The sequence below is a fragment of the Dipteris shenzhenensis genome, chromosome 23, assembly GCF_047967505.1.
Source record: "Dipteris shenzhenensis isolate YYH24624 ecotype China chromosome 23, Dip_SZ_1.0, whole genome shotgun sequence".
NCBI lineage: Eukaryota > Viridiplantae > Streptophyta > Polypodiopsida > Gleicheniales > Dipteridaceae > Dipteris > Dipteris shenzhenensis.
Genome location: NC_141618.1, coordinates 24,497,054 through 24,569,142, shown reverse-complemented (window position 1 = coordinate 24,569,142; position 72,089 = coordinate 24,497,054). Strand labels below are relative to the sequence as shown.

Sequence of the window (72,089 nt, the reverse complement as noted above, 5' to 3'; positions counted from 1 at the left end):
GAATGGTTTGTCAGAAAGTAAAGTTTGACAGGCAGAAGGCACCTGGGTTGTTACACCCTTTGCCAATTCCGGATAGACCATGGCAAAGCATAGCTATGGATTTTGTGTTTGATCTTCCACGTACTCCTACTAGACATGATGGATTGTGGACAATAATTTGCAGGTTTATCAAACAAGCCCACTTTGTGCCAGTAAGAAAGAAAATTACAACAGATCATGTGGCCAAATTGTTTCTACAACATGTCTTCAAGTATCATGGGATGCTTGAATCCATAATCAGTGATAGAGATCCGAGGATGACCAGCCTTTTTTGGAGAGGGCTATTTGAAAATATGGGCACTACGCTGAATTTTTCATCATATTTTCACCCTCACTCTGATGGAAAATCGGAGCAGGAAAACTCTACCATCTTGGATATGTTTAAATGCTATGTCTCAGACCACAAAAGCAAATGGGAGCATTTGCTGGAATATGCTTACAATAATACGGTGCACACATCCACAGGTAAAGCACCTTTTGAAATAGTGGAAGGTATCAGGAAGATACCTCCCATTTTGCATACAAAAGAGAAAATTTTCGAAGCTAATCGTTTTGTGGAAAGCCTTGAAGAGGCTTACAAGAAGATCAAATATGCCTTGCAAAGAAGTCAGGACAAGCAGAAAAGAGCAGTAGAAAAGCACCGCAGGGAATTGGTATTCACAGAAGGTGATTGGGTTTTGCTGCGTTTTCAGAAGGCAAGACTGAAAAATAAGAAAGGCAAGGAAAGGTTGTACACAAAGCTGAACATGTGTTACTATGGTCCTTTCCAGATTTCTAAAAAGATAAACAAGGGAGCTTACAGGCTGAAGTTGCCTCCGCATTGAAAGATACATAATGCCTTTCATGTGAGCTTGTTAAAGCAATATCATGGAGATATTCCCGAGGATTTACCTAATGAGGTGCAGCCTGAAGTGGAAGAACAGAATGAACTTCTAGTCCCAGAGCAGATTCTGGCACACAGAGATAGAAAGCTCAAGGGTAAAGTTATCCGTCGCCACTTGGTAAAATTTCAAAATTACCCTTCACTTGATGCCAAATGCATGGAGAAAGGTGAACTGGCAAATTCACCTGGGATATTACAGCTTTACCTTGATGCTTTCCCGTTAGAGCCGATTGTGGTCCGGGCTCCTACAGGTAGTTCAGCAAAGCAAGCGTCTGGAGCATTACCTGGTGTTCGAGAGGGGGGTAGCACCTCCACTCCCTCAGTACAGACAGGCTCACCGTGATTTCATGAGGTCGCTTGATGACACTGTATGTTTCATCCGAGATACTAAGCTGACAGTATTTCTGCTGTGAGACTTCATGATATTGATGCATCTTGACTATTGATCACTGAGGATCACATAGATTTTGAGCAGTGTATATGGATGGATGCATGCCTCTCCTAGCCATATTTTCATTGTCTCCGTATACTATAGCTACGGCTTTCTTATATACTCTTTCATGCTATATTTCATGCTCGCTCTTGTGTTTTGGGACAGCAAACTGTGGTTTGCTGTTTCAAGAGGGGTATGTCACGGGGGCGTGAAATTCTAAGTACTTTAATGTACTACAAGACCGTGACAACTTTGGTTTTAAAAGTCCAAGTGTGGGCTTAATAATGTGTAATTAAACGCAGCATGATGCCTAGCACATAAGCATAATTAATCCCTAGGCCCAAAGGCATTCCAAGGAATTAAAAGAGTGGTTGTTGGGAAATGATGATGTGGCATTTTTAATAGGCTCCCTAGAGGGCCATGTACCTTCAGTGGCCCCCCTAGAGTTCCAGGTGGCTCTAGTGCCTTCTACATGCTCCTTTGCCATTCTTGGACCTTCCTGGGCCTTCTAAACTTCACATGTGTGGTTTTCTCTCTCATCTTCTCCCTTTGTTGAGATTTTAGACTGGTTTTTCAGCCTCCTTCAGCTGAATTCCGTTTTTCTTCGTAACTCCTCACCCGTTTGGATTCCTTGACTTCCGTTTGGCCCGATGGCTTCCCCTCTGCCTCCCCTTCGCAGTGATATGCTTTTCCCTCCGCACGTTTGGTAGAACGGGCAGGGCTGAGCACTTCTTTTGCTGGTCGAATTTGCAAAAGTGAATTTTCCTAAACCTTTTTGCTTCTACAGCCTCCTAGGCCTCTCCTCTTGCAAAGCTACAGCTTTCTGTTGAATTTCGAGTGGTCCCATGCGTTGGTTGACTGGTTTTTCTCAATTTTGGAGAACTTTCCGACGATGAAACTTCTCCAAAACCTTCTCAATGCATTCCTCTCTGAAGCACGCTTCTGTTGAGCCCAAGAACTCCCACTTCTTCCTGACAGAAGTGCTTCTTTTCGCATCTTTCAATGGAATTCTTGCTAGTTGACGCTTGTAAATGCTCTTTCTTCATGCCTTTGCACTCCTCTTTGGCTGAGAATGCAATTGGGCATTGGCTACTATGTCCTCTTGGCGATTGAGGACTCGGTTCGAGTTTTCAAAACTTGGTGAGTTGTGATTTTGCTGCTGCAATTTCTTTTTGCCATAAGCTATCGGTTGGCCTCGTGTGCCGCCTCTTTCTTGGTTCACAAGTGCCCAGGCAGTGCTACATGAGTCATTCTTTGGTTGGGTACTTTGCTGATTTTATTTTGGAGCTTTGAAAAGCTTTGTGAATGCCACCTGGAAACCACTCAAAGAGAGCGTAGCTGGGATGCAGTGTGATTGCATCTGGACAGCCAATGGAATTGCACTCGGAAAAGAGAATGCCTTTGGGTTGAGCCTGTGGGTTAAGTGCACTTATGTGATGGTGTTCTATGCTTAAAAGCCTTGCGAAAGCTCAGTGAATTGGGGTTGCATGCTCAATTGCAGGGAAGGTCTCCCAGATGCAACTTGTAATCATTTCACTGTGAAATATACAGAAATACCGAAAGGGGCGCCACGGTGTTTAGGGCCAATCGGGTGTACTTGTCTATGTTTGTTGAGGAGGGGCATTCTAGCCTCCATCCCTTTTTCAGTGCTTTTGTTTGTGAACAAATGGGTAAATGCCAAATGGTGATCATGCAATGGTTAATGGTTGTGATACATGCTTTGTGAGCTGTAAATAAGTGCTGAAGTGATTAAAGGTTTAATTCCATTGCTCTCTGAGTGATTAGAGGCCGGTTTCAAAATGAGCCTTGGAATGCATGCAGCAGGGCTGCACAGCAGCAAATAGTCACCTTGGGATGCATGCAAGAGAGGAGGAGAGCAACATGGAGGCACCTTGGGATGTGTGCAAGAGAGGGAGCCGCTATGGAGCTCGAAATGCGTGAAGGAGAGAGAGAGAGAGAGAGAGAGAGAGAGAGAGAGAATACTTGCAATCAGCCGTACCATTCTCCAAATGAGTGTAGGAAGGGAAGGACAGGAGGGCTTGTGCCGCGTGGCACATCCCCCCCCCCCCCTCCTCCTTTTCCTTAAAAGTCCTATCTCACTACACCAATGACACACTTAAAGGCTCTAGCAAACTCACCAATGAGACACTTTAGCCTTCCTTGGGCCCAACATTTAGACCGCTCTTTTTCTTGCCTTGGCCTAGCACTTGGGCCTAGTGGATACACCTAGGCATTGAACCCATTCCTAGGGACTTTTGGGAATTGTCGCTTCCCCTAGGCTAGTCCCCCAAAGCCAAAGTAGTCACGGTTACAGAATTCACGTCCCATGACAGCTAACGTGGAGCGAACAATGACAAAGGGCCAATTGGCTATATTTGCTTCGTCAAAAGTGGGATGCTCTTCTATATAAGAGTTGCCAAGGCTATTGGATTTGGCATTCTGGTGTGTTGACACCACTGGAAGGCCTAGCCTGAATCATAATGCTAGACTCTTGCCTCTACATGGTGGATCACGAGATACTATGCGGAAGGTTCCCTTGTGGACGGTTCCGATGGTATGGGATGCCAAAACTATGGGCATAGCCTTGTGGGGTGGGATTCTAATCTCTAGCTTGCATGCTCTGGAGTGGCTGGGAGGTGAGACACTTGCTGATCTTTATTTGGTTTTTACCGATTGTGTTTGAACTGTGTTTAGGGTTAGATCCTAGCAAGGATGCATCAATTGGTATCAGAGCAGCCCTCTACACTGTTGAAGTTTGTCAGGTATGCAGTTCAAATGGTGCCAATATGTAGCAAAGTGTTTATGCAAGTTGCTGAAGTCTTGCAAGTTGTAGTGAAGGGGTAGGGACAGATTTGGAGAAAGGGGGATAGAGGAGCAGGAGAGAGAGAGAGAGAAAGGGAAAGAAGGAGAGGAAAGGGTAGGAGAGAGAGAATGAGGTAGGAAAGAGGGGGAGAGATGGAGACGGAATAGGTAAGAGAGAGAGACAGTGAGTGAGCGTAGGCAAGGAGGAAGGGAGAGTAGATAGGATTAGATGTCACATCAAAAAGTGCAGAGTAAGGGGTGGATGGAGACTTATTTAGTCCCTCCACATTTTCCCCCTAAAGGGCCTCTAACTTGGCCTCTTTGTCCCCTTCATTACAGCCATCCCTTCCCATTGAATTTTGCCCTCAAAATTTCATATGCGGGCTGTTAAATAGGTGCAGCAAAAAGCAAATAATAATCAGCCTGGTAGGAGATAGGGGTTGTGTCCTGAACAATGCTCTCTGGCTGCCATGAGTTCTCATCCTCAGGGAGTCCTTGCCACTTGATAAGATACTCGGTGTAGACTTTGTTTCAGAGTACGTGATCCCTGAAACCCATGATGCACTCCGGAACATATGTGGCCCTCCTCATCCATAGGTTACCGCTCAGGAAGGACTTGGACATGCTGTCCGACATGTGGCTTCAGCAAGGACACATGGAAAACATTATGAATACTGGAGGTCCTAGGTAGCTCCAACTCATACGTCACCTCGCCAACTTTGCGGAAGATCCTGTAGGGACCGTAATACCTGTGAGCAAGCTTCGTGTTGGTGTTACCCTTTAGTGAGGCATAATGGTTCTTATGGAGGTGTAAGGGCACATAATCCCCTTCTTCAAAAGACAGATACCTCCTGCGTTCATCCGCATACTTCTTCTACTTGGCTTGGGCATCCTGCATATTCTTTTTAGCCAATTGCAAAAGGGCATCCATACTCTCCAAGACATTTCTTGCTTGCTGATTTTTCACAGCCATGTCTGCAACTAAAGATGGCATACCCACTGTGCATCCATACATAGCCTCAAACAGGCTCATGCCAATAGAGATGTGCTTGGTACTGTTGTAACAAAATTCAGCAAGTGCCAACCACTTATCCCAAGACTTTTGTGTGTCATGACAGAAATGCCTCAAATACTCCTCCAGCCATTTGTTCACCCTTTCTGGCTATCCGTCCGTCTCAGGGTGGTAAGCAATGCTAGGTGTAAGAGAAGTACCCACTGCTGTAAATAATTCCTGCCAAAAGTGACCCATAAATTTTGCATCTCTATCGATGACAATCTCCTGAGGGAAACCATAATGCTTAAAAACATGCTCGATGAACTGCCAAGCAACCTGTGATGCTGAATAACAGGTCTCAGTGGATATGAAATGGGCCTGCTTTGTCATTCTATCAACCACCACAAAAATGCTATCCCATCCCCGCTCTGTGGAAGGCAACCCTGTGATGAAATCCATAGCAATGTGAGTCCATTTGCCTTCTGGAATAGGTAATGGCTGCAAGAGACCCGCGGGTAACCAGCTGTCCACTTTATTTTGCTGGCAGCCCGCCGCTCTGTGGAAGGCAACCCTGTGATGAAATCCATAGCAATGTGAGTCCATTTGCCTTCTGGAATAGGTAATGGCTGCAAGAGACCCGCGGGTAACCGGCTGTCCACTTTATTTTGCTGGCAGGGCAAACATTCACTGATAAATTTAACTACATCCCGCCACAAGACATCCCAGATAAAGCTCTGTTTAACCTTTCATATGTCTTAGTAATACCCGCATGTCCTGCCATAGGAGATGAGTGCATTTCCTGTAAGACCAGCAGTTGGTACTTTGAATCTGGCACCAAATAAATTCTGTCCTTGCACCACAACAGCCCATTATGCAGCTTAAATTCAGCATGCCCCTGGCTCAATGGCCTCTGTAACTCCACAAATATGGAAGCTGCCTTAGAATCCTGCATGTATTCTTCCTGAATACCATGAATCCACTCCTGGTAGATGGTAGAAATGGCAGACAAACTGCAAGCCCACATAGAGGATAAGGCATCTGCAACCACGTTTTCTTTCCCCTTCCTGTACTCCATGTCAAAATCATAAAACTGAACCTTAGCCAGCCACCTCTTCTGCTTCATTGACAAGTTGGGCTGTGTAAGGAAATACCTGAGTGTCCTATGATCTATCTTAACCTTGATTTTGCTACCGTACATGTAGTGGTGCCATTTTTCGAAAGCAAGGAGGATAGCCAACATCTTTTGATCATACACATGATAATCTAGTTCCTTGGCATCCAATTTCCTGCTTTCAAAAGCAATTACCCCGTGTTCCCGTCTTAGCACAGCCCCTAATCCTTTGCCACTGGCATCTGCCTCCACAATGAAAGTACGTGAAAAATCAGGGCATACCAACACAGGAGCATGAGTGAGGGCGAATTTCAGGTCTTCAAAGCTGCACTGTGCATTTGTAGACCACATAAAAGCATCCTTCTTCAAAAGGTCTGTCAGAGGGGCTGCCCGCTTGGCAAACTTGCGAATAAAGTGCCTGTAAAAGGAAGCAAGACCTAGAAATCCCCTCAACTAAGTAGGATTGCATGGCTGCGGCCAATCCACAATGCATTTCACCTTTGGAGGATCCACTAGAATGCCATCCTTGCTCACAATGTGACCAAGATACTCAACCTCCTGTGCCATAAAAGTGCATTTGCTGGCGTTAGCATAAAGCTGATGCAACTTCAAAATTCCCAGCACTTGCTTGACATGTCTGATGTGCTCATGCTTATCCTTGCTGTAAATGAGGATGTCATCAAAAAATACCTGTTCATGAGTGCCTGGAAGGTAGCTGGTGCATTGGTCAATCCAAAAGGCATCACCTTGAACTCATACAGTCCCCTCTCTGTGCGAAAGGCTGTCTTGTGCTCATCCCCAGCTTTCATTCTAATCTGATGATAGCCAGACCTCAAATCAATCTCAGTGAAAAACTGAGCACCCTTAAGTTCATCCAACAGGTCATCTATCCTGGGGATTGAAAACCTGTTTTTGATGGTGACCTTATTCAAGTCTCTGTAGTCAGTGCACATACGGTAAGAACCATCCTTCTTTTTCACCAGGAGTACAGGGGATACAAAAGGAGAAGTGCTATGAGTGATGAAACTCTTCTGCAGTAAGTCCCTCACTTGAGTTGCCACTTCTTCCCGTTCTACCTTAGAGAGTCACAGATTTGCATTGCAGCCTGCAATTTCTGTTGGGATTATCGCTTGACATTGAAGCTGGTTCTGAACAGGGTCCTAGGAAGGCACTCTGATACCAATGTAGTGAAGGGGTAGGGACGGATTTGGAGAAAGGGGGATAGAGGAGAAGAAGAGAAAGAGAGAAAGGGGAAGGAGAGGAAAGGGTAGGAGAGAGAGAATGAGGTAGGAAAGAGAGGGAGAGATGGAGAGGGAGTAGGAATGTCTGCAACAAATTCTGCGCTACCTCTGCCCTTCCCTGCAATGATGAAGTTTACAGCAGATTGCTGCTGTTTGTGGATGTCCTATCCTTACCTTCTCAATTGCGCTGATCCAGTCTGAGTTTAGCCATCAACAACTGGTTTATCACACAGAAGAACAGTGATCAAGAGCTTGCAAATTAGCACCAGAGGAGCTGTGAACGGATCCCTGTCAGTTCGCTGCCCTCCTGTGCCCACGATTGACTACAGCAGCAGCGCGCCCTCTATTCTTAACCATTCAGCATGCAATTCTCATTGCAATCTACCGAACATGGCTCCCCCCCCCTCCCTTCCCTTTTTCCCTTGCATGTTCCCACTCCCCTTTGGGGTTTCTTGCACATAAACAATTGCGAACATTTCCCAGCATCATACTACAACAATTCGCTCTGTTTGAAAACTAGTGTAATGAAGGGGAAAAAGAGGCCAAGTTAGAGGGCCTTTAGGGGGAAAATGTGGAGGGACTATATAAGTCTCCATCCACCCCCTACTATGCACTTTTTGATGTGACATCTAATCCTATCTACTCTCCCTTCCTCCTTGCCTACGCTCACTCACTGTCTCTCTACCACCCCGTGTGTGTTTTTCATGTATGGGATTGGCAAAAGAACACAAACTCCAGATAAAGAAAAATCGCAGTAAAAGCGTCAACGACCCGATTAGATATGCCAGGCCAAAGCAAACTGAAGCCATGAGTGCTCGCAAAGCGCGTAAGGAAGGCTTGGAGTAGTCAAGCAGAGTTTTGAATATAAAAATCGAAAGGGCAAAATTGCTGATGGAAATCCTTCAGTACAAAAAGGAAGGCCGTTGCTTCTTTTACGAACAAAATGGGCAGATGTGAGGCCAATGTCCGAAGGTGAAGGGTAAGGCAAAGATGGCCACTTTGACCGAAGTCAAAGGTAACACTATCTCTTCTGTTCATACGACAGTTTTAGGTCAAAGTCCTTGCAAGCATAGATTTTGCGGTAGGCACAACTTTATTCCAGGAGGACTGACCTATAGCTTTTGAGAGCAAAAAGAGCTAGATGTTACTCAGTTTCGGTGGCTGACTCACAAGAAGGAATTATATGGGCTTACACATGCATTGAAAATAACATTATCTATATGGAGCCAAGTTTGTTGTATTGACAGACCATGAATCTATCAAATACATATGTCATAGGCCTAAGTTGAGGAAAAGGAAGGCACGGTGGGCTGAACAGATGCAAGTCTTTAATATGGAAATTAGGTACCTGAAGGGTAGTTTGAATAAGATTGCTGACGCTTTGAGTCACACTGGCAAGGTAAACTCTTTGAATATTAGCGAGATAAAAGCTGACCTTTATGATTCCTTGACAGGGCTATGTAGGACCGACAGTCGTTTCGGTCATTAGACACACAAATTAGACCAAGACTCAAGGGTTGTACCAGTGGTGGGTGGTTAATTCTAAATTGGGAATGGCTTGCTTTTTCGAAATGGAAAAGTTTGCATTCCTAATGATGCCGAGGTTAGGAGGAGGATCCTTTATAAATATCATGATGCACCATCCGTAGGTGATCCAATGAATTCAATGAACCTACAATTTAGTAAAACAGGCGTTCTACTGGCCTAAAATGAAGTCTCATATTACTAACTATGTGGCAAAATGCTAGCACTGCCAAATAAATAAGGTAGTATGCCTTAGGGCTGGAAGATTGTTGCATCCTCTAGACATCCCCTGGAAGCAAATGGGAAAGTACTTTCATGACATTAAGGGATTACCACAAGGTCCATGATGATATTTGGATTGTGGTGGACAAATTGACAAAGATGGCTATATTTTTAACCACAAAGACAATTGTAAGGGCCAATGAACTGGCTCACCACTTTGCTGAGCATTCAGCCTATATGGGTGTGCCTTGTGATATAGTGAGTGACAGAGATTAGAAGTTCTCTGGGCAATTAGAACTACTTTGAGTATGAGTTCTGCTAATCATCTTGAGTCTCGTGGGCAAACCATCTTGAGTCTTTGGATGCTAGACATAGTCTTGTCTCACCCCAAAAACTATGGAAGTTAAGAACTTGACCTAAGTTCCACATGGACATGAAAGAGTTATCCATTTCACCAAAAGGAAACTCATGAATAAGTTTATTCCGGAGTTCAAAGTTAAGTGGAAAAATAGGTCTAAGGACGACTCATATTTGGAGTCAATTGTTAGTTTGCAGAAGAACTTTCCTATTAAGAGTGAACGCTTAAAGGAGGGGAAGAATGTTATATCCATGGATGCTCATCCTCAGATTAGTTGACTTAATCCAACAACTATTAAGGGATGCAGGCTAATGTGGGACTAGAGGACTAAGAACAATGGCAAAGGACCAATTGGCTATAGATGCTTTCTAGAAAGCCAGATGCTTTTCTAGATAAGAGTGGCCAAGACTATTGGGTTGGCATTCTAGTGTGTTGACACCACTAGAATGTTTGGTCTAGATCATGAGCCTAGACTCCTACCTCCACATGGCAAATCATGAGATACTATGCTAAAGGTTCATTGTGGACGGTTCCGCTGGTATGGGATGCCCGATTTATAGCCATAGCCTTGTGGGAGTCTAATCTCTAGCCCGCGTCCTCAGGAGGTTGTGGGGAGGTGAGTCGCCTGCTGATCTTTGTGTTTGGACTAGTTTAGGTTTAGATCCTATCAGGGATGCATCGATGTAGGTTGCCTATAAAACAAGGTAGGGATCACACTAAGACCCTGCCTTTTGGAATGTTATTACAGGTGTATGTGTAGTGTGCATATGTGCAAATGTATACGATGGAATGGTTTGTCCAGTATGCGAATGAGGTACATGCTTGTTTGTTGGGGTTATATATGGTCTAAATGAGAGTTGTAAAAAGTTGGTTCTTTGAATTCTAAGTTGAAGCGAAAGTAGTCCATCATCGATTGTAGATTTGTCGATTGTGGTGTTCTTTGAGAAGTATCTATGCTCAAGTCACCACTATGGCCTTGCTTTCAACAAGGTGGCACAATCACTAAGTCACCATTTAGAGAGAATATATTTTTTTTTTAAAATCCAATAACTTGTAGAAAGGAAACGAAAGTGTAAATTGGAAGGAAAGGAAAAGAGAAATATGTAAGTCAAGGTGAAAGAATATGGGGAAAGGTAGACGAGTGAAAAAAGAGGAGAGAAAAGAGATGACAGAGGGGATGGACCATTATATATGAGTGGGGACTTGGCTATTTTGGCAGGATATCCTCATTTACATACTATCACATGCTTAACTCGGGTGGGCACACCCACAACCCCTCTAGAAGTGTGTGGAGCTATTCGGGGTGGAAGCCTCCTTCATGATGAAGTGGGCACGGAAGATCGGTATTGAGCCGGTAACCACACTAGTACGGTGATGCACAGATACCGACTACTCGCCCTCTAAACCCCCGGCAAAATCACACAAAGCAGTCTTTTTGAGACAGGCACCCACTCACAGGAGAGCCTTGTTCCCGACACCCCCGTCCTCATGAGCTAGACCATAGTGAGTTGGAACGTACACGGGCTCCACGATTGTGTTCGTAGCCAACCGGAGTACCTGATACTCCAGCAGGAGTTGCTGTGGTAGGACGGACAGTGGACATCCTTATGATTCAAGAACACATGTTTTCAGCTTCAAACATCAGATGATGCCACCACCTTCTCCAAGGGAGAGGTCCAGAGGAGTGGTCCCCTGCCGTAGGACGGAGTGGAGGGGTATGCATCTCAGTCTCACAAACTTTGGCCCCATAGGTCTATGACCCGGGCGAGCTCATTCCAAGACAGGCAGTTTTGATGGGAGTTCGGACGGGAGAGTCCAGGATCGGGATCCTGAACGTGTATGCCCCAAACAGAGGAGACGTGATGGATTGCCAGAGAGACTAGACCGTTTCTATGTTGGGGACTGGGCACTACACAAAGGCGGATCTACAGGGATTCTAGCAGGTACCACGATGTCAGACCAGTCTCCAGTGGTACTTGACTTGGATCAATCCTGCCGAGGTCTCCCCTAGAAGGGGGTCCGCATTCTAGAGGACCTCCTGCAGGACGAGGAGATTCAACAGGTCATGGCACGGATTTGGGAGCAGTCAGAGACGGCACCTTGTGAGGGCTAGGCTACGTGGGTGGCCGATGTGATTCAGAGGAGTTGCAGGCTCACGCCCTTCAGCGCAGGAGTACCCTTCAAGAGCGAGAGCGAGCTTTGAGAAGAGACTCGCATCCATCGAGAGGCTCAGGGAGCAAAACCCAATGTCTCAGTGGCTTAGTGACAGATTCGAGAGCACTCCTTCGAGCTCCAGGACACAGAGGTGCGACGGGCTGAGTTCTCCTATCACTCCTCCCGGGTCCGATGGGTGCAGCAGGGGGACAAGATGACGAAGCAGTTCTTTCAAACCACTGGGTCCTGATCGACAAGCGCACAGCTACAGCGTCTCCGGACTCACAGGGCACCATGCACACTGACCCACAAGAGATTCTGGACATGACCACGGGTTTCCACAGCCAGCTCTTTCAGATGTGGCCCGAGAGCTAGTTTGGGATCACGTTCCGCCAGTAGTCTCGCAGGACTTATGCAACAGACTTGAGGAGCCTTTCATAGATGAGGAGCTCTGGGAAGCCCTCAAGGCTCTCCCGACCCAGAAGTGCCCGGGTGAGGATGGCTTGACTTCGGCCTTCTTCCAGAACTTCTGGGAGATTATCTCCACCCTTTCCGGCTCGCTTGCCAATGGTTTTGACATAGGCCTTCTCCCTCAATCTTTGAGCAAAGGGTGGATTTGTTTGATCCCGAAAGGGGGAGATAGGTCAGACATCCGACAATGGAGGCCGATCACTCTACTTGATACTGCATACAAGATCCTCGCCAAGGTCTTGAGTTTGTGGTTATGGCCCCACCTTACCGACATCATCCATGACACACAGACTGAGCATCTTGGACAACATCTTCACGTTCTGGGAGGCAGTGGATTGGTCCAGAGAGGAGTCACAGCCGTTGGCCGTCCTCTTGGACTTTGAGAAGGCCTACGACAAGGTGGAGTGGTCTTTCTTGGAGGGCACTATGAGGAGATTGGGTTTCGAAAATCTTTCAAGCATTAATAGAAGGTTTTTTTCTTTGGGTAAAAAAAGAAGCTTGAGAGGTCAGTAGCTGCAAAAGCAGCTCCAGAAAAGAAAGGTGAAGAAAGCCCAGCAACAAGAAGACAAATTGAAGGCTGACTAGTAGCCAGTGTGACAACCTAAACAGCTCATCAAAAATTGAGACGAACATCCTATCTAGAGAAGCCTTCTACAGTTGGCAGAAGCATCCAAAGGGTGAGCAAGAAGCCTGCAACATTTGTGAGTAAGAAGCCAAGTAGAGAGGTTGAAAAAGAGCTAGAACAGCAACCTGCAAGCCAACCACAAAGGGTCATGTGAGACGAAGCATTGTGAGGAGAGGTCAAACAATTGTTGTAAGGAGAGGTCAAACAGTAGCCGCGAATGAAGCTGTAAAGAAGCAGCTTGCAAGGAGTTGCTTGGAGACTCCGCAAAAGAGCACAGCAGCGAAGAAGCGCACAGCAGGGCGAGAGATTGGGCAAACCAAATTCGAGGGATCCAATTCAGGAAAAGGCAAGGAGGATGAAATCTGGTAGAACCCAAGAGAGGGGATGCAAGATGGGCAAGTGGCACAAAGGTGAGCGATAGGTTATGGCACACAGCTAGCTCTAGGCTATAGCAGTAAAGACAAAGAAGTAAGTATATCACACCGCGCCAACCGATTGTTGTTGCAAGAATATATCGCATCAAAAAGAACGCGAAGACACCTGTGCAAATGGGAGGAAGCCAAAAAAGAGAGGCAAAAAGAAAGTATTTTTCTCTTTGAAACACGAACGATTACTAAGCCCTACCCCTCTTGGGGCAGGCCAGAAACCTTGAGAGCTTTAACTTTTAGCAACACTGATCAATTTGGCACATACATCCCACCCACTCACGTACGGAGGCAGATTGAAGCTCACAGTAGAGCCAAGAAGGCAATTACCTTTCCAGAGTACGTGAGCATAAAATTTCCGTCGCTACAAAGCTCACAGGTTGCACTTGATTTATGTGAGCGCAGGATCCCGCTGTAAAAACCTTGCTGCCTCATGGATCTTTACAACTTGTTTTTGGACTTTGAAAATAACAAAATTGAAAAAGTAAAAAATTCATCGCTTGCATTTCATGTATCGTGTGGGTGGTACTTTGTCTATGTCACAAACCTTCCTAGTGTCAAAATACATTTCCTTTCTCGAAGGGTCACAAGGGGACCTCTGCGTGACACCATATCAAAATCTCTTTAAAAATACAGATCGACAAACAGTCTTGAGTGTAAATTGAACCTCGTTACAAAATACCAAAGCTCACGCACGAGAAGAATCTTATCCATATCCATATTACATTGTGGAGAAACGGTATGTAGTGCAGTCGATTACTTCCATGATGATACATCTGATCAAGGTGTCAGTCGTTTGCAACGCAGAGCGACGGCGTGTAGATTACTGAAAATCAACACAACTGGGAGCAAGTGAACCACTCCCTCAACCGTAGAAATGTGCCTAATACAAAGAAACATACTATGGCTATGAGACGGTCCTGACAAGTGATTAGGAATGAGCATTTTGTCACGAGGAGCAAGGTCTCCAAACGCCCTTCAAGCATCCGGGAGGATCCAAAAACAAAATCCAGCTCTCGGATCATTGACCCTTTCACTGGACAGCAGATCTATCGTCAGTTGCGGCGTTGGCAGGCAATTCTGCAGGTTCAGAAGGGTCGTAAATTTTCATGTTGTTCATGTCCCCTGGCAAAGATGAAACGAGTGGTGATGGCGACCCAACACCCTTAACTCCCAGATCTGTCCCCGCTACCGCACCCGGAGCACCCTCAGCATCAGAATGCTCAATTAGGGTTGGAGATTCTGTGCGACAGCTCTCAATTTTGGAATTCTCAACCGAATTCGTCAAGCTCGGATCTGCGCCTGTCTCAACCGCAGGGCCATTGGTCGGAACATCAGGCGTGGATTGCCCCGAGAAGGGTCCATCGGTATTCTGAGAAATCTCATCGGGCTCCATCTGAGCGTGCTCCAACGCAGGCATTTCGTCACCATCATCGCCATCCATCTGATCGTCCTCAATTACTTCATCTTCCTCCTCTGCTCCTGGACCCTCCTCAACAACCTCCTCCTCCTCCTCGTCCTCCTCCTCGTCATCATCATCCAAGTAATACTCGGAATCAGAGCCATCTTCATCATCGTCGTCGTCGGAAGCACCGCTTAAGCCGTCCTCATCATCCTCTTCTTCATCATCATCGTTGTCGAAGTCGGAGTACTCGGAGCCATCGTCCTCCTCCTCCTCCTCGTCGGAATAATCGTCTTCGCTGTCTGAGGAAGCCATGGATGCAAACACTCGAAGCTCGCAAGGAGCCCCAAGAACCTACTAAGCTGGCTTCAAAGAAGATACGAGAGAAGGAAAGTGTTGGGCTATTTATCTTTGGCTACATGCTATGTTAGAGAAATCACAAGCATTTTGGCATACGCCAAAGGCAAATTGACTCTTAGGCTCTTTACAGGCTTGTGCACCATGGGCACCGCCCACGAATCATCAACACGCAAAATTGCTTGCCCACTTCCAGCCCAAGGCCCAGATACATTCAATCCACGATGGACGAGCATGGACAGCTCTAGTTTGTAAACGCCCTTATTATGGGAATTGTCCGAGGGCCTTAAATGAATGCTATGATAGAAGGATAACCCTATAGGGTACCACCTTGCATGAGGAGATGGGTGAGACTCTGAATGCTTGGTGACACCACCGTTGAGCCTACACCCAGTATGGGTATGGCAGTGCAAAGTACTAGAGGCTTATGCTCGGTGAACAAGACATCCTTCCACCAAACACTTCCAAGCGCAAACCGTGAATGCATTTGTGTAGCCAATATTGACTCAACGTGGCCCACAACTGATAGGAATGTAATTTATTGATCCATTTCCAACATAATTTGGTACACTTATCATACAAACCCTCCAGGCCAATCCCACCTGCTACCTTAGGAGATATAGCGTAAGACCAGTATTAAGTATCTCGCCATAAAAATTGCTTAGCCAACTTCTCTACTAATGAGATGCGGTTCAGGGAGAAGGGCAGCACCGTATTAATAGTGGTTCCAAGAGATGCTTAAGTAAGTCATGCAGCCCAACAATGAAGCTGTTTTTCACGCTACTTGTGGTATTTAGCCTCCATTTTATCAAAGCACCATTTGAACTTTTGTTTCGGAAATTTTGAGCACCAATGGACAGCCAAGATACCTAAATACAAAGCCAAGTGAAATCAAAGGTAACTTGTAGTAGTGATTCAGCCATTCAGGTGGAGAGGACCATGCTAGAAACAAAACGGAAGTTTTTGTTGCATTAATTTTTGGAATTGGAGCTAGCTGCAAACAAGGTAGCTTTCCATTAAGCTCTCTAGATTCTCTTCCTGAGCCTCCAAAATATTAGTGTTGTCATCTGCAAAGAATTGAGAAGTGAAATTGGACCCATCATTGTTGCATTAATTCTGGAATTGGAGACAGCCGCAAAGTCTTCATACAATTCTATTAAGCTCGCCAGATTCTATTCCTAAGCCTCCAAAATAATAGTGTTGTCATCTGCAAAGAATTGAGAAGTGTGGACCCATCAGGTAATGACAAACCAAATTGTATCACAATTAACACGGTAATCCAATTGTCTCAAGACAGGCTCAGTGAGATGACGATAGCAAATAGGAGTGGCACAAGTGGGCAACCTTGGCGTATGGATCTACATAGAGCTGAAACTTGTGGTAGCGAAACCCATTGATAGCCACCATTGTTGATGCATTTGTGAATAGAATTCTGATCATTCTGCAAAATACATAGCCAAACCCTAAAGCATACATCGATCGTAGTACAAACTCCCAACTAACCTAGTCATAGGCCTTCTCTAAATCAAGATTCAAGAGAATAAACTACGCATTCTAGAGAATAGTATGATCAATGGCAATCAACAGGCTTAAGATAGCATCATGAATCTTTCGACCAAATACAAATCCACACTAACGAGCATGAAATATCTGACCCAAAATGAACTTGATTTGCATAGCCATAGCTTTAGCTAGTATCTTCAGTATTGTTAGTGTGACAGAGATCTTACTAACTTTTGCATACATACTGGAGGATAGGTAATCTTTAGGCAAGTAGCATAGTGAAATCCAGAGGAATGCAAGTCCTCATTGCACCACATGGCATACTATTTTTATAGTTTTGCTTGCCTTTGTTTAACCTTGTCGTTTTTTTGTTGCTTTTTTATTCATATAAAGGTTGCAAGAGCTCAAATTTGATGTGCATGTTTAACCTTTTTGAAATCTACGAGTCCGGTGTGCTCGTTGTAGGCTATGTTCCCAAGTTCCTATCTGTGAGGTATTTAAAAGCTATCAATTTGCAAAGATAAGGAAACCTCAAAGGAGAACAAGCCACGTGTCTACCTTGTGTCATCATGCTAATGGTGCAAAGCAAGACAATCCAAAGCAAAAGAAATAGAAAGCTGTGAAATTCATGTGTCATTGTAGTAATGGTTGAAACACAAAAGCTAAAAGCAAGGCACCCCCATAGATGTTCTCTTTTTCCACTCTGTGCACCCATTTTATTGTGGAGTGTATCACTCTTTGCTAGGGTAAGAAAATGCTTGAAGCAAGAGGAGACATCCATTCATGGGATAAATCCAAGTAAACTTGGTGAAATCATCCACAAAAGTAAGAAAGTATAAGTAGCCCCCAAGGGCTAAAGTGTTTAGACCGCCTGATAGACTTGTTCTAGGGGCAGACTATGGGATGCTTACTGATTATGAGGAGCCTTCTTGCTATAGGGAGGCTATGATACACGAGGATCAGTGCAAGTGCAGTATGCTATGAAATTAGAGATGAATTCACTCATAAAGAATAAGACTTGGGACTTGGTTTCTTTGCCACATGGAAAGAAAGCATTGCCATGTAAATGGGTCTACAAGATGAAGGTCACAGCAGCTGATGATGTGCCTAAGTACAAGGCCTGTGGTTGCTAAAGGGTTCAAGCAAGAGAAGGGTGTGGACTTTGATGAGATCTTCTCTCTGGTTGTGAAGATGACCACACTGTACTTGGACTTCTTGCTGCAGAGGATATGGAGCTTATGTAGATGGATGTCAAGCTTGCATGGGGATCTGCATGAGGAAATTTATAGCCCGAAGGCTTTGAAGAAAAGGGTAAAGAGCATTTGGTTTGCAAGCTGAAAAAGAGTCTGTATGGCCTTAAGCAAGCTCCTAGAGAATGGTATCAGAAGTTTGATGCTTTCATTTGGTCCGAGGGTTTTAGAAGAACTGAGACACTGCCTCTACACTAAAAGGGATGAGGATGATAGCCTGATACTCCTAGCAAATAAAAGGGTGTCCTGCACCCACCAAAACTTGTGTGGCTCTCTCTCTCTCTCTCTCACCATCTTCTGTTCTACTTCCATTGAGAGCACTCTCATAACTCTCTTCCGATTACTCCCAAGAATGTGGCTTCTTCTTTTTATGAGGTGTTGGGTGTGGTTAGACACTAAAGGAAGTACAAAAGTATATGCGGATGGATAGTTCATGGTTTCTATTATTGACTTGCCCTTTTATGGATAGTTCATGGTTTTGCTATTTTACTTCCCCTTTTGCAAAAAGTTCATGGTTTTTGCTATTTTACCTCCCCTTTTTGTTCTTCATGTGGGGTTGAGAAATTTTAGTCAATGTATTTATTGTCAATATAATATAAAATCCTCTTTTTACTTTAAAAATAGAAGAGTGGTTCCGAATGTAGTGGGCACACTATTGAAACACTGATACGTCTCTAGATAAAAGTACTTGGTAGCTCATTATTAGCTACCACTCATTAAATTTAATAGTTTACATCACTTAAAAAAGTGAATATCCTAAAACATGAATGTAGCTTGACAATGATGCACATGCACTTTCTTTATGACATGTACAAATGATTTTCACAACAAGAAAGTGATTTACATTAAATGCTAAATCAAGAAACTATTATATATATACCTTTGTAAGACTAGAATATATCTAATCATACAAATGTAGTTTTTTTGTTTTAAAGTTTAAAAATATACATAGAAAAGATGAAAGCAGATGAAGATGATAAGACAATGAGATAATCAAGAGGAGAGAAAGTAACAAAACAAGTATGAAGGAGGGATTTGTTTTTGGTTCTCATAAATAAATCTAGAAGAGAAAAGCACAATCATACTCTATGTAGTGATAACTATATTTAGCTCCTCGCACAAAATGCTCTAGCAGAAAGTAGAAAGGATGCCCCACAAGCCACGGTTTCTCTCCAAGAAAAACACTTACAACTATCTGATGCTTTGAACCAAAAGAAAAAGTTTGAGTTATCCCTCTCCCAAATGCAAGCCACTTGTAATGATATCAAGAAGGAAATGGTGCACTTAAAGGAAAGATTACTACTTAAAGAGGATAAAATCCATGCCCCATTAGACACAAACAATGAGTTGCAGAACAGTCTCAAAGATGGTAAACGTCAAATTCAAGCACTAGAGAAGGAATGCATGGCATCAAGAGAGATACTTGTGAACACCAAAGCAGAGCTGGATGCTCAAGAGCAAGAGATACTTGTGAACACCAAAGCAGAGCTGGATGCTCAAGAGCAAGAGATACTCCAACTCTATGTGCTTAATGATCAATTTCCAAGGCATCCAAAAGCAGCTCAACAATTCAATAGTCTAAAGCTTCCATACACCTCCACACTATGTAAGTATAAACACAAGTGCATGGAGTGGAAAAATCAAAAGGCAATAATTTCCAAGTTGGAAATTCAACTACTAGGTCAAGCTGATGACAATGCAGAGGGGTCAGCACAAGATCTTTTGCTACAGGGCATCTTTACATTATACCAAGAGTTTGTTGCAGTCCTCCAGCAAGAGGATCACCTTGAAGGAAGAATATGCATACTGTGGAAACACTTGTAAATCAAAATGTTATATGCAGTATCTAGTCTTGATTGGACCAGACCAGTAAGCACAAAGACTCCAAAATCGATGCCAACATATGGATGAAGACAAGAAGAATGTGTATGTGTTCTGTCTCTCAGTGCATGCAAATATCATACGGTTAAAGGCTGATGCAATACTACTATATGAATACTTGATGGGAAGCCCCCCTCTTTGGGTAGTAGCCAGACTCCTACCCTTACTGCAACAATCACCAGCAACTTCCAAGGGATATAACTCCCAAAAAAATCCAACATTAAAGCTGTCAATGCCTACCAGAAGCGACGAGGATTTGCCAGTGGAATATGTGGTCTACCTTCAATCTAATCTCCCCTATCTTGCCACTCTCTATTCTGATCTACTCACATTTCTACCTAACTCTAGTACTATCCTCCATACCTTTCCAGAAATCCATGCTAACCCATATTCCTTGCCATGCCTCTTTGCCCATGCCTCTTAACACTATCGCCTAATCCAAGAATCTAACTCCTATCATCCAGTTACACCTAACTTTTTTCCAACACTTGACAATCTATCCCTTGAAGACTATCAAGTTGCTAAATCCATTTGCTCTGCTCTCCCTCCACTTTCCACCAACATCCCTACTTCTACCTTCTCAAATTCACTACTTGCTTCGACCTCAAGATTTTCCCTTATAACCTCTTCCTCTCCCCCAAGACCACATATTCCTCCAATCTCCCTTGAGTTTTCAATGGAAGACACCATTAATGATTCCATCAATGAGCTTCACAAATTGGATAATCCAATTCGCACACCACATGGGAGTTGCATCAAGATACAGGTAGGATTCCCACGCCCGGTAATCCCATTGGTGATTTTTGGAGGCAATACCCAAACATGCAATCAAGAGGAGGATGGGCCTCTCCGGAATTTCAATGAGTATCCGCCAAGCACAAATCACTCCAAACATCAGCATCAAATTGGAGCCACATCCTGCTTGGCATAAACCAAAGATGCTCAATGAAAAGTATCTCCTTGAATACTTACAAGCTCCATCTTCCTTTTGCAGGCACCCACATTTGATGCGGTACCCCGTCGCTACCGATGGGATGCCAATCATCATGATCCAAATAGTGCAGATGCTCCTTACAATTGGCCATTAATCAATAGAAACTCTAAAATCAAATGGACAAGTCAGGAAACACTCATCAGAGCCTTAGACAAACATGCATCAATTATGCAAGGCAGTTATGACAAAACACTAAAGGAAAGTGCAAAATACAGTGAAGCCTTAGCAATAATACTGGAGGTGTCCCTCACCATTGATGACCATTTGCCCAACCTCAGCTTCAATCCAAATCAACAGATAGATGCTCAAACAACAACTCACCTCTTTTAAAGAGCTGTATCTCTTCAAGGGTGTTATGTGTGTTTGTTCAAAGAAATGGTTGACATTGGCTTCTTAAAAACTGAGCAAGCAATCTACGGTATTCGTGGATTACAAGGAAAAGATTGACAACAAGCTCGCTTCATCTATCACCGCCACCATCTTTACCATGCTCATTGGATAAAGACACCACAACACAATATCGTCTATAGACTCAACCATAACCCAAGGATGGGTAATCAAATCGGTCCAAGGGAGTTGTTAACCCTATGGCAACAAGGGCCAAAAGTGCAGTCTAGGACAACAACTATGAGAGCATTGTGTGTGTAGAGTAGCGGCAAAGCTCCGCATGTAATATCTTGAGCCTGAAAGATGGTATGATGAATCTTAAAGGATGAGGATAGCCAAAATCCTCTCTAGAAAACATCCAATCATACTTGCAAAATCAGGATCTAGAGAGAGAAAGACTAAAAGCCTACACTTTTAAAGGTCCCCCCACTTTGTGTAGAGACCCAAAAGGCCCTCGCCAAAAGTGGAGGGACTCTTTTATAAAAGGTCTCCTACAAAAGAGACCCCACCACGGAGGTACCTATGGATTGTGTAGAGACCAACATGTATAAATATCTCTCAATGGAATGAAGTTCCCACTCTTTCGAGTTCAGTGTTCAAGCTCACTATTGTGTTCATGTGATTTATCTCCATTACGTCCATGCTCTCTTACACTATCGTGTTCTAGCATGCCCTTACCCTTGTACTCCCTCCTCCTCCTCCTTCCTCCCTCCTCCTCCTCCTCCTCCTCCTCCTCCCTCCTCCTTCTCCTCCTCCCTCCTCCTCCTCCTCTCTCCTCCCTCTTCCTCCACCTTCCTTATCCCTCCCCTCAACCCTTACCCCTCAAAACCGTGAAGAAGACTAGCTCTCCACTCTTGAACCTTTGACTCCTCCTAAACCTTGCAACCCTCTCTGTGAACCCTGGAACTCCTAGATAGCTCTCTCAACCCTGTCCCCTTTCCGAAACCTGAAATTCCCTTCTAAACCCTTGAACTCCCGTGGAGGCGAGAGCCTCCATCAATCCTTATGATCCAGCCCTCTTTCTCACCGACGGTGCATGAGATTTGCATTCCATGCTTTAGCCTACACCTCTCACCGAAACATGACCCGAGGACCTATGCTACACTTGTGAACACCTATGCTACAACAAGCAATGACATGATTGTAGGTGACCAACACCCTTGGAACCTACACTTGGGAGAAACAGTGACAACAATGATACAATATATGCTGGTAACCGAACCTTAAGTAAATTGTTGTAGGTCCTTAAGGACTATTCACATAGGGACTTTGCAACTTTAACATATTGTGCTCAGTCTCAATAGGTGTACTCAGAGGTTTGGCATCCAACATTCCAAATTGCTTCAACATAGAGTCAATGTACCTTGTTTGGCTCATAAATATTCCTTTTCTTGTTTGTTCTATTACAACACCCACAATATAATGCAAGAAGTCCAAATCATAAATTTCAAATCGTCTGCGAAAATTGACCTTAACCTCCTTGATTACCTTGTTGTTTCTACTTGCTAGAATGAGGTTGGCATCTATGTTTCTCTTCACATACACTCAATGATCAAGTTCACTTAACTTGAACCCTTGTTGTCCAAAATAAGTTTCAATCTTGTTGTACCAAGCCCTTGGGGCTTGCTTGAGACCACAAAGTGGCTACTTTAACCTACACACTAAGCGTTTAATCCATTTTCCACAAATCCTTTTGGCTATTTCATTAAACGTCTTTTTGTAGTTCTCCAATAAGGAAGCAAACTTAACATCCATTTGATGCAAGTGTAACCGCATAGTACAAGCAAGATAAAGAATAATGCATATTGCTTCCATCCTTGTGATTGGTGCAAATGTATCCTCATAGTCAATGCCTTCTTGTTCAGCATATCCTTTTGCCACCAATCTTGCCTTACACTTGTCTACATTCCCTTCATCTTTCTACTTGACCTTGTGGAACCATTTGCAACCGATGACATTCTTTCCTTTGAGTGGTTCTACCAAATCCAAAACTTCATTTTTTAGAATGTCACGATACTCTTTTTCCATGGCATCAACCCATTTCTTGGATTTTACTACCACTCCGAAGTTAGTAGGTTCTTTGACCTAAGCTAGAGAACACGTATAGGTTGTTTGCACTCTTCTACAGGCTTCATGTCCTTGACAATGTCCTCTGCCTCATTCACTAGCTTCTTTTCCCATCTTGGCATCTGCTTGGATGATGTGGCTTCTTGGTCAATGTTAGCATGACCGTGACATGCATTCTCTACCTGAGAATTTGTAGACTGCCAAGGAGATACTCCCCCATTTAGTTGACTACTCCTACAAATGCTAGGTAGCATGCCATCATATATTCCACATTCTGTGGATGGATGTTTGCAAATTTGCATCTCTAGCATTGTCAACCACTTGTGTATTTGCTCTTCCATTTGATTTTGCATAACCATGATGCCAAGTAGCTTGCTGTGCCTTCTCATCAAACATCACATCACTAGAAGCAAACATTTTATGAGCTACAGGGTTGTACAACTACCCAACTAGAATCCATTTCTCACATTGGAATTAAACTTACCCCTCTTGTCTTGTGACACATGAGCATAGGCAATTGATCCAACATTTTGAGATGCTAGAATAAACTGTTGTGCAAACTAATTCAAGCCAAAACTTATTAGGCCCTTTGGTTACGTCATACTCCTTGCACACTCACCAATGGTGTGGTTCTTCCTTTCTATTACTCCATTCTATTGTTGTGTTTTAGGCAAGGAAAACTTTTTGCTCATTTTTGAGCGCTTGCAAAACCTAGTGAAGTCTTTGGACACATATTCTTCCCCATTGTTGAATCTAAGGCATTTGATTTGACAAATTGAGTTTCTACCATAGCGTTGAACTCTTTGAACTTTGCAAGTAGTTTAGACCTTTGTTTCATGTGCAGACAAATATCTTTCTAGTGTATTCATCCATAAATGTGATAAAATATTTGCTACCACCAAGTGATGGTGTAATGGTCATATTCCCTAGAATGTCATAGTGCACCAAATCTAATGGTCTCTTGGCGCTTGTGGGTCCGCTTGACCCTTGGGAAAAGATTTTCTATGCTATTTTTTATAAAGGCATCCTTCAACAAATCTCCCTCTTTGATTTACAAGAGTCCTTTCACCATGTTCTTGCGTTCAAGCAATTGCATGTATCTCAATTTAAGTTGCCATAATTGAGAATTTGTATGTGCAATCATGCATACCCTTTGACTAGGGATTCTGAGTGCCAACTTGTAAAAAATGCCAACTTGTAAACTATATATTTCCGGTGTATTCATTAATACATGTGATAAAATATTTGTTGCCACCAAGTGATGGCATATTGTTCATATCCCCTACAATTTCATAGTGCACCAACTCTAATGGTCTCTTGGCTCTTCTAGATCAACCCTGGCCATTGGGAAAAGATTCTCTATGCTATTCCGATAAAGGCATCCTTCAACAAATCTCCCTCTTTGATTGATGGGACTCCTTTCACCATGTTCTTCTGTTTAAGCAATTACATGGATCTCAAATTAAGATGCCATACCTTTGGTGCAATAACTAAGAATTTGTATGTGCAATCATGCATACTCTTTGACTAGGGATTGTGAGTGCCAACTTGTAAAAAATGCCATCCCTCAACCAATTTCCAATGATCTCTTTTCAAGTGAACAAAAGTGCCTTCTCATCATCAAAGAGAGTTCCGATCTTCTAAACAACACATTCTATAACTGACAGTAGATTCATGGCAAGTCTGGGCACATAAAGAACATCACAAAGGAACTTTACCTTTCCATTTGGAAGTTGGATTGGTATGTCACCAATTCCTTTGATTGGAAGTGGATTGTCTCTTACATGAACATTTGGAGCTCTGCAAGACATGTGCTATGATGCACTGTAATCCAGTATCCATACCCCTTAGTCAATTTTCTTTGATGCACTCAATGCTATGCATAATTGGAAGTCATTGATGAATACATTTTTGCTCAAAACCCCAAGTTCAAAGCTTTCTAAACCAGATCAAAGAGCACATCTCGATCTTCATTATGCATTGCTCAATTGGCAATTTTGGGCAACTTGGTGGGCAATGGAATTGGAAGTTCAACTATCAATGTGCACAAGTTCTCGAGTCATCATCAACAATGGGATAATTTTATGTGCCAAACTTCTAGTGTTCGATGGCAATAATTTCCACATCTAGAAATACAAAATCAAGAATCTCTTTCTCAGTCAAAAGCTATGGGTGCTTGTTGACGAAAAAGTACTAGCTCCATCACAAAATGCCCCACAAGCATAAAATATGCCTTTGATGAGATGAATTCCAAAGCAATGAATGTTTTCACAATATGCCTCGAGAATATAGAGTTTTCAAGTGATGCGTTTGGCAGATGCATCTAAGGTATGGACTACACTAACATCTGTTTATGAGGGCAAGATATTGGTTACATGTCTTAATTTGAAGACATAGTTGGCAAACCTTCATATGGAAGAAGGTGGTGCATTGTTGGATCATTTGAACAAGATGAATATGCTCAAGGACAGACTGTGGGAATGGCTTTGAAATGGATTATCTAGAGTATGTTGAATGAATACTGAATTCAGACTCTACCCCCATATTATGAGAGATGCCTCAGGGTGGCAGTGATTGCCAAAGTCACAGCTATCAAGTCTGATGCATCGATAAGCCTATTGATCCAAGAGGAGGATCAACAAAAAGGATTCAAGAATGACCTTGTTGAAGGTGCACCGGTGGCCAAGATGCGCAATGTGTAGTCAAAGGCAAGAAACCTTAGAAGAATGCACAGCAGGGTGAAAGTTCAAAGTCCAAGTCTGGACAGAACAGAACAATCAAAGCCAACAGATACAGCTAAGTAGAATCCATTTGCAAGGAACAAAATCAATTGCTATGAATGTGGCAAGATGGGTCATATTGTCATAAAATGTTGTAGCAATCCAAAGGCTAGACCTAGCAATAATGGCAAGAAACCGTGCAGGGCGCGTGTAGGAGAAGTTAGTATGTTTTTGATAGGTAAAAAAGGAGTGATGTCTTAGGAAAGATGTGTTGTGCAATGATAAGATGGCAATTGTCGTAGACGAGTCATTATGTTCCCCTAAAATTTGATGCCTTTTGATGCCAAAGTTGCAAATTGAGAAGTGAGAAAACTTTGGAAAATAACTTGGAATGGGATTTTGAAGAAAGTGTGCAACAGAAGGTGATACGGAAGGTTGGAGAATGCCCAAGGCACAATTTTAAATGGCACTTGAAGAGAGAGGGGAGAACCTTAAGATGAAACTTAGGGTTTGAAATGTTGTTCGCCACCCTCTTTTCTCTCTGATCGTTCGAGCTGCTGACGATTGCTCTTTCTCTTCTATTTCCAAGCTACCCCTTCTGCTTTTATTTACTTCTCTTCCAACATTCTCTTCACCTTATTGGCCTGCCCCAAATGGGTAGGCCTTAGTAATCGTTTGGCCCCCATATGCATTCATTGGAGGATCATGTGAGTATTCTATTTCTATCCCATGAAATTCTCCACCTTTTTCTCTCTCTCTTCTTCTTCTTTATCTCTTGAAATCCTCCACTTTTTTCTCCCCCCTTTTTCCCTCTCTCTTCTTCTCCTTCTCCTTCTCTCTCTCTCTCTCTCTCTCTCTCTCTCTCTCTCTCTCTCTCTCTCTCTCTCTCTCTCTCTCTCTCTCTCTCCCCCTCCCTCCCTCCCTCCTTCCCCTCCCCCCCTTCCTGTGTGTGTGTGTGCTAATTCACCCCCTTTTCCGCTCACCATCTAGGGCAGGCCGGATGAATGAAATTTCTCTTGTTCTACTCCAACATTCTGTTCACCTTATTCTCTCCTCAACTTAGCCACCACCATCCAAGCTTCCATGCCTCTCAACTATATCTTTGCATAGCTTGACTCTGGACGCAATGATTGCAAGCTCCTTTACTTATTGTCCATAGAGCTTCTTAGTGTGATGCTCATTTGTGGAGGTCCCATTGGAACTCCTTTAGCTCTATGCAACTCCTTTGTGATGGTGGCTCAGCTACTCTTCTTCAACTTGAGCTACTCGTTTGAGCTCCTTCTTTTGGAGTTGGTCACTTGTGCACGGTCCGTGCTTTTGTGTGGCCCCTCCAACATAGTTTTGTGATGTTGGTTTTCCACCAACGTTGCTTTGTTTGCCGTTGAGCTCTTTGTGTTTGTCATCACTCGTGGATCTCCACGCAGCATCTCAGTCGGTTAGCCCACGGAGCTTTTGTTGGCCGCCTCTCCTGCAAGCACTTCTCCTAAGCGTGCAGTTGCTCTAAGCTTCAACGGGGCTAGTGGTAGCCATCTTCATAGAGCTTGCTGTTTGTTGTTGGGTCTCCTTTGTTTGCTGTAGCTCTTTACTTCAAGTTCCGTTCCAAGCTTGTTATTGAAGCTCCTTTTCTCCTTTCAAGTTGCAGGTTGATAACTTTGAGCTTTCTTCTTTGCAAGCTTCTCTAAAGCACCTTCCAAAGAATTACACCTGAGAGACAGGAACCCATCTTCCAATCTTTATAGAAACTCAGCAACTTGCAAACCTTGCAAACACTTAACAAACTTTTAAGCAAAACTCTATGCAAGCTTCTTAGCAACCCTTGCACAGCAACACTACCGGAATCTTCTCACAATTTTTTAATGAAGGCCATTGGGAGAAGGAAAACACGTTCCCTAACCCCCCAAGCAATGTGGCTTCAATCAATTCGAAAATCTAACAGTCACTGACACATAGTTAGAACTCTCACCTTAGGGTGGACTATGCTGCTTTGATACCATGCGAAAGAGGACACACAGTCCAACAGTCAATGCACACGGTAAAGAGGATGAGAGAGAGAACACACATGGTCAGCTATACAACTCTATCATACCAAAAAGACGAACATGATACAATATATACTGAACCTGAAGTGGATTGCCCTAAGTCCATAAGGACACTGGGACTTAGGATCCCTTCTAGAGTCCTCTATCCTCCTATCCATCTACCCATATAATACGACATATGAACATATGTGACACCATATGTACATCGGTGAAGATAGATGCAACGTTGCATACCTATGACAGAAAAGCAATCACATCAATGCTAAAGCCTCATGTTTTATCAATATAAGAAGAGGAAACCTATTCCGTGTGTCACGTACCAGTTGAAGGATGCACAAGTGTGGAAGGATGATGCATAAATTGAGAAGCATTAGCCCTCCAAATGGGGTGGAAGGAGTGCCCATGTGAGTGTACTTTTGCTATTGACTACTAGAATGCTCATACAATCCACATACCACATATAAATGCATAATGCCTCATACACACATTCTATGCATATGAGAGGTCACAACCTCTCATGCCTCTTGGGATCCATCCCTTGGGCATACCCCATTGTTCTACCCTTAGCCTATGACTCTTTTATGCCTACCATTTATTAATGTATACCCATGCATTCCTACCCTTTCCTATCCTAGGACCTACATGTGTGAGTGCACCATTTATTCCATATCATTTAACATATCCAATACATTATCCATATGGCATTTAGCCATTTAAACCTACCTAGCCTACCTTCTAATTATTACATTTGATCATGCTAGCCTAATACATTCTAGACCAAAAAAATCGTGTCATGACACTGTGGCTCCGAATTGCGAATGATTGTAAGGAAATGGGGCGAGGGAGCACTTTCTCAAAGACGAAAGTGCTCTTGTATCAGATGAGTGGCTAACAGTTTGTGAACAGATTCTGAAGCACTTTTCGACCGAAAATTGGTACCTCGTTTCATTGCCCCATGGAGGGTTTGAGGGATTGCTGCCACCATGTTGCCACATCATCACTACATTGCGTTCGAGAATGAGCTAATTGTGCTACCATGTCATCACCGTAGTGTGACACCATCACCACATCATCACTGAGAACTAGCTACTTGTGCTGTCATCGCCTCTTAATGGGTAAGCCGCCACCCTTGTATGAAAGTGGCCTGATCGGCGGAGATTCATCCTCCACCGACCTCAGCCCTTTACATTAAGGAAGTGGGGAACACCTAGTTTGTTTTGTTTTTTCTGGGTACCGGGGACACCTTCTGGGGTTGGGAATGCGTTCTAAAGGGAATGGCCGCAAGGAGAGACTATTCCTGGGATGGTCACCACGTCAAATGAAGGCAACCATATCCTCAATAAAATTTTCATCATCATCATCTTCTTCTTCTTCTCAAAATATATTTTGATGATAAACTGAGCTTCACGGAGCAGCTGCACTCTGGCTATGGCGGTCTCTCTATCCTCCCCTTGGTTGCAGAGTACCAGAGACCTCTCCTCTTGCCTTGCTCTCAAGAATTTGTCATCTCCACCATCGCAATGGCTGGCTGTGGCGCCTCCCCCGTCTCGCACCGCCACACCTTGGAAAATCGTCGCCATGGCTCCTCCCAAACCAGCCGGAAAGGCCAAAAAATGTACCCCCCTCTCCTCCTCTGTGGATGGTCTGTGCTTCGAGATTCTGAGCTTTACGTCTTCTTTTATCGTCTTGCCAGCTTCGTCTCCGCAAGGTTTTTGACCGTAAGATTCGGCGAGGAGAGATGTCTTAGCTGGTAGATTACGACTGGACTAGATTCCTTGCATTACGAGGCCATTGCTGTATCTGTAGCAAACGTTGATAATGGAGTTGATTTATGTACTATACCGCTGAAGTATATGTTGGGCGTCAACCCACAATACCAGCGTAGCCCTGGTCTTTACGCTCTAAGTATCTCACGGGTCCAATGTGCAAGTTGGAAAGGGATACTTCGCATAGCAATGTCGGGGAAACGATGGCGCCCCTCCCACTTCCTTCTTGCCTCAAGAGGTAAGCCTGTCAGAAGTCTGGAACCGATAAACTCGAGGGTATATCTCAGGTCTACACACGGTGCAGGTGAAGTCCAGGCTATACGTTCATACGGAACGCTAGGGGAAATGAAAGCGCATCATCTTGGGTAAGGTAGGATTGACATGTCATGAGATCCGTCGCGTGATATTATGCTCCTGAAGTTAGAGCCAGGATATCAGCTGGAACCTGAAATGCCTCGACCTTAAATATTTGAAGTTCCTTCCAAAAACAAGAATTTCCCTTGAGTTGTTGATTATGTGATATGCAATACTATATTGGTCATGGAGATGAGGGTACTTAGACGAGTATACAAGATTCTGAAAACAACAATAGTTCTTGAGTTATGGATCATCTGATATGAAGCACTGTAGCTTGCACTGTAGAAATCATTCTCTGGATGACGGATATCGTCCCAACTTGGTGGTCAAATAGACTGAAGTCTGAAATTGAAACTAGAGGAATGAGTTGGATAAGTTGACCTGGCTTGTCAAAACAGTATGCAAAATACTACTAAGACACCAGAGACTGCCCATAATGTGCTCTCTGAAGATCAGGTCCAGGATCAGTCTATGATGAAGGGAGAGATTTCTGCACGAGTTTTCGTTGGGCAACTCTGTTGGAATCTTGGATGTTATATCTTTTCTTGATATGTTTTATTCTTTTACAAGACCATACAAATCAGCGAGGTGCTGATCATGGGAAATATAATACAGAAAATTGGCTGAAAGGAGAACCAGCCTGTTTCCAGAGAACTCAGATCACTGCCTAGGGAATCTTTGAAGCAGAACCTAACAACCAGGGAGGGGGACTATACAACCAGCGAGTCCCTTGTGGCGTGAAAGTATAAGAGATGCTTGTAGGCCAAGCCTTGCAGAAACGCTCCTGCCTTACAGCGGTCACTCTAGATCCCGACGTCCCATGCTCCCATGTGGTGTTGAGGGTGTAGCTTATATCCTGCCTAATGGCAACCAAAGTGGCTGCAGGTGGAACAAGGAGCTCGCCCATCACCAGGGCTGCATCACACAACCCTGATGTTCCATGCCATAATGCTGGCCACTGTCTCCCACACACTATCCTCCGGAGAGGGGAGGGGACGATGCTGAGCCGGTGGGGTCGCCTGTACTGGATTTCCTTCGTCTGTGTAAGGAAGCCGTTTCCAGTTGATCCTAGCCCTGGAGGCCTTGCAAATCTAGGGTCCCCCTGACTGCCTCAAGGCTCTTTGAGAACCGTCCACATCAAGGGGCATGTCATCTGCAAACTTTGTATCCAGTAGCCCCTCCTCTTTTCCTGCATCATGCAACCTAGGTGTTCCATGCCGTAATGCTGGCCACTATCTCCCACACACTGTCCTCTAGATAGGGGAGGGGACAATGCTGAGCCAGTGGGGTCGCCTCTCATGGAGTGCCTTTGTCTTTGTAAGGAAGCTGAGTCCAGTTGATCCTAGCCCTAGAGGCCTGGCAAATCTAGGGCCCCCTTGACCGCGTAAAGGCTGTTGGCATCTTTGTGATATCTAGAAAGAACTTGCTGGAGTAAACCCCCTACAATGGTTTACACACCCGTTGGCGGGTTGCCATACGTAGAGTTTGACACAGTTTTGCTCCCAGCGTTTCTCTGTCCCAATTTAGTAGTTTGGCTCCATGAGAGTCGGCGGTTGAGAATTCTATATCTACAGGTGTTAAACTTCAAGGTCACTCTCTTTGTCGAGGGCTCAATCAATTATTCCTCCTCTCTATAGTTGGAGGAGTTTGCACATGAGAGTTGTTTCTTGTCACTTGGTCTTGTAGCTTCTGTAGATTGTTAGCTGGTTGCAGTCGAGAGTCTTGTCTTTGTCTAGGGTCCTTCAGCTTTAAGTCGTCGATGCACAATGCAAAAATCCCCGTAGGGACGAGCACGTCTGAAACCGGCCTTCAATTTCCTAAAGGGCAGTAGACCATAACTTGCATTGCATATTCATTATTCACAGCCTCATTGCATCATTTCTAACCACTTAACTTAAACAACAACACTTAGAAACAATTTGATAAATAATTGGATGGAGGCTAGAGTGCCCCTGCTCAATGAAACCAAGTACAAGACACCACACTGGCCCCAAACACTTGGCGCCCCTTCCGGTATTTATTTATTTCTTTAAGAATGAAATTGGTACATACAACAAGGGCTCACCCTTGTGCTCTGCCCCATGGGCAATTCCATTGTCCAAGCCAAACCTTGGCTATAACCTGCATTCCATCCTAGTGCACAGACTAGTACCCAAGTGCCAAGGCAAAGCTAAGGCATTCACCATTTGTCCATGACCAACTGTAAAGGTATCCAAGCATTCCACAAAGACTGTAACCAACTGTTAATGACTAGGCATCCATACACTTCCCAAAATGCTCAAGCAGCCTCAAGGTTTCCAAAATGCAATACATTGCCCCTCGGGCACTCTCCTAGGCACACCCTATGTAACTAAGTGTCTGCTTAAGCTTGTAAGGTCTAGAGGAAGCTCCAAACAACAAATGGAGCAACAACAAGCTTCCAAAAATCACCAAATGCAATCACATGAAAGGGATAGTGACCAGAGAACCCTAACCAGCTTCAACAGACTTCAATCCAGCTCCGAAACACCTCTAGAGGCAACACATCCAATGTTGAGGCTAGCAGGAGGAACTGGCAGCTAGGAGAGGAGAGGGAAGAGAGAGATAACGAGCTGGAATCAGAGAGGGAGAAAGAGCAGGCGGATCACGGGCAGGAGAGGAAAGCGATCAGCCAGCAACCTGCCTTAGGGTGTGTGCAAGGAATCGTACGGTCAGCCGTACAACTTGGAAAACTGCACGTACATTAATCAATGCACCCTGTACAGCAGCAATTAAGACCTTGGGAGTCGTGCAGCAGCCTGTACACTTGCAGCCTGTTAGAATTATAGATATAATTCAGCAATGACCAATGTAATATAATAAGCTAGTTAGGGGCACTTTTCCCTCTTTAAGAGGTTTTTCCCCCTAACTGCAGTTAGTTCACTAACTATGGTTAGTGACTACTAAGGTTTTGTCACTAGGACAAAACCTTATCTTTCTCACTTTGAGTTGTACTCTCTTGCTCTATTCTATTGCAACTACGTCTTCAGCTTCCAAGCTTCCTGCTCTCTCAATCTCTCTTTTTCTCACTCACTCCCTTTCCTTCATTTGGTATCAGAGCGGGTTCAAGAGCCTCTGGCTCCCTGCTCCCTCAACGTACTCCCCCTGCTCTAACTTGTCCGTACAGTCCGTACGACTGTACGGAATTCGCCGTTTGCCTCCGTACGTGTCGCCGTCTGCCTCCGTACATCGTCGCCAGACTGTACGGTTTACCGTACAGTCTCGTATAGTACCTGCTCGCCGTACTGTACCTGCTAGCTGTACAGTATCTGCTCGTCGTACCTGCGCAGGATTCCGTACATTTCTACCGTACAGCGCCGTACTTGCGCAGGAGCACTTGGACAACCTTGCCGTACTGCCCGTACAAACTGTACCGTACAGTCCGTACTGTACCGTACCACTTGTACCCTTCCTAGTTTTGCGTGCACTTCTGTACTTTCAGATCTGTGCTTGCAGATCTACACCGGTTGCCTTCAGCCACAGGTGTTCTTGGGCAGGCTCATCTTGCAGAAAACCATAGTTTGGTGCAGCTGTCTTGGAGTACATTTGGGGCATTTTGTATATTGCAGACATTGCAATCATTGTGCAAGTTTGGAGCTACATTTGGAGCAAAATTGCAGATCTAGTCTGAAATTTGGGGCTTTTGTTTAAAAATTGCAGATTTGGGGCTTTTAGTAATTTTGCCCCTTTCTGGCTGCAATTTCTAGCCACAAATTGGGGCTTTTGTGTTGAGAGAGCATTTTTTGGAGTATTCAGTACATACTGCCTTTCTTGGAGTGTTTGGAACACTTTTGGCAGATTTTGGAGAGTGTTTGATGCTTGGACAGATTTCTGACAGCTCAAGTACAGAAATCTAAGTTGCATATACAGCCCGTGCTTGGCTGTGTTTTTGGGAGTTGTGCATTTTATTCCCGGTAAGGGAATTCAGCTTTGTATCTGCTTCAATCTCTTTCTCAGATATGGCCCATCAAAATCAGAATGAGTTCCAGTTCGGTGGTCTTTCACAGGAAGACAAGTTGGATGGTACCAACTACTCCCTCTGGAGTTTCATGGTACGTAATATTCTGATTTCTCGCAATTTATGGGATTATGTCAATGGGGATGAAATCCGACCAGCAGATATTGCACCTGCTACCCCTCCTCAGCAAGGAGGTGGAAGAGGTCGTGCACAGGGTGCAGCTGCAGGACAAGTTGTTGGTGCAGCTACAGTCAATACTCCAGAGCAGAAGAGATGGGATTCACGGGATGCCTTAGCCTTGTCATGCATCTCTCTTTCAGTGAAAAGATCAATCATTCCGCATATCCGGTCGTGTAAGACCTCCAGGGCAGCGTGGGATATTTTGGAAAGCATGTATGCAGCACAGAATGATGCCAGGGTATCTTTCTTAAAAAGAGAGTTGAGCAATACACATATGGAGGAGGGTGGCTCCATGTCAGTCCACCTCACAAAGCTACAGGATCTCAGAGAGCAATTGTTAAACATAGATGAAATTATTCCTGGTTCAGAGATGATTACAACCACTCTGAATTCTCTTCCTGAGTCTTATCTCAGCTTTCACACTTCGCTGAATTTATCATTGAGGGGGGGTGCAAATCCTCTCACTTTTCATGAGTTGATAGGACTTCTGCTTCAGGAAGAGCAGACCAGGAAAAATTTGGCTTCACGTGCAGGTGAACAAGCCATGCTCTCAAAATTTAAATAAAAAACAAAGGGACAGGCAAAGACAGCAGCAAATCAGCCTTCCAGTGGGTCAGGACAGCCTTCACAAAAGGCTAAAAGTGATGCAAGTAAGCCCAAAAAGAAGGGTTTTTGTCACTACTGCAAAAAGCCAGGTCATCACATAGCAGAATGCAGGAAAAGGATTGCAAAAGAAAAGAAAAACAGCTCAGGAATGGCTGTTTCAGATTCAGCCCCTTGTGCATCTGACAGTGGGGATGCTACAGGCAACTTTGTTGGTCAAGATTATGCCTTTTTATCTTGCATTTCAGATTCTAGGTTGGCTGTTCCAGATGCTCGGGATAGTACAGCCTCTTGCAGTGATGATACATATGCATTTTTGACTTGCAGCTTTGACTCTTCTACAGATGCATCTGCTTTCAGTGTTAATGAAACACTGAACACATGGTATTTTGACAGCGGTGCATCCAAGCACATCACTTCTAGGAAGTGTCTTTTTACTTCCTTGCATCCACCTCCTGTTGGTAAGAAAGTCACTTGTGCCAACAACTCCTCATATTCAGTACGTGGCACAGGAGAGGTTGAGCTCACTGCAATTGATGGCTCAATTTTCAGACTTTCAGATGTCTTATATGTGCCTGGCATAACCAAAAATCTTCTTTCAGTGTCCACTCTCAACAGAGGGGGATTTCAGGTCATCTTTGAGGATGACAAATGTGCTGTCCGAGACAAGGAAGCTAACTATGCCTTAAGGTTATCTGGTACTTTGCTGCGTGGGCTTTTTCAGCTTGATATTTTTGAGAAAAGAGCAGCCCATGCTCTGGCAGTTTCTACCCCTACAGCTGCCATGCAAAATGCAGAATTATGGCATGCCAGATATGGCCACATGCATTACAACAGCTTAATGACACTTCAGAAATTTTCAATGGTTGATGCATTGCCACCTCTTGAGATACCTCCTCCACATGCCTGTGAAGGGTGCATTTTAGGTAAAATGCATAGATTCCCCTTCAAGAAGGATGGTTCAGTTAAAGCTGTTCGCAAATTGCAGCTTATACACAGTGATGTCTGTGGTCCCATGAGGACTCCGTCATTGGGTGGTCATCTCTACTTTGTCACATTTATTGATGACTACTCCAATTTTACTTGGGTTTATGGGCTGAAAAAGAAATCTGAAGTGTTCACAGTGTTTAAACACTTTTCAGCCATGGTTGAAAATGAAACCGGACTCAAGATACAAACATTACGCACGGATAGAGGTGGGGAATACCTATCTGCAGAGTTTGATGCTTTTCTCAAGCAAAAGGGTATTGTGCATCAGCTCACAGTCAGGCTGACCCCTCAGCAAAATGGCAAAGCTGAGAGGAAAAATAGAACTCTCATGGAGATGGACAGATGTATGCTGAAAAGCAAACACATGCCTCATAAATTCTGGCTAGAGGGTTTGATGTGTGCCAATTACATTTTGAACAGGGCTCCCACTAAGGCTTTAAAAACTAAAACTCCTTTTGAGGTCTGGAATGACAGGAAGCCTTCAGTGGATCACTTCCGAGTCTTTGGATGCCTTGCCTATGCACATGTGCCAGTTGAATTTAGGCACAAATTGTCAGATAAAGCCATCAAATGCATATTTGTTGGATACAGTGCAGAAAGCAAGGGGTATCGTCTCTACAATCCTGCTACACGCAAAATCATTGTAAGTAGAGATGTGATATTTTCTGAAAATTCAGCTCACACTCAGGCTGAATTTCAAATGCCTTCATCTTCAGAGGATGTCTTTCAAGGGTTGCTACCCATTGCTTTGGGTTCCTCTGCTGATTTTTCTGATCCAAATCAGAATTTACAGCAACCTTCAAATGCTTCAGTTCCTCCACAGGATGTCTTGCCTCCTCCACAGGCAGTGGAACAAGTGGTGCAGCAAGAAATTGCAGACATACATGCAGCAAAAACAGTCCCAAACTGGCTATTACAAACTCTCAGGGAGAGCAAACTTGATGCTCCGTTACTTGGCAGGACTCGCAGTGCAGCAAGGCACATGGAAGGTGCTAATTCAGTTGAATCAGCATATGCAGGTACTCTCCTTGATGAGGAGGAGCCTGCCACATTTGAAGAAGCAAAAGGTAATGTGCATTGGATGAATGCCATGCACGATGAGTTGCAGTCCATTGCAAAAAATCAGACTTGGGATGTTGTGGACTTGCCACAGGGTAAACATGCTATTGGCACACGATGGGTATTTAAAGTCAAACGGAAGCCAGATGGCTCCATTGACAGATATAAGGCCAGGCTGGTTGCTAAGGGCTATGCTCAGAAAAAGAGCATAGGTTATGAGGAGACGTTTGCTCCTACATCCTGGATGACCACCATCCGATCAGTAATTGCAATGGCTGCACATTTTGAGTGGAATGTTCATCAGTTGGACATAAAAACAGCCTTCTTAAATGGGGACTTGCTGGAAGAGGTGTATGTCAAACCACCTCCGGGCTTTGAAATTACAGCAAATGCACTTCAAGTATGCAAGCTCAATAAAGCTATATATGGGCTGAAACAGGCCCCTCGTGCATGGTATGCTAAGATACATGCCTTTTTGACCAGCAAGGGGCTGCACAATAGTCCTACTGAGAGCACCCTCTACATCAAGATGGATGGGGGGGAAATCTTAGTCATCCTTCTTTATGTCGATGACTTACTGCTCACAGGGTCCAATGAAGAAAAAATTGCAGATTTCAAAGCTGATTTGCAGACCAACTTTGACATGTCAGATCTGGGGCTGCTTCACTTTTATTTGGGGATCCAGTTCTCTCATGAGAGACGTGGCACTGTTATGTCTCAATCCAAGTATGTTCAGAAACTCTTGGACAGATTTAACATGCAAGAGTGTAAGCCCATAGCCACTCCTATGGAGTCGGGGCTGAAACTCACAATGCATGATGCAGGAGAATCAGTTGATGCCACACTTTACAGTCAAGCTGTTGGATGCCTCATATATCTCTGCAACACTAGACCTGATATTCAGTTTGCAGTATCTCAGGTGAGCAGGTACATGCACAGCCCCAAAACTATGCATTGGCAGGCAGTTAAGCGCATCTTCCGTTATTTGCAGGGCACCAAGTCTTTTGGCTTATTGTTTCCCAGGGGGGGTGACTTGCAGATGCATGCCTACAGTGATTCAGATTGGGCTTGTGATTATGACACTAGGCAGTCCACTAGTGGCAATTGTTTCTTTTTGGGTAAATCTTGCATTTCATGGCTGAGCAAGAAACAATCTACAGTGGCTACCTCATCATGTGAAGCTGAGTACAGGGCAGCTTTCACAGCAACAGTTGAATGTGTCTGGCTGAGACGTTTATTTGCTGATCTTCGTCTGTCTTTGGAGGGTCCTTCTCCAATTCTCACTGATAGTCAGAGTGCCATTGCAGTGGCAAAGAATCCAGTGTTTCATGCTCGCACGAAGCACATTGAGGTTCACTATCACTACGTCAGAGAGAAGTTGCATGCAGGAGAGATCAGTATGATCTTTGTGTCCACACATGACAACGTTGCAGATATTTTCACCAAAGCGCTACCACGTGAGAAGTTTGAGGCATTTCGCAGTGCCCTGAACTTATATCCGTTTGGTGATTGATCAGCCTTGTACATGACATTGGCACTGCAGGGGGGTGTTAGAATTATAGATATAATTCAGCAGTGACGAATGTAATATAATAAGCTAGTTAGGGGCACTTTTCCCTCTTTAAGAGGTTTTTCCCCCTAACCGCAGTTAGTTCACTAACTATGGTTAGTGACTACTAAGGTTTTGTCACTAGGACAAAACCTTATCTTTCTCACTTTGAGTTGTACTCTCTTGCTCTATTCTATCGCAACTACGTCTTCAGCTTCCAAGCTTCCTGCTCTCTCAATCTCTCTTGCTCTCACTCACTCCCTTTCCTTCACAGCCAGCCTCGATCTACGTGCAAAGCAGTCATAAAAGTCCGTACAGCTAATCTTGGGAAGCGTGCTTGCAGCAAAAGACAACCAATGCACAAAGGGCCCACCAGCAGCCTGTACAGCAGTACAGCGGCTTCAAATCACCAACAGCAGGTCCGTACAGCCGTACGGTGACCTTGAGGAGTGTGCAATAGCTGTACAACCTTCAACGTGCGCAAGACTCCGTACAGCCAATGATCAAAGTGCCTTGGAATTCGTGCCAAAAATGTGAGCAAAGGAGCAGCCTCGAAAATCGTGCAATAGCAAGTAAAGACGATCTCCAAAAATGCGTGAAAAATGAATCACCCCGTAGAAAACGTACTTTGGCCTTGAAAGGAGAGGAAGTGGGTAGGTATGCATGAGGGAATGCCACGTGGCCCCCTCATTAAAGCTCTAACCCTTGCAAACCAATGGAACATTGGTTTGCCCCTCACATTAAAATCCTAACCCCTTCTAACCAATGAAATATTGGTTTCCTTGGACCTAACTTTAAGACCCCTCTAAACCTTGCCTTGCCCCAAGCAAGTAGGCCTAGTGTGTGCGCCTAGGGACTTCTAGGAAGTGTTGCTTCCCTTGGGCTAGCCCCCTAAGCCAAAGTTAGTCACAGCTCATAACTTCACGTCCCCGTGACATACCCTCCTCTTGAAACAGCAAACTATCAAATTTTCTGCTATAAACATAAACCACTAGCAAGTCTTTGTCTAGTTTGTATTCAAGGTATTTGAGTCCACTTTCTTGTCTTTATCATGCATTTCAATTTCATGGTGTTATTGAGAGAGGGGGAGTTTTGTGATTAAAGCATTGCACATATCTTTGAATTTTCAACAATGGTATCAGAGCCTTTCGTTCTAATGGACCTGAGAGATCTGTGAAGTCTTGCAGTTGATGAAGGTTTTTGCTCAAGATTGTCATAAGGTTTTGTGCCCAAGAGAGAGATATCGTTTTGTTGAAGCATGATCTGGTTTGGGTCGTTGCTGGCAGCTGGAGAAATCTTAAAATTTATGATTTTTGAGTTATACCTAGTCGCACAGAATCACAATGCATATGTTCTTTATCAAATTAGGATCATGATTGCTCCTCTTTGTGGTTCTAGAAGAAAGGGTGTCATGAAATGAAGGCTTAGCAGATGTTCTTTATTTCAATATTGGGGCTTGGCAGTAGCAGATGGATACAAGCATATCCACAAATATGCTTCTGAGAGATTTTCAACAGTGCATTTTGGAATCGTTCTGGCTCTTTGCAGGTGTTCGATTTATCTGTTGTGATTTGGCTGTACAGTCTTGGCTCTTTGGGGGTAGACTCTGTTTGTTTTGGCATTTGCTTGGATTTTTGGAAGCAGTATGGTATATGCTTATTCTTGTTGGAGTTGGCAGTTTTTTGGACATTGCATAGAGCTGTCTCTTGGCGATTAACGGTTTAGTTTGGTGTTCTGTCTGGGTTTGTTTTCTTGTCAATCTTGTGTGGTGGCAATATTTTTTCTATCTCTTTACCCTCTACTTGGTTTAAGGGGGATTGTTGGCATCTTTGTGATATTTTGTGTAAACCATCGTAGGGGGGTTACTCATTCAAGTTTTTTCTACCACCTGGCAGCTTGACATATAGCAGCGTACATAGGAGTTAAAGGCGGTTTTCCTCTAGTGTTTCTCTGTCCCAATTTAGTAGTTTGGTTCCATGAGAATTGGTGGGGTTGCCTCCTGAACATGGTGGTTGAGAATTCTATATTTATAGGGGTTGAACTTTAAGCTCACTCTCTTTTTCCAAGGCTCAATTGCTTATTCCTCCTCTCTGTATCTACACATGAGAGTCGTTTCTAGTCATTTGGTCTTCTAGCTTCTGTAGATAATAAACTGGCCGACTTTGTCTAGCGTACCTTAGCTTTAAGTCGTCGGTATACATGGCAACAAGTCCTGTAGGATGAGCGAGTCCTTGTCTGGTTTGTATTCAAGGTATTTGAGTCCACTTTCTTGTCCTGATCATGCATTTCAATTTCATGGTGTTATTGAGAGAGGGAGAGTATTGTGATTAAAGCATTGAACATATCTTTGAATTGCCGACAAAGGTTCTATGTTGAACCCTCCACATAGAGGGGCATGTCTGAATCCTGTAGCTCCTCCTCCTATCAGATCAGGAGCCTCATCCCAATAATGCCTGCAGCCTGAGAGCCCAAAAAGTATCCAAACACCACCTCAGCTACGAAAAGAAAAAGAAAGGGGGCAAGGGGAAGCCTTGCTGAACTGAGCGGGAAAGAGAGAAGGCTTCTCCAGTGTGACCATCAATAAGCATCTGACTAAAACTCCCTGCGTACTAGGCTGAGACTCCTCTAATCGATCTATCTGAGAAGCCTAATCTTTGCATGCTGCTCTCCAAGGACCACTCAACTCTATCATAAGCCTTCTCAAAATCCAAGAGAAGGGTCACAAGGGGCTGATACTCATCCCGTGCCCAATCCATTGCCTCCCAAAATGTGGAGATATTATTTAGGATGCAGGTGGTGAGGATGCCTGCAGTTGTAGGGAGCGAGGGGAGGAGGCAGAGCTTTGGTGTCCTTACGAGGTGCAAAACCCTGAGAACTCCGGGGCCTTTGCTGTTGGAGGGTCCACTAGGAGGTCAAAGAATACCTCACCCTACAGAGTTTGGGAATGTTTGGAGGGGACAGCCATCCGCCTCTCCCTCTGAGGAGGGGAAGTGGCTGCCCGCTTTGCTGCCGCCTGTTTTTCAAGTCAACCCCACTGCCTACAGTTCTTCCTAGCCTTCTTGTTGGGTTTCTTCTTCTCCACCCTAGTCCAAGTCCCTTTGGAAGGCTCCAGGAGGTCTAGGAGGCCTATTGTGGCTGCGGGGGATGTTGAGCTTTGTCCACCCGAGGCTCCCTTTGCTACTTTTGTCTAGCACGAGGAGAGGCCGTCCCTGCCCCTTGGGGCAAGCCCATGCCAAATGATCCATTTGTCTGCAACGGAGACACTGATGTGGTCTTGTGACTTGAATTCTTTGAAGGATTTCTCCCCTATCGAGGGTCTTAAGGAAAATCTTCACAGGAAGGAAATCTGAGCTCTCTACAATCATTTTGAGTTGAGGGAACTCCTCATGGCACGAGGTCTCGCTTGGAAGCCTACCTCGATCAAAGACTCCTTCGCCACTGTACTTGTTCGGCAGGTCCCGCTGCCACATACAAGCAAGCAATCCTCCATCTGGAACTAGAAAGCCTTAGGAGTTGGAACAATCAATGTGACGGCCACATAACCTTCCTTCTACTCATTGGTCCCCTCATTTATCCTTTGAGGACACTGCCACTAATAATGACCTTTTGGGCCACAATGGTAACATGTATGTGAGGCCTTGAGGAATTCTCTTTCCTCAGTTGTTGCCCTTCTGCTCCGGTGACAAAGCCTCAGAGCGATTGTCTTAGGTACGATCTACAAATCTCTCCTCTTGGTCGAGCACCATCAGTATGAATTCCTCCCAAGTCAACGTATTCATCCTTCCACTGGATATCAAGGATGATTAGAATGCATCATACTGAGAAGATAGTTGGGCCACGTCCTTGGAAGATATATTCTTCGGCGTGTGGAGGGGGTTTCTTGCTGAAGTTCCTGTAACTTGTTGATGTGCCCCCGCATTGAGGTAGACTTTGTGGGATCCAACAATCTCATCTGGACTTCCAAAGAGACTCTCTTCATGGGAGAGGTTCGATTGTACAAGGACGCCAAATGCTCCCAGATACTTTGGTCACCATCATATGCTTCACGTGATTAATCACCTGAGGAGCACAATTTAGAAACATGAACGACCTTACCCTTGCATTGACACGGTCCCACAGTTGAGGTAGGGTCTCGGCCTCCTTCTCTTGTAGGATCCCTAGATTGGACGCAAAAGGATCAGGCCTGTCAACTCCCACCAAAATGAAGCTTGCCAAATGGTCTCCATTATCACCCGCCAGACACCGTAATTGGGGCCATTCAGTTGACGGTTGATTGGGAAGGTGGGCAGAACTGGAAATTTTGCCTTGCTCTCCGTGGCGTGAAGAGGAAATCGAACCGGAAGAGAGAGTGGATGGGAAAGAAGGTATAGAAGAGGAGTGATGGAAGTAAGGAGAGGAGAGGGCTGACAAAGATGATGAAGAGGCTTGGAGTGGTCCCAACTCTCGAGAACTCCTCCTTTCGAATCTGAAAACACCCTTCCAAAGAATCCATGCCTTCGATGGCACCCGTCCGGTCCACACCTCCGCACGGTGCAGCGGATGTGGACAGACATGAAGAGAGAGAGAGAGAGCAAACCACTCACAAACAAAACTGGAGAGGAGAGAAAGAGGCAAGAGAGACTCCAAGGGATCTCAGGACAAACCCCTGAACTGCGCACAACTGTGCTCCATGAGATGCTCAATAATTGTGGGAAGGGGGCCTTTATATAGGCAGACCCCCCCCCCCCCCCCCCTGCAGGTCGGTTACTACAGATGGGCCGACCTTTGCCCTAGATGGCCGACCCTTGCTGTAGGTGGGCCAACCCCCCTCTCCTGCCCATAGGGGCTGCCACACAGCCCTTTCAAGGAGCTGCTCCTCTGCCATGCATAGGCTGACTAGGCCGCCTCGGTCCGCTGTCCTATAAAGGGCTGCACACAGCCTATAGGTGCTGATCCCCTGCCCTACAGGCTACCCAGCCCGACCAGGCAGAGTAGGTGGCTGACCAGCAGGTCGCCCACCTCTCCTACAGAAAGGCTCATGGGGGCCTGGAAAACAGCAGGTATGCTGCTCCAAAGGTGGCCACACAGGCCCCCACAAGGGCCTGACAAAGGGGCATTCAAGAGAGCTGCCATGCGGCGATCAGCAAGCCAAAGAGGAGCCCTAACCAGAGGCAAACCCTCCTGGGAGCTGTAGCAGAGTGTGCCACCTTAGCAGCCCCATTGGGCCCTGAGCCGCCTCCACCCAGGCACCTCTGCCCTGCTCTACACTAGGCTAACCTCATAGGGGGTGCGCACACCCACAACAAAGGCTCTCACTCAGCCTAACCTAACCTCTCACAGGGTGGGTGCTGGGGATATGAGGGATGCACAAACGTTTCCACACTTCCTCATCAGACTTTGGGATTACAAACTTCCATGATTATTTGTTCACAATGCATCCTACATCATTTGAGTTATGAATCAAAAAGATGATTCATTCACGTGACAAAATGATGGAGAAAATTTGTCTTCAACATCATCTGATGTGTCTCAAACGTTAAAGGAAACTACTTCAAGAGAGACTAGGGATTCGGGAAGTGAGTGCAGCATCTAAGAAAGTTTCCAATAACCCCTAGCTCTACCCATGATGTGGCAATGTAGGGTGTGGACCCTACACTGGAAATCATCCCACTAATGATTGCCCTCATCTTAAGGCAAGACATGCACTTTGCCAGTATGCTCTTTGCAAACAGTGGGGAAATCATGACACTTTGCAATGCCATTATCCCAAGGTGATTCCCCAACCAACGTATCAACCAAGGCCAAAATTGGCCTTGTTAGCGCCACCCAATCCATCTAATCATGCACAATTGGTAGTACAAGGAACTTGCACCCACAAGCAAGGCCCTTTCTCCCTACCTAACCTAACCATGGGACATCAGGAGATGTTAACCTCCAACAATACCAGCGGGAACTGCCTGAGACTACCGAGTGAGCCAAACAGCCAGCAAGATACCCCGGGGCAGTCATGCCCGCTGAGGACCTTCCAGAGGGAATGTGAGGTGAGAGAAGCTTGTGTTAACTCCGAGCTGTTCGAACAGCAGCTAGAAGACCTGCACTGACTTCAAACTTCTAACCATGAACATATACAGAGGAGGGGAGCGGCCAGACCAGCACTCCAGAGCACACAGGCGCACTGCCTGGAGCTTCAAATGTGATCAATGGCGGGACCTGCAAACAGTGATGGCGCTTCCAAAAAGAGTGGATCAAAGGCGAAAAGCAGGGCAGAGGGGGGGCGGGGGGCGACAGCTAGGGGGGATGGCGGTGAAGGAGAGGCTAAGGCGGGGGAAGGGCAGAGAGCAGCGAGCAGGTCGAAGCAGCTGCAGATCCGTACATGTTTCCATATGATCAGCACTTTGTGGAATACTTCAAGGCTTGCACCTGCTGTCTCGTTCTGGACTTTCTCTCATCATTCTAGATCTGTCCACACCATTTAGGGTCAAGGACCAAGGTAGATACTTGTGGAGTTGGTCTGGGCGGCCCTGTCTTGGTGCAGAATTCTCATCCTGTCGATTTGAGATTTGCAAGTGCCAAGCTTAAAGATCTGAATTGTACTACAGCTTGTACAAGAAGGAACTCTTCCTCTCATCCATGAACTCAAAGTTCTGGAAGCATTATCTAAGAGCTGAGTTTGTCGTTGACATTGTTTCAGTCAACCATTGACTAGAGAAAACACATTAAAATGAGCTGTATTTTTATGGACTTTTCATTTTCAGAGTGTGCATGTGGCTGGTAAAGACGACCAAGCTGCTGATGCACTTTCTAGGAGATCCATGTGTCTCTTGCATATCATAAGGAGTTTGTTGCCATGTCAAAGATGATGATTTTCAGGAAGATGTACACAGAATTTACAAGGTAGTTTGACAATTGAAGAATGACAGCTATTGCTTTCACGAAAGACAGTTTTTGTATGGGCTAAATTCAGAAATAATAAAATTTGGAATAACCCCACGCTTCTCCTTTTATGGGTCAGCTTGGGGCCTCTTCCAATTTTGAGTCCTTGTCTCTAGAATTGAGAAGGGGCATTGCCAAGTATGTTGGAAAGTGTCGATGAATTTGTATTGCTTCTAGGATTTGAATGTCCTAGGCTCCACTTTAGGTGGATGTAGCCCAACTCTTCTATGAGGGAATATTGAAACAGAGGAAGGCTTTACTTGCGAAAGGTATTTTTTGGATCCAGGTTGGAAGCAAGGAGCCGAAAACGACACTATATAAAAACTCAGAATTTAAAGAAACGAGTGGGATAATTGTATTACACTTGTATTGATTCTTTGTAGAAACAACTTCAAAGTTCATCCTTGGGATCCTTTTTACATAAAGGGTTGAGAATTTTACGTTCTTGAAGCCTTAGTTTCTCCTCAGAAAACAGATTCCATGGTATACATGATTGCATCTGTGAAAGTTTGCCATTCTCCTTCTACAGATAGCGTTATTTTACCAGCTGTAGTCTTATCGACCCATGTCGGTATAGTCTTCTGCTTTTCTATGCCTATTTTATAAAGTTGATGTATGCAGGCATACTCTGTATTGTCTTCACTTATCTCCATCTATGGCAGTGAATATCAACTTTGGGAGGCTTGTTATCTGGGTGTGGCTGCATTGCTCCTTTATTGAAGTGTTTGATGCGTTTATGCAGTTATCCGAAACTAGCATATAGCCGATGATGCCTCTACTTTTATATGTTTGTTTAGATCCAAATATATATCCTATTTACATTGAGCATGGTAGCATAATCTAATTCTGTTGTGCGTATCCTCAAATTCTTTTGTTTGTGCACTCTCATTCTCTCTAAGGAAATAAAGTTGTTATTTGGCTTGATACCTGATTGGATTCCCCTGCACATGTGGTGAAGAAAAGTTTATCTGCATCTGGCTCTGATACTATAGTATGATAATCATTGGCTTGTCTGCTTATGTGAAGAGACTTCATCTTCAAATGAATGTCTTTCTGTGCATACTTGCACACTGAAAGCAGCGCTTGGTTTTGTGCAGAAATGAAACATTAACGGAACTGTGCGTTTATGGCCCAACATGTACCTAGAGGATTACTCCATGTTAGTGCAAGCTGAACTATATACCTTTGCTTTTAGTGGACTGATGGGTTTGAGGTCTTTAAAAAGAAGGAAAAATTATAATTCATTTTCGTTTTGAGATGCTAAGCGCTAGGTATTGTCTGTCTATCTCCATCAACCTAGCTGCAGGAGGAGGAAGTAGATTGAGATGCCATTGTGTTGGGCCATTAAGCCCATCATGTCTGGTCAAGCCTCTACCCTAGAGAATCGATATAAATTCAGCTTATTGGTATGCGTAGAAGACTGGTTGCATTTGCACCCTTGTCTTTCCTTTTAATTGATTTTTAGCTAGATGTGCATTGTCGTTCAGTTTCATATGTAGCCTGTTTCTGGATGGTGCCCATTTCTTCCTTCTAAAATCCTATTCCTCCTAGCTTGAATGGAAATCAGGAGAAAGGAACTTTTTAATTTTAAATGTCACTGTTCGTGTAAGAAAGACAGATATAAATTATGGAATTGTTAACACCTGGATTGGTTGATATGCAGTGGTTGCAGTAGTGAAGTTGGCGCTTGAAGCTGGAAAAGCGACTCCTGCTCCACCAGTTGGGCCTGCCCTTGGATCTAAGGGTGTCAATATCATGGCCTTTTGCAAGGAATACAATGCAAAGACTGCTGATAAGCCTGGCTATGTCATACCTGTAGAAATCAGTGTTTTTGATGTGAGTACAAATATCTCTTGATGACTCTATTAATTTGCTGTTTGAGACATGCATAAACTTTTGTGCACAGGCTATTTTTTCTGTCTGAGAAAATTGAAAGGAGTCGTATTTTTTGCGTCTTACTAAATGCTCTTAGCCGGGACGTTACTGAATATTGCCAAACTTTGACAAGGGTGATAAGATCATAAACTTTGCCCACTGCAAGTGTTCCATGCTTTTTGGTTGGAGGGCGTGGTGATGTGCTATGATCTGTTGTTGGTTTGTGATCTATATCATTTGCATTTCTCGTATTTTCTCCGAGAATACAATAGTTTGGATGTTCTTGGATTCTCTTGTTGTGTTCAGTTTGTAAAGTCCACAAGTCTGAAACAAAGTTGTTTTTAACTATATATGCCTGTTTGTTTGCATGCACGAGCCCCTGTGCATATTAGGGGGTATGTACATGCTTGTATGCACATACTAGGGTGTATGATGTACATGCGTGTATGTACATACATACAACCAGGCTGGTATAGGCAACTAGACAATGAGTAAGTTCCATAATCACTTTGTAGCTCGGAAAGCTGGCAACATTGCTAGTATGTGTCCATAGAAGATGCTGCAAAGAAGATCATGTAATGAAGGGAAAAATTTGTGCTAAGTTAGTAGGGTTGGCGTTAGAGGAGACACGTGGTTAGGGGCAAATTAGGAGGATACGGAGGGAGGACCGTAAAAGCCTCACCTCCACTGCCTTTATACCAATGTATGCATTTGACTTCTTATTGCTTTATTCTACTTCGCTGTATATAGCCCAGCCAAGGGTCCCTGAGGAGGGTCAATGGGCTGGGGCAGGACAGCACATGTGGAGCCACGGTTGGAGTCATTTATAGGCTCAGCCACTGGTCAGCAGCAGCAGCAGCAGCAGCAGCACATTGGGCAGTCCACAGACTGCCAGGTCAACAAAGACAGGGTCAGGGTGGCCAAACAGGTGCATTAAGCAGTTAATTCTATAGCAGTTAAGGCAGACCTTCTAATGTCAGAGAATAAGGGTCAACTTCCCATTTGTAAGCCCCAAATTGAGGAACTGGGGGAGTGACACCTGTAGAAGTGTAGGGAGCGTGAAGAGGGATGAAGAAGCTGCCTTGTTGAAAGCACCTAGGCTGCCACATGGACAGCATACGATTGTCCTCCTTGTGATCCACCCACTAGGGCAGATCTGTCCTTGAATGAAGAGCGATGGTGTTGGCTATCCTATGGGCCACACATGGGGAAAGCCATGGGGCATTAATGCAGCCAGCATATTGCCCTCGTAGATGGGCATGAGGGGCTGCTGATAGGTCTGCATGAAGGCAGGCGGGTCAAGGCAAGGACTGGTTTGGTTGGCCAGCTCACAGACTGGTCAGCCAGCACACTATTCTGGTTGGCCAAATCCTAACTGGGTTGGCCAGAACAGGGCCCTCCAGCTCCATTGTGGGCACTTGCAAGCAGCAGTAGAGTGTGCTCTTGAATCGCAGCAAAGGTAATACATTCTGGCTGATCCTAAGCACCTTGCTGCTGCACTGCTGGTAGGCCTGCATGAAGGCAGGTGGGTCAAGGTGAGGACTCTTTCGGTTGGCCAGCTCACAGACTGGTCAGAGCAAGGTGAAAGGAAGGCACTAGCAGAAGAAGCAGCCCTTGGCCATTGTGAGCAGCTGAAACAGTGAGTAGGCTACATAGGGCAGAAGGGGTACTGCAGAGTTAGTTTGAAGCACCTACCTAAGCCACTGAAGACCTCTGTTGAGAGGCGTGCAGCAGTTAGGGCAACTAGTGGCCTCAGTTTGAGCACTAGTGGGCAGCACCCCGCTGTCCACGTAGAGTGGTTTGTGTGTGAACATTTTGTAAAGATTGTGGGTCATATCTTTGGACGTTTTTATGCAGTAATTGACTGTCTATTCCATATCTGAGTGTGGTTTACATTTACATGTATGTGTGCACATCTCAAGTAAGTTTTTGTTTACCGCTTTTTTCTTCTCTTTCATTTTCTCTTTTATTTTCTTTGTAGATTTTTGATCTTTAGAACAACAAAAAATTCTAAATTTGTATGATTGGACTTATTCTAGTCTTACAAAGGTATATATATAAGATCTAGAGTTCTCAGGTGTGATCCCATGGATTATTCATTTTCTGTTGCGTATTCTAACACTGCACCAGAAGCTAGAATTTAAGCTACATGTACATGATAGAGACTTTCCAACATTTATGGAGCTCACAAAGAGGCAGATCTATACTGCAGTAGGAGAGCCATATTGTGGTGTGAAGGAGATTGGGTAGGAGTCTCACTGTCTGTAGCTACTGGAGCCTACAAGAAGGCCCATGGCAGAATAGAAGAGTCTACTTCAATAGGTGCAGCATATGGAGCTGGTTTTGGTACCTTATTTCAGGGAGGGCATGATGTTCAATCTGTAGCTTTTATTAGTGAAAAGCTGACACACACCAGCACAGGTTAAACATCCTATGCATGAAATGGAGTGTTTGTTGTTATTCATGCATTGAAGAAGTGGAGGCATTACTTATATGGCTCTGAGTTTATGGTGTGTGGGTAACACATCACTCAAGTAATTCTGTAATGCTTCAGAGTTGTGTGGCCATAAGGCTAGATGGTCTGAGCTTATGCAGGATGTCAACTTTGAAGTCCCAATACAGGAGGCGAACCACGACTGTGGTGGCTGATGTGTTGAGTCGGATTGGTTTTGTGAACTTTATGAGTTTCGTTGAGATTCGGGGTGCTTGTTGTCTATCCCTCAGATTGTGTATGAGGCTTTGACCTATGCTATCTTTGAGGACTATACTCTCAGTTATTGGTTATTCTTTACTTCTGTCTAGTACTAAAGATCTGAATATTCCAATGAAACATTCTGTGTGCACACATCAATTAATTGAATTTACTGGATTACTTTCCTTTGTTCCAAAGTTCTTCCTTTGGTTTACATTCTTCCACTATGTAGGTGTAGCGGGAAATAGACTATCCTCACACTCTCTCTCTTGCTCAATACTAACTGCAACTGCAAGATGATGCACTCAATACACCAAGTGATGCTATGGATGTGAGTGACAGAATCAGAGGGAGAGAATGTAGTGGACCTCCGAAGAGGAAATAGATACAATTGAATAATGAATGCCCAAAGGGCTGAATACAATTGTATGAAGGGGCTGAAACCCTCACTGCAAAACTGGAAAGACTAGACTACCTAGAGGAGATGAATCCTCACTAGATCCCTGAAGATCCTCTTGACTCCACACTCCTCCACATGCCTTCCATACGCTTGGCATGTGGCCTCTCTTATATTATTGGAACACATGGACATGAGCCCACCTCTTTATATGACTCACTCTTCCTATTTTCTAAAAACCCCATAACATCCCATACACAAATAACTCTCACCCCATACCAAGGTATTTATCATTCATACACATGGTATTTACAATGATCCATTCCACTCATCCTCTCAATCCCATACATCATCCTCTCAATTCCATATAATATCTTAGAAAATAGAAATAAGTGAGAGCTGCTAGGCTATCACTTGATACTCAAACTCTTATCAAACATAGAAGAAAACAATACCAGTGCCAAATAAAAAATATTAATTTTTGGCGTCACATCTTTCCCCCGCCAGCAGATTCTCTCTAGTGATAGAAAGAGTCTACAGCCCTCAAGGTGGTCGAGCATAGAAGAATTTAAGGCGATACTCATTGGTGTATCCAGGTATCACCATGCCATCAACATCCTCAAGCTGATAGGTTCCATTCGTGAACTTCTTTTTGACTCGATATGGTCCCTCGCATTGGCCGATAAACTTTTTGTCTAGCCGCTTGTTTAGACGGCTATCAAATCTCCTTCTGCAATGTAAGGCTTGTAAACTGCATTCATCCAAGGCTTCTAGCTGTACCAAGCGTTGAGCATAGGCATCCTCTTGTCCTCCTTTTCTTGCAACAGCAGTGCGAAGACTATGTATCTCCAATTCAATGGGCAAAATGGCTTCTATTCCATGCACTAGTTGGAATGGTTCTAACGCAATAGCTAGCTTGTGTGTGGTTCTGTAAGCCCATAAAACTTCTGCTAAGTGCCTATCCCAATGCCTTTTCTTGGTGTCTACAAGCTTTCCCATTGAATTGCACAACAATTGATTTGTTTTCTCAGCCAAGACATTACATCAGGGATAGTATGGCGTGGACATGCTATGATTTATCTATCCCAATGCCTTTTCTTGGTGTCTACAAGCTTTCCCATTGAATTGCACAACAATCCACTTGTTTTCTCAGCCAAGACATTACATCAGGGATAGTATGGCGTGGACATGCTATGATTTATCTTTAGCTAATGCACCACATCTTCAATTAGTTAATTTCTAAAAGAGGTTTCTCCATCAGTGAGAATTTCCAAAGGACAATCAAAGCACGAATAAATTTGATCAAAGAGAAATTTTGCAACTGTGCTTGCCTTGCTATTGACTGTGGCCTTGGCCTTTGCCCACCGAGTCGCATAATCTGTGGCCACCAATAAATAATGCTTGCCCTGAGATGAGCGAGGGACTGGTCCCACAAAGTCCAACCCCCACCTCTCAAATGGTCCATATGCTGGAATAGGCGTCAAGGGCCCATGAATCAACTATCGCCTTCCAAACTTTTGGCATACTTTACAACTATGACACCATTCATATACATCCTTATGGAGGCGTGGCCAAAAGTAACTTGCATTAAGAATTCTCCGAGCTGTCCTCGCTGAAGCAAAATGACCGGAGCATTCATGACACATTTCTAGGATTCTCCTAGTCTCCATGGGATGGACGACCCGACGGAGCATCTTGTATTTTTCTAATTTATAAAGAATGTCATAAACAATAGTATAGGGACAAGCCTTCCTTACCAATCTCTGCTTCTGTTTCTGCTTCTGTTGTGGAGTTAACCCTCGAGGAAACATGCCTTCATCCACATATTGCTGAACATCTTGCAGTTCTGGCCATCCGGTGTCTATCAAAGAAACCACCCCCCGGTCCGTTGGAATGGTCACCTCCCCATCTGTAAGCTCCCATATGAGGAGAGCATGGGGGAGGGTGCCCCAAAAGAAGAGAGGAGGGTACCTAGCTAATCTGCAAGAGCATAAGGCGGGAGTAGAGGACAGCAGTAGGGACCCAAGAGAAGAGGCCATGAGCTCACGGATGACATCAGCAACAGTATGGAACAGTACGGAGCTGAGGCGCACACATGTGGGCAGATCAGGGAGCCAAGAAATAGTGCAGCATAGTGGGGTCTATGGGCAGGTATTCAGCCTGCAGCAGGGTCCCCAGCAGCAGCAAAGGGGAGCCTAGCAGCAGCCCAAAAGGGCTTGGCTAGGGCCCTTATATCGGGCTGGTTGGGCTGAGCCAACCAGGTCGGTTGGGCCAGCCAACCAGGTCTGTCCAGTCGGCCCATTTAGGGCTGGCTGGTCGGTCCATTTAAAAGGGCCTTGAGCCCTATAAAAGGAGAGGCACTTGCCTCATTTCATCATCCAGCATAGCCAGCAGTTCCAGGGCAGAAAGGAGCAGCAGGAAGCCTACTCTCTGGGCCTATCTATAGGAGGTGAGAGAGTGCAACAAGGGCTGCAGACTTAGCCAGGAAGGGCTGGACCTTGGCTGTCTTCTAGGGCAGCAAGGTGCTGTGATCATCATCACTTGCAGCAGCAAACAGCTAGCAGATAGGAGCAGAAAAGGAGCTTCCCTTGGGCCCCTTTTATAGGCCCTGAGGCCTGGCAAAAATACCCACCAGTCTGCCCTGACTGGGCCGACTGGACAGACCAGGTTGACTGGCCCAACCGACCTGGTTGGCTCAGCCCAACCAGCCCTATATAAGGGCCCTTTGCTCGCCCTTTGTTCCATGCAGCAGCTCCTTTGCTGCTGTCCTGCCACCTGCCAGCTCTGCTTGCAAGCCATAGACCTGCCCATAGACCCCCACTATACTGCACCTTGCTGCAGCCCTTTGCCGGCGCCTTGTCCTGGCCGTACCTCTTCCGTACACTGCCCTGCAGCAGCCTGTACAGATCCGTACAGCTTTGTACCCTGCTCCGTACACATGCTGATGTCAGCGCGCCTTTCATAGGGTCCTGCTGCAGTCCACTGAGTGCCTCATGCCAGGCCTGATCCAAGACACTGTGTCCCCGCCATCTTCCTGCACATGAGCTGCTCCTGATGCAGCCATTCATCCTTGGGATACCCCACCAACCATGAATGCTCCAGATCTGTCCCAGATCCACACATCCAGGTAGTCTCTCTTTGGGCACATCTTGCCCTAGGTCTCCCTCCCCCACGCTCTCCTCATTTGGGGGCTTACAGATGGGGAGGTGACCTTTCCAACAATAACTGGCTGATAGGAGAAGGACCTTGTGGTAAGATCAGAGGACCACACCATTGGTGGGACTCTAGATCTATATCTTTTGTATTGTGTCCATAGTTTTGGACGGAAATATATTTTGGTGGTTTCTCTATCAGGCTGGTTCATTGTCTATTGATGAGTCTGCACATCTAATCTATGTGACGCACATTAAGTAAAGAAGTTTGTGATTCCATACCCCACACGCACACTGTGTGAGCTCCTGGGCATTACTATAAGTCTTCCGCTGTGTGTACCCTCTGTTGGGCAATTTCTAACAGGTCTTGTACTACAATGGCTTGAGTAGCTAACTCATTTGTCCTTTGATTTTCTTTTCTGTTTATATGAATAAACTTGCAAAAATCAAATTGACTACATAGTGCCATAGCCTTTTGATTAAGCTCCTTCAAATGAGGACTTTTTGTCTTGTAATGCCCTTGCATTTGCTTTATAATAAGCTGAGAATCTCCTCTTACTTTCAATTCTTTAACTTGACTTTAAAGACAACCCAAGAATCAAAGCATTATACTCAGCTGCATTGTTAGTTGTGATGCCTGGAAGCTCTTGTCCCCTAGCCCATACTTCTTGACCTTCAAAATTCATCAAGACCATCTCTGTAAGCTGTCGGCTGGCATAATAGATGGGTTGCATTCTATATGACTCTCCTTTTTGTAGCAATACAGCACCAACTGAATGCAAAGATACACTTGGATATACATAAAAGTCTTGAGACCAATCAGGGGGCTTCAATATTGGGCCCTTACTCATGGCCTCCTTAAGTTGCTGAAAAGACTCTTGCTGCTGCACACCCCATTGGAAAGAAACTCCTTTTCTTGTCAACAAGTTCATGGGATGCACTATCTCTGTGAAATCATCACAAAAGCGTTGATAATACTTGCTCTTTCCTAGAATTCTGCGAATACCAGTGACACTCTCAGGACTTAGCAATGCCATGATTGCTTGAACCTTGTCAGGATCCATTTGCAGGCCTTCTTTAGACACAATATGCCCCAACAAGACTACTTTTGTTTGAGCCAAATGACACTTGCTAGGATTTAGACACCCTTTTGCTTCATCAATTCTAGCTAAGGCCATTTTTAACTTCTCCATGTGATCTATGTGTCGAGAATAAATGCAAAAATTATCGAAAAACACCCTTATGAACTTTTTCAAGTAAGGCTCGAGCACTTGACTCATGAACCTTTGAAATGTAGCTGGTGCATTGGTCAACCCAAAAGGCATTACTTTGTAAGCATAAACTCCCCAAGGTGTGACAAATGATGTTTTCTTTTGATCTTCCTTCCGAATACGAATTTGAAAGTATCCAGAATACCCATTACATACAGAATACATCTCATGGCCTGCTACTTGGTCTAGTATTTCATCTTGGAATGGCAAAGGAAAATGATCTCTCTTAGTGCATGCATTCAAAGGACGAAAGTCCACACAAACCCACCACTTATTTTCTTTCTTTGGTGTGACAACTACATGAGATATCCATTCGGAATCATCAACATGAAAGATGAATCCCGCCTCAAGTAGTTGTGTTATCTCTATCTTTAGTGCCTCAGCTTGGATTACCTCCAATCGCCTTAAGCATTAGCACAACTGGCTTGCTTTTTGGCTTCAACTCAATCTTGTGCTCCACAAGAGAGACTGGTCGAACCTGTGGATAGCTTGTTGCAAAGAGATATGAAAAATCATCTAGCATATCCGAGTATTGGAGCTTCTCACTACTTGATAGAGAATCACCAAGAAGCTCTTCATTGCGTTGGCATCGTTTAGTGTGCTCCACATTCTCTACATGAAGTGTCTTTACAGGATCTTCTTGTACCACAACCTTGTTCCCTCCTGACTCATCTTGATCAGCACCAAGACAAAAACCAAAGGCCACTCCTTCCACCTCACCCTCTGAGCTGGACTCCTCGGAGCTACACTGTGTCTGTTCTTCTTCATCAGAGCTCGAATTGATGTTGAAGACTCCTCCTTGACAACTTTCTTTTTGCGACTTCTGATGTTGTAGCACATCTTCTTATCATTTCTCTGCAAAATCAATTCTTCAGTATCCCACTTTTGAACAACCTTCACCTTGCGTAGCCAAGGCCTTCCCAAAATCAATGGATAGGCACGTGCATTTGGCTTGGTAGGGATCACCTGAAAAGTAGTTAGCACAGAAATTCCACATACATTTATTTCTAGATTCTTCACAACTTCCAAGGTCTTTACCCTAGTGTTGTCAGCCAATTTGATGCGATAAGGAGAGGTAGTACTAGAGTATTTTAAATCATCATCTATCATGGTCTTCTCACTTAAGACATTAATTGATGCACTTCCATCAATCTAAACATTAGAAATCACTTGACCATCAATGATCACATCAACCACAAGTACATCATCACGAACCTCTATATCTACCTTTTGAACAACAAGAATGGTACTTTTCTTCTTTTTCTTCTTTTTCTTCTTTGACAGTCTTATGCTTGCTAGCTTTCCCCATTCCTCCCGTAGTTTCGGAGACAAAGTAAGTAATTGACCAAAGGTGATATGAGCTTCATTTTCTTTAAGATCGGATAACAAGTCATAGCTTCCAATGCCTTGTCCTAAAGGAAAGTCTGACTGGCTAATTCTTCTTCTAGATGCCTTCTTTTTCTTATTACGGTGTTCCTCTTCTTGATGTTTCTCATCTACTTCTTCCTTGCTTTCTTCTTCTTCTTTTGCTTTACCACCCCCCCGTTTAGCCATCATTACCTCTCTTTCCTTATCCCCCGAAGAAGCTTCTAACAAGGATACTTGTTTTTCTTCTTTCTAGGACACTCCAGGTGATAGTGACCTTTTTTATTACATTCATAGTAAGTGACCCCACTCTGATCTCGAGGCCCTATCTTCACTCTTTGGTGCTCTAGGTTGTCGTGCATTAACCAAATGTAATTTCAAATTAGCAAACTCTGCAATCAATTGGGAGATAGAATGATCTAGCTCAGAGGACTTTGGTACATGAGGAGTGCCCATTACCTTCACCTTAGAAGTTGCAGTTGTTGAAGACACAAAAGAGGATTCGATCTTTAGAGAAGCTTCTTTCTTGGTCGCAATGTGAAGTGCCTCCATGTATGTTATTGGATCTTTACTCATTACTTTTGAGCAAAGACGAGGCTCCAAAGCCATAACAAATTTGCTTATCTTTAAGTGTTCTATTCCTACGGGACTTTGAGGGACCGATTATGTAGATGCCACAGTTCGCAAAGCTGCCTTTTCATACTTTGTCCATAAAGTTTCATATCGGATTGCCAACGCAGAGACCATCTCACTCTCTCCTTGATAGAACCGGTCTAACGGCAACATCAAAGCATTTGGCGACTCCACTGTCCCAAATCTTTGCTTCATTAGCCACCACTTGGTTTCAGTCCTCCTTGGTAGAGTCCGACAAGGCCTCATGCCAACTCAAGGCTACAGCTTTAAGAAAATTAGGCAAAATCTCCGCCTGATCCTTCATGGACCATCCAGAAAGCCAGCATCCTCGAACAAAATCCTGAAGATAAGACTTCGGGTATTTCCCTTAGGTCCCTTGAAACATTGGAATCTTCACCATGATGAAACACATAAAGGAATCATCAAGATACAAATAATATGCCAAACAAGATGTTTGGATCCCACAGAGCCTTAGTATACAAAGACCAACTTATTATGCATAACCACTTGTTGAAAACCTTTCATAATGTGATCCTCAACAAAATCTTCAAAAATAAGTGACCAACCAACACCATGAAAACATTGTGTATACATGCATTCAAGAATCACCCTTGTCACAATTGGAAGTGCACATAATAGCTTCAAGATATTGTACTCTTCATCATTTGCATAGCAAAAGAAGTTGAAAGCATTGAGAATCACCACTCCATTGTTATAGTCAAAAACTATCCAAAGACTCAACTCTTCTTCACACCAAGCTGCCAGTGCATGAAACAATTCTTAATCTATTATTATGCATGCTGTCGGCATTGTCGATTCACCAATATATTCAAGAGTGCAAACATAAAGGATATGATCATGATGATCGTGCGAATAGCTTGAACATCACCTTCACAATCTTCTAGTTTTCTTAAATTGTGCCTTCTGACGGCATTGTCGATTCACCAATATATTCAAGAGTGCAAACATAAAGGATATGATCATGATGACCGTGCGAATAGCTTGAACATCACCTTCACAATCTTCTAGTTCTCTTAAACGGGCTGCAATCTCTTCTAACAGAGTTCTTTCAGGCATCTTCTTTATCACATTAGAAAACACATGCCTATACTAGGCATAACATGCAATCAAGTACACCCGAGACTGTTTAGTAAGATGGGATGAATCCAATACCAAACGTACTCAGCGTTTCCACCAAAAGATGTGACATGAAGTTGGGGGTAATAAACTTCATGCATCTCTTCACTTTCTATAGCTTTCGAACTGAGTGATAGAGATATTTGTCACTGGGAAAGGAACATTAAAAGAAGCTTTTATACCAAGAGACCACACCATACTATCCTCCCTTATATGAGAATGAAGATGGTAACATCCCAAGTGATGTTGTACTCAAGCATAAGGAATAGAAAAGGATCAGAGGAGGCCATAATCTCAGCAAGCCGGTCTGCGCCAAAGAGAAGAGCGATACGTTGTTGAAAGAAGATCTTGCGGCTCAATATGACATGAATTGATATATATCGAGGAGTTTGAAGAGGCTGATTGGGTTGGATGGGTAGGTTTCGAGAAAACATTGCACCTCTTTCATAGACACCTTTATACTTAACTTAAAACACTCTCTAAACTGTCATAAGACACAGAGACCCATAACTTTCAGCAGAGACATGATATAAAATATTTAAACACATATCTAGATGCGTCTTGAAATGAGCTTCGCTCTGATATAAGTTTCATAAGAAACAGAGAAGCGGTCGGAAAGATATGGACAGTTATGCTCCTCGAAGAGAGCTTCGTGCTGATATAAGTTTCGTCCAAATTGGACCACCGAGCGAAAAGTTATGAGCAAAATACTGAGAGGGGGTCAAACTGTCATGAAAAACACCTACTACTTCTACTGTTGCCAACTTGGGAGAATACTACCTCCATGCTTAGACTTCATCAATGATCCAAGTCCCGTAGAGATTGCCTAGGAGGGAAGGAAGAGCTCTCTTTGTGGCTTGGAAAATAGATAAACCATGTATGTGCAACGAGTGCCCGAATAGACAACACTTTTGCGCACTTTGGAAGAGAAAACAATGAAAAAATGAAAGAGACACTCAAGAGAGAGAACCTGAAGTGACCTTCATTACCAATAGAGTGAGACTCCACTTCAATGCAACTCAAAATACTACAAACACAAGGGAAAAGAAGATGTTTAATACGTACAAGAGGGAGCGGAAGCTCCAAGACTACTCATAGAGAGAGAATGAACTAGAGAGAGATGGACTCAAGAGTCTACATCAGAGAATATCTACAAGAGGGAGAGAAGGCTCATGGAAGAGGCTTGAGGAGACTAGAGCTACAGCAACATGAGGCCTAATGGTGGAAGAGATGATGAACAAGGGAGAGGAGGGCTCCTTTTATAGAGATTTTGTCATCCTCCTTCACCCATTTACAATTGCTGCTTGTAGATTCTTTTCCCTATCAATCACATAAGCCCGTATGTCACCATCCATGTCCTTTTTGGCTACTCTTGCCATGTGTCCCATCAAAAGATGCTCAAGACTCTTAAAATATTAAGAAAGTCAAGAGTTCCCCACATGGAGCCGATAGGGATCCTCTCTTTTCCATATGTCCACATCCTCCTTATTCCACATGGAAATTCTAGAAGGATTCCTCTTGACTTCACACTCCTTCACATGCCTTCCACATGCTTGGCATGTGGCCTCTCTTATATTATTGGAACACATGGACATGAGCCCACCTCTTTATATGACTCTTGATATTTTCTAAAAATCCCATAATATCCCATACACAAATAACTCTCACTCCATACCAAGGTATTTATAATTCATACACATGGTATTTATAATGATCCATTCCACTCATCCTCTCAATCCCATACAATATCTTAGAAAATAGAAATAAGTGAGAGCTGCTAGGCTATTACTTGATACACAAACTCTTATCAAACAAAGAAGAAAACAATACTAATGCCAAATAAAAAATATCAATTTTTGGCGTCACAATACTAACTGCAATTGCAAGATGATGCTCTCAATATACAAAGTAATGCTGTGGATGTGAGTGAGAGAATCAGAGGGAGAGAATGTAGTGGACTGAAAGCAGTAGATGCTAGAGAATTGATCATAAAGGCTGCACCCTATCAACTCATTGTAGGACAACTATACAAGATGGGCAAGGACCAGATATTAAGAAGATGTGTAATGCCTCATGAGATCATGCCAATCCTAAGTGAAGTCCATGGGTAGAGTCATTGATTACATAGACTAGAGATGCGCCACACTATTTCTATATGAGGTAACCCGACTCAGAGTCAATAGGCTTGCCACGAGCCCCCAGACAATATGAGATTATATATGTTATATTTATGAACAAAATAAATACCATGTATGTATAGACGTTTTGTATAGAATATGTACGTAGAAAACTTGCCTAAAATACATCTAATGTATCATGTATATATGTGCAAATGTACCTTTATAGACCTTTGGTGTATGTGTATGTATGTATGTAACTAATAAACATTTATTTCAAAATGTTGCTGAAACTCTGAAACCTTTCAACGAAAAGTTGCGTTGTGACTATGTTGGTGTGTCGTATCCTGCAAACTCTCTTCGCTTGGGATAGCTTGTTGTCTTCCTATTCGATCTCTAAATCATGCTAGGCTCTTTTCTCTCTATTTAACCAATGTGGTTTGATCTTTGTCTTGAGAAAATGCCATCTTTTTGTTTGACTCCCAAAAGGTCCCAAGAGTGTTGTGGCACAAGATATGTAATTTTTTGTCTAGAATGTTGCCAGCATCTATCTTCAACTATGTGCTGCATTCTACCTTGCTTTGTACATGCCCTCTATTTGGTTGTTTCATTGCCTTGTGTGGTAGGTGGGATCTGAGAGACAACTCAGATGTACAGCCAAGACAAAATAGATATATATCAAGTACAAAAACTTGCCAACAAATGCACCAATGCATCTAGAAACAATCCCTGAGGTAAGGTAGCAAAAGAAGGCTCTGTTTACTGCATCCTATGTAGGTAACAGCGAGTCCTCAACGACATTCTTTGGGACCCTTTGGACTGCCTAAAATAAACACTAAGAGGATCTCTGTTTGCTGTCCATGTGGCAGCCATCTTGCTGCCCACATGCCATCCTCAGCCCATCCCCCTACTGGTCCATCTACCCACAATGCGATGCAGCTGTTAACACCCTAAGCTCTCCTAATTTCAGGGCTCAGAGGTGGGCATTGACCCTAACCTCCAACACCCCCTCCAATGACACACGGTGGGCCTGATACCAACTCTGTCAAATAACTGCCCCATCAGCTCCTTTGCAGGAGCTCTCAAGAACAAGTCAATGATATCTTCTTTATCTAGTTGTGTATACAGTATCCTGCACCTCTAGTATCTCCAAGAACAACTCTGCATTGCTCACAAACAATTAGGTCTTGTCTAGAACTTTCTGGTCCAAGTTTGGAATGCTCCAGATTCTCCATAATCGTTAGGCACCAATAGAACCATCTAGTCCTCTCCCTTAGAAGATAAGGACCGACCAAAACCTGCAAGGCACCAAAGATTGTGGGTCTATTTCAACCCCTTGCGCCATTTCGTATCTTGAATCTTGATCCCACACATGGTGATCATCGTGGGTGGTCCACATTGATCCCCATTGGTAGGAATCCCTTCAACCAACTTTGGTGTAACATACAACGGTAAATGATCGTGTAATTGCAGCGAGACCTTTTGTAAACCCTTTTGCGAGGCGTATGCGTATGCACCACAGAGAGGAAGAGAGAGAGAGAGTTTAGGGTTAGAGAGAGAATGTAGACGACACCAGATTGGGCCCCTGTAGCCACTGAGGGACCCCTTCTCCAAATAGGGAAGAATTTGCTTTATAGTTTAGAACCCAAGGCCAATGCTTCCCTCACTGTAGATGTAGACCATTGTGCAAGGCTATTGTAGAGGCTTGTGCTTTTCCCGGGCATGCAGCGGAGCGGCGTGAGAGAGAGAAGGGAGGACGGGAATTTGAGAGCTATGGAGCTTGAGAGATCTATATGAAAGTTGAGAGATATGGAGCTAAAGAGAGCTGAAGATAGAACTAAGAAAGAGCTGAAAAACAGAAAAGAAAGCTGCTGAAACAGAAACTTCAAACCTCTACTGTGAGCCTTGGCTATGGAGCTGTGTAGGCACTCTCCTGGAGTCCCCCAAAGGGGGGCTCCTTCCTTGGCTGCTCCTGTCCCCATTACTTGGTCCAGCCCTTGGGGGTCCTTCTGGGCTCCTACCGAGGCTGAAACCCAGACCTATAGCTAAAACCGTAAGGTGGAAACCTAACCTATTGTTCTCCTGTGGGAACTAGTGAACTTGGACTTGACTTTTGACTTGACTTAAGGCTGAGAGACTGACCTACGTAGCTTGTGCCTGCTGATTGGGGTCTTGGCGTACGACAAAATCAACTGCAGTAGGGATCTACTTACACCTATTGATGTAGCCAGTTGTCAACTTGCACCAAGTGCGGGGGTACATGCGACATTTCCTCCTTAACTTGGCGGTAATTGCATGGCCTCCAAGTCGTTCGCGAATATCTCTGAGAACTCTTGGAAGAAACTTTCGTCTATGGCAAAGCGCTTCATGGGTTCCTCGAGCTCGAAGCTTCATGTAGAATTTGTGGATGCTGCATCCTGATCCATGCTTACATTGTGGAGGAGAATCCGCTCTGGCTCTAACTTCTGCATCGTCGATCACTTCGGGCGAATATATGGCGTCAACCATGCCACATGGAAGACGCTATGCGTTGTCCAATTGTTTGGAAACCGTAGCTTCATAGAGTCTTCTTAATGACGGGGAATGGTTCAAAACTTCTAATGTGCACGTTGCTTCTGCTTTGGCAAGGCGGTCTTTAACTGACTCTGTAATCTCGGCCATGGATTCTGTAGTTTTATTGGCTTTGAGAGATGGGGATATGAGGAGTGAAGAGAACCCTGTTGCCTAAAGCTGCTTCATACGGTGTACGATCAATGCTCGATGAATATGTATTTAGGATGGTATTGTTCCCACTTTGACTGCGCATTATGACAATAAGATTTTGGTACGTTAAATGCCAATTGATTATATACTTATGATTGCCTGCCAGTTTGTGGATGAAAAGCAGTGGACATCTAGAGCTTGGTGTCAAAGTTTTCGTGCAGAGCCCTCCATAGATGCAAGGTGAATTTGGAATCCCTGTCCGCGGTAATGCTCCAATCGGGTACCAATACTTGATAAATAAGCGGGCTGCGTCTTCTACACTGGTTGTTTGCTTGCACGGAATAAGCATACAAAATTTGCTAAAATGATAAAAAATGGTTAGACATTGAGTGTTTCGCGTACCTGTAGATGCGGGAAGTGGTCCCACAAAATCCATCTTGATGTTCTGAGGCCTCCCTACATAGGGGGGGGGGTCTATGAGATTCAGGGCACCGAGACCCTGACTTGCAGTGTTTGGAATTGCAACAGTCTTGAAAAGGACCCTTTTGGAATGATAAGGGCTGAAGCAATCCTGTTGCCTTCCAATGGGACAATTTTACTTTTTGGTAGATTTCGCATCCCTACACATAGCTATGTACATCCTTTTGCATTTTTGGCCAGTAAAAATAGCGCTCTAGTTTCTCCAATGTACTGTTGATGCTATATGGTCACCTGTGAGGGCGTGATGGGCGTCATGGTCCATGGAATAGAGCCTGCCGCTTGTCTTTGAGTACACAAAATCTATGCTTGTAGAGTAACTATCCTTCTTGGATTGAATAATGGTCGGGAGTGAGAGTCAAGGCAAACTGATATCGAGTGCCAAACTCTATAGTACTGTGTTTTCATAGAGTCTAGGTCTTTCCCTTAAATCTCCAACACAATGGGCCTTTTCTATTGTTTGAATGGAGGCTTTCCTGCTTAGAGTATCGACGACGGGGTTATGCTTTCCAGGGACATACTCAATAATGCTTCCGAATCGCTAAAAGATTTGATGCTATCAGGATTGCCGATCGCTCGATTGGGAATTGGGCATTGTCTGAAGCCACTTTAAGGCTTGATGGTTTGAACTTGTTTTTGATGGTCCTTGCATAAAGGAACGGCTTCTAGTGCTTCAATGCATGGATGATGCTAAGTCAATCGCATTATGCCTTGACCTTTCTCTCCCCTCTCCCGCTCAGTCAGCCTATGCTTCCACAGTCCACACCCCGTTGGGATCGCCTCATCCATGCCATTGTCATCTCCACATCATACCCAGTTCATCCAGTCACCACCCAGCCTTCGGCCTCATCCGCATACTTTTATGCCACAGCCCTTCCAGTTTCAGCAAATAAGGTGAAGGAGTGGAACTTTAGGAATATAGTCACTCTTTCCATGATCATTGGGAGGATGACTGTAGATTTGGTGATATCTCATATCTAGTTGGAAGACACATCACAAGAGACATGGAAGATCTTATAGGTCCCTATGAGACCAAGAATGGATCATCATGCTACAAAATCAATTGTTCAACCTTCATAGAGATGAAGGAGAGTCGGCCCATGACTTCCTCATGAAGGTGAAGATTCTGAAGGATCAACTCGGAGCAATTGGTCACAAGGTGGGAATAGTAACCAGTTAGCCATGTTTGCTTTCCAAGGGGATACCGACGGTTGGTGACGGCGGTTTTCACGACTAAAGAACGGACAAAGCCACTGACATTTGAGGAGTTGGATCCGTTGTTGCACAGGAGGAAGCTAAGATGAAGTTGTACGACAGAAAGGAGGATGATGATGGTGACAAGAAGGCTCTTATAGCGAAGGGTAAGAGTGGCAAATGGAAGCCACAGAGAAAGGAATGATGGTGGACACTCCTGACAATGTAAACAAGAAGAAGTGAAAGAACCATAAGAAATGCTTCTATTGTGACACACCTGGAACTTTTTGCTAAACACTGTAGAAAGAAGGTGGACCAAGGGATACCAGTCCGAGCAGTCGTTAGCCAATGTGGTAGGACAAGAACTACTCTTAGTGACGACACCATGTTTGCATTGAGATAGAGTTTGCAGACCCAGGTGTGAGACATCGAGGAGTGGAGATAGAGGTAGCATGTAACTGCAGCTGTCCCCTCTTGGATAAAACAATCAAAGATTTTATGTACTTTGTCGGTAACAGAAATTACGCGTAACTACTTGCCAATGCTTAGTACCGGGAGTGTGAAGTCCAAGTTGTTAGGAACCCGTGGGTGCGATCAGAATTGAATTCTGACAACTTTGAAATTTTAGGGTTTTTGGGAGTGACACGTGGCAGACTGCCACATGGAATCTGAGCTGGCAGGTCAGTCCACTTGTCCCACACATGTGGCAGCATGTATGGCAAGTGGCAAGGTATGCAAGCCAAGTGTCTGGCCCCAAATCTGGTAGATTTGGGGCAGGTTGTGGGCTGTCCTCTTTGGGACTGCAGCCCACCAAAAATCTGGGACAAGTGTCCACCTTTCACTCTAAGCCTGGGGGGGGGGCTGAGCCTATAAAAGAAGGCCTCTCCCCTTCATTCCCTACATTAAAAATTCGTCACTTTTCTTCTCTCTCCTTTTGGTTGATGCGGCAGAACCTCTCCAGCTCCTTGGGTGCAGCCAGCTTCTCCCTAGGCCATTCTCTCACCTCAGCAGCACTTTCTTTCTCTACAGCAGCATATTCTTTCTCTACAGTTCCAGCCCTTCCTCTCTAGAAATCTGCCCCCTCTCAGCTCTTAAAAAGGTCACCTCCCCATCTATAAGCCCCCATATGAGGAGAGCATGGGGGGGATGAACCTAGGGTTTGAGAGACTGACACATGAGCAGCAGCAGCATGGCTGCCATGTGGGCAAGAATCAAAGAGAGAGATTTTTTGGATAGTTGTGCGCAATCTCCTACTGCACCTGGCTGCTCCCGCTGCCCCCTCCCCGCCATCTCCTCCTCGCGAGTCGCAGCCTCCCCCGCCGCCGCCGCCTCCACCATCTCTCCCCTTCTCCCCCGTCTCTTTCGCCACCTCCTCCCCCGACCTCCTCCTCTACCTTCTCCGCCCCCCCTCCCTGTCTCCTCCCGCCTACCCTCTCTGCCTCTCCCGCCTCGTCTCCCCACCTCCCCCCTGCCTCCCCTCTCTACTTCCTCCACTCCCCCTCCTCTCCTCCCCTCTCCGCTGTCCCTCCCGCCTCCCCCTGGCTTGGGAAACAACAACCTGAGTATCTGATCTAGTGACACACAGATAAATAAGACAGCCAGCTGCCTGGCTGTCCATACCCATATTGTAGGGCTCTCCTGCATCACAAGCTCTCAATTTCACCCCGGGTTGCACTAGAGTAGAAATGGGCTTGCAATCTTGAAAATCAAACTTGTGGAGGAGCTTCTGTGTGTACTTGGAATATGAAGCAACACTTTTATTTCTTCCTGTATGCCCAAGTAAGAGTGCAGAAGACCCAGACCTAACATCTCAAATCATCCTGATTATTCCCAGTCAGCAGCTTGTCATCCACATATAGAATGAGCATAAGGAGAACACCATGATCCTCTTTAACATAGAGGATCCGCTTTAGCATAGAGGGTGCTCTCAGTTGGACCCGTTTCAGAATTCCTGGCTGGCCAAGTAGGCATACCAAGCTACGGGAGCTTGTTTGAGACCATAAAGTGCATTTCTCAGCACCTTGGTTCCCTGACTGGGTTGATTCACAAAAGTTTTGTCTTGAAAATCCTCATTTAAGAAGGCTCTCTTATACCAAATAATTCACATTCTATCTCTGATGGGCAGCCAGTGCAACCACAGATCTGATAGTGGACCGCCCAGAAGGTGGAACAAAAGTCTCTGCCCTTCTGCTGAGCATAGCCTTTGGCCACAAGTCTGCCCTTGTACCTGTCAATGGTGCCATTGGGCTTTATCTGGGCTTTGCAACATCCACTTAGTGCTTATGTCCTTCTTGCCGTGTGGCAGATCCACTAGATGCCATGTGCTATTTTTATGAATTGCGTGCATTTCCTGTTGCGTGCCTTCTTGCCAATGCTCATCGTTTTAGCTCATCTGCATCATACAGAGTGTTCATACAGGCCACATTTGCATGTTCTCTAGCATCTCTTGAGCAGCCTGTGTCTTTACTGGGTAGAGGAGCTGAGAGCTTAGTCTCTTGCAAAGTACGGGTGTGTCCCATACCACCCAGCCCCATCTGCTTATAGATATTGTCAAGGAGACATAGGCATGGCTCCATCCTCGCTGGGTATTCTTAGAGGCCCCACTCCCAAGAAAGCCCCAGATGAGCTAAGGCTCGGATTTATATAAGCATAGGTTGTCCTAGGTGTCTCAACCCTAAGACTTCCCCTTCCCTAATTGTTACAAAGTATGCCATGTCCTAACTGTCCCAAGGTTAGGCCTCCATCACACTAGCCATGTTATGTCTAGATGTGCACATAACATGTAGGATGATGGTATATCAGTCGTTTGTAAATATCTGTATAAGCTGTTTTCAAGGCAGATGGTAAGGGGAAGGATCTTAGATGTTTGTAAGCATTTGTATAAGCTGTTTTCAAGGCAGATGGTAAGGTGAAATGGATGATGTCATTAAATAGAACTACCTTTCCGGACAATTTAGACACTGCACGGACCTTCTGAGTTTGAAGTATTTTCTGGCAAGTCTAAGGAAGTTCTACCTTATTGTATCTTTCTCAGGAGACCGTCCTTTATTTTTGTTTGTGATTGCAATCTGACCCAAAGCATAGATAGGCACTCACATTCAGAAATTGGTAACTTTTCATAATAATATGTTACTTGCTCTTCTAACAGGATAAGAGCTTCACATTTGTGTTGAAGACTCCACCAGCGTCAGTACTGCTGCTTAAAGCTGCTGGTATGCAACTTACTGGTGCAGGAGCGTTGGCAAGTTGTTTTTTCTTTGCTATAGAGCCAGTCTGTATAAGTGTTTCCTTAAGCTATCAAATTTTCCTCGTCTGTCAATGTTTTCTGTTGAGCTGATTATTTTCTCTTTTCCTGATAGATTCCTTACTGCTTTTTTGAGTATAGGAGCTGAGAAAGGATCAAATAACCCAAATAAAGTGAAAGTTGGAAAAGTAACAGTCGATCAAGTACGGGCGATAGCAACGGAAAAACTTCAAGACTTAAACTGTACCTCCATTGAGTCAGCTATGAGAATAATAGCTGGAACGGCTGCAAATATGGGTATTGATATAGACCCACCTATTCTAACACCCAAAACGAAGGTCGTGGTGTAATCAAGCTCAATTCAAAAGTAACCATCTGTAAAATGATCTGTGCAACTTGCCATTCGACAGACTCAAGAGTAAGTAAAGTTAATGGTACACAAAGAGAAAGGGTGATGCTACGGTCCATGTTGTCAAGATTAATCTAGCTTCCTAAGGCAGCAGACTGCAGATTTTTTGGGAGATACAGGGATCATGATTCATTTAGTTTACTAGGCTCGGCTGATTTTTTACTAAGATGATTCCATCTCACAACTTGATTCCATATCCTCTTCATTAGTATTTATCTCTTTTTACAGACTGCTGCAAATCTAAATGAAATTGGCGGTCATCACCAAAGTGTCTGTCCTCGGATTTGAACTTGCGCCATAAGCAACCAATCTGTTTGGTGTCCAAAATGGGAATTGTAGAAGAGAGGACGATTTAGATCTATTGAAGGGGGAAAAGATAGGAGGAAGGAGGGAGGGGGAGACGAGGATAGGGTTGGGCTCATACAGGACATGCCCAGACTGAGGATAGGGTTGGGCTCATACAGGACACCCCACCTTAGCCTTTTGGCCCCCTTCTAACCCCTTCTGACTGAGTTGTTTTCTTCCTTTTACCCCGTTTTACAGCCATTCCTTCCCATAGAATTTTGCTATTAAAATTACATGCTGTGGCTGTCACATGGGATGCCAGAACAACTCAAGTGGTGCTGATCAGTGTGGCAAAAAATGAGGGTACTCCTGCACAATGCTTTTTGGCCGCCATGATTGTTTATCCTCCTGTAAGCCCCTCCATTTGATGAGGTACTCAATGCATACCTTGTTATGAAGTACTTTATCTTTGAAACCCACAATGAACCTAGGAACATGCATATTCTGACCCACGTGGTTTCAGCTGGGACTGGTGAAACATATTGTGGATTTTGGAGATGGGTGGTAGCTTCAATCAATATGCCTAATTTCCCAACCTTGCGGATGATTAGTAAGGGCTATAATACCATCATCTTGTGGTTGCTGAGAGTTTACAGCCACGTCTGAAATTGTGAAGAATCTGGTTTACATCTATATATTTCCTCAAATGGGCTTGTCCCAATAGATGAATGCTTATTGTTGTAGCGAAATTCAGCACTCCGAAGCTATTTATCCCAAGACCTTTGAGAGTCATGGCAGTGCTGGAATATGAAGGTCAATGCACCACCTATGAGCCCCCAAATGGGTTGCGGATATATGGGTGTAGATGGTCCCTCCTTGACACCCGGAGGGAGATGGAATGGAGCTGCCATGTCGGCTGTAATCAGACTGCCTCATGGGCAGCGTTCATATATCCTCGAGTTTATTTTAGGGAAGCCACATAGGCCACCCTGGTGAGCACCTAGGGCTGACAGTTTGCCCAAGTTTAGGGGTGGCTGTGGAGCTGAAATATGCCCAGCCATAGGCTCATGTTATTGGCAGAAGGCCTGGGAGAGTCCCATCAAGTAGTGGGACCTTTTAGAGGCTTGGAGAGCTGCCTGCAAGCTACAATGTAGATCTTGAAAATTTGAGCCTGCAAATTAGATGGTTCCAAGTCTACAATGTCAATCTTCAAAATCTGAGCCTGCGAATTAGATGGTCTCCTAGAGCTATCCACTTGAATTAGACATCGGTCCATTTGAAGGATGGTATTGCAATGTGGATCTTTCAAATGAGATGGTCCTGAGTCTGCTCACCTAACATGCATGAACAACCGTATTGAGTTCCCTTTTTGCACTATTGTGAGGAAAATAAAACAAAACATAGTAGTGCAAAAATCCCGTCTAAACAAAATAATTTCAATCACCGGACTAGTTCAGTACAGTCACATATAATTAAGATAATAATTTAATTAACTAAACTAATCAAGCTAATAATTAAACTTATCAAGATACTAGTAAAACAAATAATTTCAGTTTAGGATAGTCACATACAGTCAAGCTAATAATTAAGCTCATCAATTAAACTAACCAAGATAATAATTAAGCTACTAGTAAAGAAAAACAACCAGGTTAGTTTAGGATAGTCACAATTTTAACTATCGGATTGGTGTTTGAACTCAACCGTCTTGGTAATATATTGATGTACTTGCAAAACACATAGTCTAATTAAGCGAATCAAGCAAATAATTAAACTAATAAAGGCTACTAGAAAATAAAACAAGCGGTTTACGATAGTCAGATAATTGGTGTCTGATCAAAATAGGTCTCGTATTTCTGTTCATCCATAATTTTATTCATGTGACTGTTGTTTGACTTGAACCAGCTCGATGATGCTCGAATCATCAGGTTGGTTTAGGAAATTTAGGTTTAGAAATTAAATGGTATATGACAAAATCAACAAATTTAAATAATTCAACTTCTAGGAGACACAACAATGTTAACCATAAGGTTGGTCACTAACTCGATAATAACAATATATTGTTGTTTTGTTGAAGATATATTGCTATTAAGTTTTGTTCAAGCACGTTGGTTTAAGAAAATCACATAATTGGTGTTTGACCATGAACCATCCACGGTTGTTTGATGTTGTTGATGAATGACAATTAATTAAGTACGAGACAACCCGGTCTAGAAATTAAACATTTTGAAACTCAATCACAGTTAACTACCAAGATGGTTTAGGACAATCACATAACTAGTGCAAAATATGTTGTTGTTAAGTTCTGTCTAACCAGTCTAGTTTAGGACAATTACATGATTGGTGATTGACCTAAGCAGGCCACGGTTGCTTGATGTTCTAACCACTAGGTTAGTTTAGGATAATTAGGTTTAAAAATTAATTGGTATATGAATCAAACAAATGGAAATTAAAATTTAATAATTTTACTACTAGAAAATATAACAATTTCAACCATCGAATTCGTCATGAATTAGATAATAACAATATATTGCTGTTCTGTTATGCAAAATATATTTTTGTTCAACCATGTTAGTTTAGGACAATCATGTAGTTGGCATTTGACCTAAACCAGTCGCAATTTCTTTATGTTCCAACCATTGGGTTGGATTAGGATAACTACATTAAGTCTGAGTTAGCATGATGTGAAAATTAAACATTTCAAAACTTAATCACAGGCAACCATTGAGCTGCTTTAGGATAATCATATAACTGGTACGAAACATATTGTTGTAAATTTTTATTCAAACATGCTGGTTTAGGACAATCACATAGCTTGTGTTTGATCTGAACCAACCATGGTTGCTTGATGTTATAACCATTGGGGTGGTTTAGGACAATTACATTATGTTTGAGTCAACTCGATGTAGAAATTAAACATTTCAAAACTCAATTACAGACAACCACCAAGCTTGTTTAGGACAATCACATGATCTTCCAACCACTGGGCTGGTTTAGGACAATCACATTAAGTCCAAGCCAGCCTGATTCCAAAGCAAAATAATCAAACTATTCTAAACTTAATCATAGACAACCAATATGGTTGGTTTAGGTAACCATTGACCTACGTTGTATCCAACATGTGTAATTTTTTTTGCCGAAAAAACAGTGCTAATTATATTACTTCGAGAACAAAATACAAGAGGTCAGCTTATAGCTGACGGGCTGCGTTCACAAACCGGACGCAGCCCTAAAAGGTAGCATAATAAATCATACTCTCACGGAGGGATATGCTGAGTGTGAATGAACAGCCATCGGGGTGGTGAGTAGTGCCACCGAAGGCCCTGCGTAGTCTGCTCGAAGAAGAGGCTCTGTGTGTCCCAAGCCTGGAGGAAGCGTCTCCGCTTCTCCTGACCAGCCCGGGAGTCTCCCTGAATCTGGTCCCACTGGCCTCTGAGGGTATGAATAATCTCACTCCAAATCTCCGCCATGATCTGGGCAGTCGATAAGGAGGTGCCACCGAGGATCTGCGCGCAGCGCGAGGTCCAGATGTGCCATCCTGTAATGCTGCTGATAATCTCCCAGACTGGCTGCCTCTCCCGAACTCCTGTATCAGCCTCTGCTAGGTGCTGTGGGATACCCTCGAGCGGCCCCCACGTCCCTTGTGTGATGAGGAAGGTGGGGTCCTGCTGGCATGCCTCGAACAAGTGATGAAGACCAGGTGCGGTGCTGCACCAACAGAACGCGCCCCAAGTGATCACTCGTAGCTCTGGTGCTGCGCGAGTAAGAAGCCCGAAGGTCCACCTCCACACTTCCTGGGCACGCGTGCAGCTCCACAGGCAGTGTTTTGGTGACTCCTCATCCGCATGGCAAATCTGACAGCAACCG

At 44.2% G+C, this 72,089-nt stretch overlaps 2 protein-coding genes across 2 annotated transcripts; one reads left to right on the top strand and one right to left on the bottom strand.

Moving 5' to 3' along the window:
* Nucleotides 1–13,845: 13,845 nt before the first annotated feature.
* Nucleotides 13,846–15,092, bottom strand: LOC147887151 (uncharacterized). The gene has a single exon (XM_087394573.1). It carries the CDS (start codon nucleotides 14,997–14,999, stop codon nucleotides 14,316–14,318), a length of 684 nt encoding a protein of 227 aa, XP_087250699.1. The 5' UTR covers nucleotides 15,000–15,092; the 3' UTR covers nucleotides 13,846–14,315.
* A 14,112-nt stretch (nucleotides 15,093–29,204) lies between these two features.
* On the top strand, nucleotides 29,205–68,134 carry PRPL11 (plastid ribosomal protein l11). Its single transcript, XM_087394666.1, has 4 exons — nucleotides 29,205–29,497; nucleotides 46,938–47,110; nucleotides 67,436–67,499; nucleotides 67,673–68,134. The coding sequence occupies exons 1-4, from the start codon at nucleotides 29,311–29,313 to the stop codon at nucleotides 67,879–67,881; spliced, it is 633 nt and encodes a 210-aa protein (XP_087250792.1). The 5' UTR covers nucleotides 29,205–29,310; the 3' UTR covers nucleotides 67,882–68,134.
* The last annotated feature ends 3,955 nt before the right edge of the window (nucleotides 68,135–72,089 follow it).

Excerpts from the sequence above, each read along its gene's own strand:
- PRPL11 (XM_087394666.1), top strand. The coding sequence starts at position 29,311 with ATGGCGGTCTCTCTATCCTCCCCTTGGTTGCAGAGTACCAGAGACCTC. Across the intron at positions 47,111-67,435 it reads TAGAAATCAGTGTTTTTGAT|GATAAGAGCTTCACATTTGT; the intron begins GTGAGTACAAAT and ends CTCTTCTAACAG. Across the intron at positions 67,500-67,672 it reads ACTGCTGCTTAAAGCTGCTG|GAGCTGAGAAAGGATCAAAT; the intron begins GTATGCAACTTA and ends TTTTGAGTATAG.
- LOC147887151 (XM_087394573.1), bottom strand. The coding sequence starts at position 14,999 with ATGGCTTCCTCAGACAGCGAAGACGATTATTCCGACGAGGAGGAGGAG.